Source organism: Mesoplodon mirus (assembly GCF_964341445.2).
Source record: "Mesoplodon mirus genome assembly, chromosome: 8".
Lineage (NCBI taxonomy): Eukaryota > Metazoa > Chordata > Mammalia > Artiodactyla > Ziphiidae > Mesoplodon > Mesoplodon mirus.
The window spans coordinates 22,434,828-22,506,916 of NC_138984.1; the positions used below are offsets into that span (position 1 = coordinate 22,434,828).

Sequence of the window (72,089 nt, forward strand, 5' to 3'; positions counted from 1 at the left end):
GTGAGATGGTTTTCCATACAAAGATAATTTCTATCGGAAAGGGGCTACTGCTCATCTTTCCATAGAAATGGAAAGATCAATCCTAATGGCCAATAAGCCAATTTGACTTTAATTTATTAAGGGAAAGCAAAAAAACCCAACTGCTAAAACCTTAAGTCTCTTAGAGTTTTGGCATTTACCCAAGGGCTTCCAGTGTTTCTGAGCATTGCTGGATAAAAAACACATTTTTTTCAGCAAACATTTTCTTCATTTTGCACCCCCTTTTGTCCTTTCTTGTACTGAATCTTTGCTTGACTAGGGTACCCACCCAACCAAACAAGTACAACCTATCTACTTCTTGGAATTCACTTTATTTTCCCCCTTTCCCCATTTACTGTAAGATAACCTCTAACCAATGACCATCCTGACAGCCATTCCTGCACCAACCAACCTGAAGTTCACTCAGGTTTCACCAACCAGCCTGGCCGCCCAGTGGACAGCACCCAATGTTCAGCTCACTGGATATCGAGTGCGGGTGACCCCTAAGGAGAAGACCGGACCAATGAAAGAAATCAACCTTGCTCCCGACAGCTCATCTGTGGTTGTATCAGGACTCATGGTAAGAAGTGTCCTTTTTCTCATTGGACTAAAGAAGTAGGTCATTTCTTACACAGTTGAAGGTGGTGGAAATATAATAAATCTGTGTTCTTTGCCTCTGCTGTCAAATTAAATTGATCATAATTTTGTATCAAGTAGAATTACTTTGTGTTGACTTAAGCTATCAGGGACAGAATTTTATGAGCTGCATTGGATGTTGCATAGCTCTTTAAGTGTATTCTGTTTATTTTAAAATGTTGTATTGTGTGTGCGGGGGGGGGGGCAATTTATATATCCATAGGCTGAATGTATAAATCTACTTTAGTTATGCTTTTTCTCAGCCCTGTTACCTTTGCAAGGAATATTCTCCAGTTTTTACCAACCCAGCCTGATCCTACCTTCCTTAAGTCATTTTTAATCCTTCTAGATGTGCATGCAGAAAGCTAGCCAGGAACCTAGGAAATTGTTCTACTTCTTAACATAAGGCCAATTCCAGGAGAAACTACAGAAAGAGGGTTCAGAGATAGACTATTCTCTTTGCCTGTCTATGATCAGAAAAATTCATGATTTGCACCTGTCAGATCATCAAAGAGAAAAACAGGCCAATACCATTTTCCTCATTTTGTATCAGCTTATCATAAACATGTAAGTTATGGCTTACTTGGGCTCAACCCCAGGTGCATTTTTTAATTCATGTAATTAAATATGCTGTCAGTGTAGGAAGGAAATTAATATAGGAGCTTACAGTTCTGCGGGTTTTGCTAGCTTACTTTTTCTTTTCTAACCATTGCATTTTTTCTAACGCTGGAGTGAAAATTCCTGGGCTTCAGAAGATCACATTGCTAAAGCTTACTGCACCCTTCTTTCTAGGTGGCCACTAAATATGAAGTGAGCATCTATGCTCTTAAGGACACTTTGACAAGCAGACCAGCTCAGGGAGTCGTCACAACTCTGGAGAGTGAGTAATCAAACTTTTTAGTGTCAACAAACGTTCTGGACAAACAAAACTTAAAGAATGGCAAATGCCTTTCTAGATCACTAAGTGAACGATGGCATGATTCCCAGTTTGGAAATTGATTTGCTTTCCCAGTTACTACTGTTGCCTCCTGTGCCTCTCCAGAAAGCGGTCTACTGGCGCGTACGTGCAATCACTTCATGATGCGTTAGTGTTGGTGCAGTGAACTAGGACTAACACTTAGGTTATGTTCTACTGGTTAGAATTTGTTTTCATAGAGTTAAGTTTGAGGAGGACGCGCTGGCTTCTGTTGTATCTAACAGTGCGGTAGGGATTGGACAATACTGGGCCCAGGTTCTAGTTTTCTGCCATATCAATAACCCACAGTTATTCTTTTTCAGAAATCACATAAAGTGTCAAAGTCTTCTCATCTATGAAATAGGGATGGTGTTGCACCTGTTGAAAAAATATGAATCTATATAAGAGTGACAAACTACTAGCAAGACCTTATTATATATATGAATATATATACCTTCCTTATATTATTACACATATTTTATATTATAATAACAATAATGTTAACACTTACTGAGGTATTTGTAGATACATAAAGCCAGCCTTGAGAACCACTGACAGTACTTGTAAAGCTTTTCAGTTCTTAAAAAAAAAACTACACGAGGTGAATATTTTCATTTTTCCTAATTACTGTCTGCTTTTTCTCTCTGGATGCCACAGGAGAAAATCTATACATTATTAGTCATGTGTAGAAATTGATGTATTTGTATATAATAAAGAAACATTTTAAAATATCAAAACCTTACCTATATGAGCCAGCCAGGCACTAATCTCTGGCTGTCATCCTGTGCAGATGTCAGCCCTCCAAGAAGGGCCCGTGTGACAGACGCTACTGAGACCACCATCACCATTAGCTGGAGAACCAAGACTGAGACGATCACCGGCTTCCAAGTCGATGCCATCCCAGCCAACGGCCAGACTCCAATTCAGAGAACCATCAAGCCAGATGTCAGAAGCTACACCATCACAGGTCCGGGAGCTCACTCTACTGACCACATTTGATAACTGCCATTCACAACATAAATTAGCTTATTAGTCTTTCTACCACTTACACTGATTAAATTTATCTTCAGTGTTTTATGATAACCCAGCTCTATTTTTTACAACGTATTTTCATCTCCTGATCAAAACGTTTTGTCCTGTGAACGCCTGGTTTTGTCTAATGTTTGCCAGAGGAATGGCATAAGTCCCATTCATCAGAGATCTTTCATCAATGAACCCTCTCTTAGGGGAAAAAAAAATTATACATAATGCTTGAGAGCCAAAAGAAACTCAGTGATAGTGTCTACTTCTTAACATTCACATAGACTATAAAGCAGAATTAAATTTGAAAAAGCAAACGACACTACTTCATAGAGATCAAAGTTGTTGTCAGAGAATGTTCAATATCAATTTAGGTCTTTTTGAGATTGAAAATTCTGATTCCAGTTCCCAACCAGTGACCATCTGATAAAACACAGTCAGTAGGTGCTCACCCCTATCACCAAGATAGTCACTTCTAACAGCATTTTTGGATTTTAACATTTATTTTAGCCAATGTCTTTTTGTGCATCTGTGCCTTTCTTTTGAGATGTCCTTCTCATGAGCAGTTAACACCCATACCATGCTCTAATTTATTGTTCAAATGTGAACCACTTCCGTGGTCTGTATAAACAGGCAATGATGGGAGGAACCATGAAGATTGCAGATGAGTTTGAAAATTTTCCTAGTAAATGAAGATCAGATAAAAATCATCTCTTCACCAATCCCAGGTTTACAACCCGGCACTGACTACAAGATCCACTTGTACACCTTGAACGACAATGCCCGGAGCTCCCCTGTGGTCATCGACGCCTCTACTGGTAACTACACTTGCTACTGAAGAAATGCCACTGACTTATATGCTTGTGTGATCAGGCACGTGAACTTGAGCAACAAAAATGAGGCTGATACTTTTGTATTCAGATCACAGTGAATCATTTTTACTGTTTACAGAACTCTCAGATTCTCTCAAGTCTGCTTTTAAGGGCTGGGAAAAGAATGTGGGAATAACTTTCTTGGTTATTCATTTCCTGAAAGAGATGTAACTTTGTTTCCTTTTAGCCATTGATGCACCATCCAACCTGCATTTCCTGGCCACCACACCCAACTCCCTGCTGTTATCATGGCAGCCGCCTCGTGCCAGGATTACTGGTTACATCATCAAGTATGAGAAGCCTGGGTCCCCTCCCAGAGAAGTGGTCCCTCGGCCCCGCCCTGGTGTCACAGAAGCTACTATTACTGGTATTGCTGCTTTCATGCTGCCGTTTTCCTCTTTACTCTCTAGGACACAGACAGTGCTTAGCAGACTCCAGCTGTGTCTTTGGTGCTGCACCATGAGAACAAGAAGCCCCATTTCTGACAACTTCAAAAAGCATTCTCTATGGAGGAGCTGTCAAACTTGATACATCTCAGAATTCACAACAAAGCAATAATTTCAATCCTGTCATAATGGCATAACTAGAATCTTTTTATCTGCTGTATGTTTGCCGGACAGCTATCAGTTCTTCCTAGAAAAAGACACTTTTCAAAGCAAACTAGCAAATTTGGATACTGTTTGCTCACTCAGCAACCTAAAGAATGATAGGTCTGCAGGATTTGCCAGACTGCCACCTGCGATGGCCCTCATTATCCAGTTTCACAGGATAGGGCTTGAGGCAAAGTGATTCCCAATCACCCATACTGGAGAGAGTGCTTGGGATGGGGAATAAGAGATCATAGGCCTCTGGTATTGTTTTTGTCCAAGAGATTATACGGTAAACTGTGTATATAGGCTATCATCTAGACTTAAAAATCCTATAGAACACACAGGTACCAGAAGGAGACACTGCTTCTTTAGAAACTTTGGAGACAGGAAAATAGAATCAGATATGGAAGGCGTTGAACTGGGTACTTCCTACAGGGTCCACACAAAGAGTGGTCACTCTTTCCTACAGAGCACTTTTTTGTAGTCTAACTTTTTCATTGATCCTGCCACCGAGAGCCATCTGTTTGTTAGGCCTAAGTAGATTCATGTATACAGTCTGCACTGATCTCTCCCAAGTGTGTATTTCGCTGGCAGTGTACAACACTGATAGATTTTCTTGAATTCAAAAGGGCAGATGAGACCACATGTTAACAGAATACCCAGGAAAAGTAAAGTGCTTATTCAGGTGTCAGACTTGACAGGAAGATAATTAATTTGCTAAGTGGCTATTGTATACAGAGTATTTGAGTGTTTGCAGAAGCAAAACGAAGTCAGTTTTGCCTTTCAAGAGGCCAATGGCCAGCTGGAGAGAGGATGCATGCTTCCCAGTAGTATCTCCTGGTGAGATCAACTTTCATTTGACCAGCTGAGCCCACAGACATAATGTGATGATCTGTCCTTCCATCAGGTCTGGAACCAGGAGTCGAGTACACAATCCAAGTCATCGCCCTCAAGAACAATCAGAAGAGTGAGCCTCTGATCGGGAGGAAAAAGACAGGTAAAGAGCACCTTCCTCGGTGGTTAACAGGGAGATGGCCAAAACAAAACTAATTACGAATGATTCATTTTGCAGGGAAAAAGTGCTCCAGGTTTTGATGCATTTCTTGTGAAACTTTTTTTTTCTCTAACAGCATAGCATGTATGCTGTGCTCTTTCATAGCAAGAATAAGCTAACCATCTGCAAAACTGTTTTATTTTTTTTCTAGCCAGTCAATATAAAAGCCTTTCATTCATCTTTAAAAAATCCAAACCGGATTTTAAAATGTAAAAACCAAGCTGCAATCGTTGCTGCTCTTGTATACATTCTTTTGAAGTTAAAAATGTTTTTATAAGAAGGGGGAGGGGAGGGAAAAATCTTCCTCATTTGTCTTTATTTATTATTTGGTTTCTAAAACTTCGAACTAAATAATGTCTCACTTTTTTATCCAATTTCAGTTTAATTTGAAGAAAATGCTTCATTTATGCTGATAGGAGAATTTTAAAATAAATTTTATGTGTGTATTTTAATCTATTCTTAGCATTTCAAACTATGAAAAACTACTGCACCAAACCTCTGGAATTCTCATACTTCAGACGCTGATATAATTAGTCTGGATTCTAGTCCTCATAACATGATTCTCAAGTGAAAAAGAGAAAAAAGGCTGCATATTTCGGTTCCATTAGGCTTAATTTGAGCAGAAGCAGCTTCTATGGGGCTCAGCGGTTCAAAGCTTTGTGTGTATGATAAATTCATACTAACACTTTTTTCGTTCCAAACTATAAAGAAAACTTTGAGAAAAATCATAAAGATTTCTTTCTGGAAAAAAAGTGTTTTGTGATCTAAGAACTGCTAATTTTCCAGGAGCTTTGATCTGATTGAAAAATAGTCGTTGTTGCCTGAACTGATAACGGCTCCCGAGGCTACTTCTGGGAGCTTAACACGCTTTGCTTTTTTTGGCTCTAACCTCTCTTGGCTAGATGAGCTTCCCCAACTGGTAACCCTTCCACACCCCAATCTTCATGGACCAGAGATCCTGGATGTTCCCTCCACAGTTCAAAAGACCCCTTTCATCACCAACCCTGGGTATGACACTGGAAACGGTATTCAGCTTCCTGGCACTTCTGGTCAGCAGCCCAGTCTTGGGCAACAAATGATCTTTGAGGAGCATGGTTTTAGGCGAACCACACCGCCCACAATGGCCAGCCCCGTAAAGCATAGGCCAAGACCGTATCCACCGAATGTAAATGAGGAGATCCAAATTGGTCCTGTCCCCAGGGGAGACGTAGACCATCATCTCTACCCTCACGTTCTGGGACTCAATCCAAATGCTTCTACAGGACAAGAAGCTCTCTCTCAGACAACCATCTCATGGACCCCATTCCAGGAAAGCTCTGAGTATATCATTTCATGTCATCCAGTTGGCATTGATGAAGAACCCTTGCAGGTAATTCATGTTTCTCTTTACTTCTGGGCAGTCTGGGAAAAAAAGTAAGCTAGGCTACTGAAGTGACCAGAGCTCTGATGTCCAGTGGCATACTTCTAGAACCTCTTAGAAAGGTGGCATGCTTAAGTCCTGATTTTCTTTTTTAATCTCAGTACGGCTCTACTTCAGGGGATGTTCCAAAGAGTGTCATTAGCTTTTGTTTAGTAGAGAATAAAATCATTTCTATTATTATCGATCATTTGAGGTTCCATGGTAATATAGACAAAGAAATGATCTTAGAAAAGAGAGAGAGAGAGAGATTCTGCCTGAATTTACTTTTGTCCAGGAAGGGCTAAAATGCCTTCATTATGGTTTGTCCTTGAAGAATCCCATTATCTACAATATGTCAAAGGAGAAAGAACTTGGCCGAAGCTGTGCCTCTAAGTGATTGAATTCTCTGACTGAAACGTCTATGCTTTAATTTGTCTTGCTGATATCAATGTTCACTGTTTTCTTATTTTTAGAAAGTGGCAGACTTTTAAAAACTGACTACACTGTGGAGGATTTATGAGCTTAGAAAAATGAGTTTGAGGATTTGCCAAAGGGTTTGAAGGACCCCATGTTGGGGTCAGATGTCACTTGTGTGGGATGAATGTGTATCCCACATAGCGCAGCGTCCACGTTTTATGTGAAGGGAGCATGGCCACGGCTGCCAGTGGGCTTGCCCAGACTGCATCTACAGCAGGATGAAGAGGAGGCTGTCTCTAGAATTAGTGAGGGTTCCTGGTAACTGTGGAGCACATAGGGTAGATTTTTGGCAGGAAAATCTGTCACGTAGAAATGACAGCCCCTCACTCAACCTCCATTTCTCTCCTTCTCTGGTTGGGACCTTTACACTCTTCATCTTTGTCTCCCTTTGCTTTGTTTACACAGTAAGAGTTACTGAGAAGAGAATAGGGAAAGTCATATCAATTCCTCACTCTAATGCTTTCTCCCCTACTTTGGATGTGCTAATAATTGCAGTTCCGAGTTCCTGGAACTTCTGCTAGTGCCACCTTGACGGGTCTTACCAGAGGGGCCACCTACAACATCATAGTGGAGGCAATAAAAGACCAGAAGAGGCACAAGGTTCGGGAGCAAGTAGTTACCGTGGGCAATGCTGGTATGTGAACATCGGGGTTATTTGAGCAAAAGCTCTGGACTACCCCAGAGATGCTTCTTCGAGTGACTGTTCCTTTCTTGCTGTTGTCTTTTGACTTTAGGAAATAATTCCATGAAGTAACTGAGCAACTTTAAATTCAATTATTTTCCCCTCAGAGTATCATAGTATCTTGTAAAACACATACATAAATAGAGTCTCAAACAGTGATATGATGATAGACCCGGAAGGGACTTCAAATATTGTTTGGTCCAACACTGTGAGTCCCGGCTAGTGAGTATCTGGGTTGATATAGGACACAAGTCTCCTGATCTCTGTTCCCAGACCCTCTTCACCTTACCAGGTTGCTGTTCTCCTGAGTAAGTTTTAAGTACTGAAAGTGATTACCTGTGAAGGAAATTCCTTATCTGCCGACATCAATGCCTGCTGGGTTTTGGTCCTGATGTAAAATGCTACCAACATAGCCCATTTCTGTCCAAAGAGCTCCCTTATTCCCATGTTATTTCATGATTATATAGGCCTAAAACCACAATGAGGTTAAATGGTCATTGACTCTTTGTAGCACCTGGAAAGTTCCGTTAAACCAGTAGTGTATCACCCGGCTTTCCAAACTCCAGCAAGCTGGAGAGTCACCAAGAAACATGAGATAGGGAATAATCAAAATCATGAATCTCAAATTTTCCAACTGGAGGGTTTTCCATTCCCCATCAACAGGGAGTGCTGAATTCTGTCTGCCAAGTGACAGGCTTTATTCCTAGGGCCAGTTACTTAACCTCAGCCTCCTTCCTCATTCGATAGGTGACTGTGTTCTTTTACATGTATAAAAGCCTGTGAATTAAGCAGTTTATTTTTATTTGGAGGAGGGGGATTATTTTGTGCTTATTGTGTTATATATCTATGGTAATGCACACTTTTTGTTTCGTGTGGTTTTGCTAGTAGAATGCCATGTGAAAGGAATTTTCAAGAGCACAAAGGTCTTTGTGCTTTTTCCACATCATCTTTTTAAAAAGATTCCATCTCCAGAACTTTGGTCAGGTGGAATTTTAACTCCTGGCTATCTTTAGGAAGGTTATTGAAACCCCTCATAGCAGTTTAAGTTCCTTCCATTTTTCTTTCCGACTCCTTATTCCCAGCAGCAATATTCTGCATTCTAGCCAGGTTCTCCCAGCTTTGAGACATTTCAGACATCTTAGTTTCAACAAAACTCTATTTTCTTCCACTGTGATGCCTTTCAAAATATTAGGCAGTTCAAATATCTATTGCTTTTGAGCTTTTGATTTTTGCACTGTGAAAAGAAATATACACAGTGGGATTCTAAGTCACAGAAGTTAGTTTACTTAATTTTTAGATAATAATTTGAAGCACGCTTTGTTTGCATAGATTATTTTAAAATAAGCTTTCCCAAAACATAAAGACCAGATCTTAGGCAACATGAAAAGATTCCATTACTTAATTTCTAAGCCATCGATATCCCATTGCTTTCTCTTATTTGGAACAGTTGGTTTTATTGATAGAGTAAAGCAGTCTGACCATTATGAAAAGACTGTACAAAATCTAGGCTTTTTGCACTATTATACAAAAAAATGCAATAAATAAATGCGATCACATTTTAATGGTATATAAAACTGTGACAACTTTTGCATTAAAGCAAAAGATGCCCTCTAATAATTATTCTTTATTTGGTGAGCACTTTCTAAGTGTTGGTAATAGGCCAGTGCTTTGAATTCATGATCTCATGTAATCTTCACAAGATCCTGAGTAGGTGGAGATATTTTTATTTTTATCCCCACATTACAGAGGAGGGAAATAAGGCAGAGAAATGTTAAATAACTAGCTTAGGGTCACTCAGGTACTGATGGAGAGGAATTTACAGCCTTCGCATCCCACTGAAGTTCTTAATTGCCTCATGATCTGTTCCATGTTATATAGACTAGATTTACTAAAAATGACTTTTTTTTTAGAACTGAGGGCAAAAGTGAAAGATGGGCTCCTTTTAAGCATTGTTTATTACAGCAGTTGATGCCCTGATAGAACAGATGAGTGCTTTTTAGTGCTACCGGGATTTTTGTTTTCAAATAAGTCATTATATACAATAATTCAGTTCTCTTCTTATGGTCCAAAACCATAATAAGATGTCTTTTTCTTTCTTTTTTTTTTTTTGCCTTTTCCTCCTTTTCTTCCTGTAGTTGACCAAGGCCTAAACCAACCCACGGATGACTCGTGCTTCGACCCCTACACGGTTTCCCATTATGCCATTGGAGAAGAGTGGGAGCGATTCTCTGAATCTGGCTTTAAACTCTCATGCCAGTGCTTAGGCTTTGGCAGTGGTCATTTCAGATGTGATTCATCTAGTGAGTAGCTTGCTTTGTCCACCTCTTGCATGTCCATGCATTCGCACAATGTGCCAAAGGAGGAAGCATGTTTGGCAGATGCAACCTCTTCCAAACATGAAGCAAATGAGGAGAGACTGCTTGACTCAAAGTAAAATTTTGCATCATATAAAAATGATGGGAAATTTTACTTGTTGAATATTGCTTCATCTCAAAGGTTGTATTTCAATATGACTATTAATTAAAAATAAATTTGCAATGGTAATATGATTTTTAAAATTTTTTTGTTAAAATGAATGAAGTCAAACTCTTTGGAGCCAGGTCTAATGAAGGGTATTGGAGACACAATGGAACCTCAAGTCTCTTTTAATCTGTAGTGTTGAGTGAGCTCAGAGGTGAACATTTATACTTACAAATATTCTATCTCTTTCAACACAAACCAAATATACACATATCATAGTATACATACACACTCACACACACACACTCTTTCATATCGCACATACACACTCATATCATACATACACATACACACATTGGGCAGCTTGAATCTTGCCAAGTAATGTGGAGAGTACAGATAATCCATTTGTAGATAATTAAGAATCAACTTCAATTGAAAAATATTTGATTTTCAAATTATAAGAGGATTTTATTATTTAAAATTATTTTTTAGTTAAAATAATCCTAGGAATGACTTATCATGCTTTGAGGTTTAGTATTAGAATTTCTAAATCCTTCATTTCTGCTTTGTTTTTAGAGGATGCGATTATTATTAAAAATTGGTTCATTTTCACAGGTGTTAATCATTATGCCTTATAACAAGCCTCCTATAGATATATCCAGGAATTGTACTGGGTGAAATATGACATAATGATTTTTAAAAGATCTTAAGTGCACTTTACTTAACTTGTATACACGAACTGGTTTAATTCAGACTGAAATATAAAAACAACGAATTTTTTCAATGCAGACTATTGTGCTTGACCATCTGAAAATAGAAAGAGGTGTCATATGCTGTTTAGGAGTTGGAAGTTTTAACATTTGGCATCAATTAGGTGGTTTTTAATTTCTGAAATTGAGCTATTTTTAAGTCTGTATATTTATTACCTATGTAAGTACTTAGGCGCAACTGTGGGAGCAGAGCTGTAAGTTGATTTATGTGATTCTTTGGCTCAACTTACATATTCTTCACTTAGATGTCATAATTATTGACTAACTTTTTTAAAGTTTTAGGAATGACTGACTTGTTGATAAAATAGAAGTTGTGTGTATTATATAAACTTCCAAAGTTTGTTTTTAGTATAAACTTTGAAGATTAAAAAGTCATCTAAAAGGTCATCTTTTATGTATGGTAGTTAAAGATAAATAACTGTGCATTTTAGATATTCCTTAGAACCAGTCTTATTTGTAGGATGATAACCACTGATTTATCATTTTGTTTTTGTTTTGATACATAGGTTTATTCTTTCACTTTTCCCATTTACAAGAAACAGGTTGTAGTGTGTAGAAACCAGCTGACCTTTGATTTTTGGTTAATTGAACTTTGTATCCAGGATCTCTGCAAATCCAAAAGTGACTTCTCATCTATTATCTATTTTTAGCCTTCCCAATTTTAAACCTTAATAGGGAGAATTCAAATGAAGGTCATTGACTATTCTTGTGAAATGATTATGATGAAATAGACTGGATCTTAAAATATCTGAGAAAATGTTAAGTGGTAAAGATAATATTTTCAAATCCAACCAAAAAAGTGGTTTGTCAGAGGGATCATGACCTTCATCTTTCCTTGCCACTCCTTCCAGATACCTGGCTTTGAAAATCTGGTGACATGTCCCAGTACGCTCACCATCTTGTGAGTCAGAACATGCCAATAACTCCTTGCCTCTGATCTTCCCCACCCCCCAGAATGGTGCCATGATAATGGTGTGAACTACAAGATTGGAGAGAAGTGGGATCGTCAGGGAGAAAATGGCCAGATGATGAGCTGCACGTGTCTTGGAAATGGAAAAGGAGAATTCAAGTGCGATCCCCGTACGTTGCCACAAATCATTTTTAGTGTTTTCTTGAGCACTCCCACCTTCATTACTGAGCTGTAACTCTCATTCCCAGAAATAATTGGAGACTTTAGGTCTTCTTGAGGAGTGAACGGTGGGTTTGTTAATCTTTTGATTTGGGACAGCAGAGACAAGCTTCAAAAATGAGCCATAATTTAATGTTGTTATAGGTCACTTTAGCACTTTTCCAACCTGAGTATTTTGACCATAATCTGCAGTGAAATGTAACAAGAAAGCCTTACGGGTCTTTAGATTCAATTTTTAAAATATGATCTCTATCTTTGCATTGAGCCGTTTCCAGTTTATTAGATCTAGTCTTTGGAAATGCTGCCCTAAGATCTATACAGCAGTACCTCTCTTATGGATGATTCCCATTAACATGTGGGACGTGGGCTGTGATGACATAAATTTAGGAGAGAAACAAACTCATCCCCATAGAGGGGTCAAGTCTATATTATTGTTCTCAGTCTTACATGCGCTTATGATTTGTGTGTCCACGTAGATGAGGCAACGTGTTACGATGATGGGAAGACGTACCACGTGGGAGAACAGTGGCAGAAAGAATATCTTGGCGCCATTTGCTCCTGCACGTGCTTTGGAGGCCAGCGGGTAAGACCAGATAGGCCAGGCTCTGTGCAATTTAGACAAGGTGGCGGGGGGGCAGGTTCCTGTACGGACGATTAAGAGTTATGCTTCCTGGGTGTGTGCTGTGCACCCAGGTGTGGTAGTTTCCCTTATGAAATGGGGAAATACTTCAGCTCCTGTTGGAACATAAGGCTACTGACTACCCCTTTCCAGTTCTCCCCCTTTGTGGCAGCCTTAGCCCCCTCCCCCATACCTACTATTCTCAGACTGCCTCCATTCTTCAGCAACTGAAGTGTTAAACGCTGGGTAGCACTGGGCTTCTTGCTCCATTCTGTTGGGCAGGTGCCCCTGTGATACTGCTGTTAAATATTTTGAATACCCAGATCTAAGAAAATACCACTTCTTTGTACCCTCTCTCAATCCCCAAATAGATTCCTGCCATAGGTCTAGTGCTATGCTCAGGAATATGGGACACACAGAGGGAGTGAGAAATGGTCCTGGCTCTTAATGATATCGTTGGAGACATTAAATTAGCATACATTGAAAGTCCAGCTAATCAAGTCAGGCTCTGAATGGATCTGACAAACGCAGTTCCCACGTAGGCTTATGTCAGCAGGAAAGGTTTGGTGGAAAAGAGAAGCATGACTGGCTGGGTTTGGGTTTTTTTTTTTTAATTTTAATTAATTATTTATTTATTTTTGGCTGCGTTGGGTCTTCGTTGCTGCGTGTGGGCTTTCTCTAGTTGTGGCGAGCGGGGGCTACTCTTCATCGCGGTGCGCGGTTTCTCACTGCAGTGGCTTCTCTTATTGCAGAGCGCGGGCTCTAGGTGCACGAGCTTCAGTAGTTGTGGCACTCGGGCTCAGTAGTTGTGGCTTGTGGGCTCTAAAGCACAGGCTCAGTAGTTGTGGCACAGGGGCTTAGTTGCTCCGTGGCATGTGGGACTTCCCAGACCAGGGCTCGAATCCATGTCCCCTGCATTGGCAGGCGGATTCTTAACCACTGCGCCACGAGCATAGTCCGCTGGCTGGGGTTTAAGATGGTTACAATTTGGTTGAGGGATGGCGGAAGCAGAGAGAGCAGAGTGAGCACAGCCCCCTGGAATGGGAAGGCGCTGGCACATGTGGGCTCCAGTGAAACAACCCTCTGCCTGCTGTCTAGTGGTAAGACATTAAATGGGAAGAAGTGGGGGCCACTTATGCAGGGCCTCGGAAGTCCATTATTCATGCCAGTACTTCTCAACCACTTCTAATCTGTGTCCTACTTCAATATAACAGAAAAGTGCTGTGCTTTCCTCTAATCTTTGAAATTACAAAATAAAATGCCTTATAACTCAAATAAAAGCAATGAAACATAACATTCCTTTGTTTTCAATGAAAACATACCCTCCCCGACAGCTTTTCAAATTCTGGTCCATGAAGAGCATGCTCCCTACTCCCGGGTGAGGCTCACTGGTTGATACCTTTGGCATTAGCCAGTTGCAGGTGCCCAAGAGAAAGGGAACATGATGGAAGACGGTTTTTAGGAAGATTAAACTGGCAGCAGAGAAGGGTCTTCAGGGGTCTGGCTGAGGGCAGCCCCTGGAAGCTACTCTGATCTTATTCCACCACTCGTAGTTGGGTGGGGAAAGAGTCTCTCTCTCTGTCTCTCTTGAACACATATAAAGACCGTGATCACAGAACTCCGTCATCTCTGGCCATGTGCTCAGTGTAGAAAAGTGTGATGGAAAGTGAATTTGTTGAGAAGTCGGTTTTGGTCTCGCTTCAGCCCCTCGGCCTCATGATTTACGTACATGAAACCTTTCACGTGTGACACCTGTTCTAAAGCGAAGTGCGAAATGAAACACTTTAGACAGGAGTGGGAACTGTTACGTGTTTATATGAAAGCAAGATTCACTGATTCTGTAAGTAGGTGTTTACCCATACTGTCTTAGGTATTATGGGGAATATGCTTTTAAATGGACAAATATGTCTGAAATATTTCACTGACAATATAAGAAAGAAAGTAATTGTATTATTTAGGGTTCTTCTGGCTATAAGAGAAAAGCCCAACTCAGGTTAATTTAGGCAAAAGAAGGCTCATATGACTGGAAAGTCTCAGGATCTCTGTAGAAAGGACATGACCAGGAGACACCCAGCTGGGTGGCAGTCCCACTCCACTCACAGGTCACTGTGTGACTTCCCCGCCCCCCAGTCAGTCATTCCTCTGGGTCTCCTTTCCCTTACCTATAAAATGAGGGTGTCTGTCCATGTGATCTCACGTTCCTTTTAAAAGCTCTAGGATTCCAGGAAAACCTCCTCCATCATGTAGTGTGGAAAGCTTATTAAGGAAGTCAGGACTGGAATCAGCCTTAGCAGATGGGTGGGGTTTGTAAGACATTTCAGGAAAAAGGAAACGCATAAATAGAGGCAGCTATAAAATATGAGTAATCAGCCAACATGTATTCTGCAAGTTATAAATGCATGAAATCATCCTCAAAGCTTCCTTTGTGACTAACTGCGTATATTTTGCCAACTCGTAAGAGGTGAAATTCTTCGACACAAGCTCTAAGTTGCGATGTTCTTGTGTTGTCATAAACCCCATCCGACTTCATGCCTCTGCTCTTTTAGGGCTGGCGCTGTGACAACTGCCGCAGACCAGGGGCTGAACCCGGTCACGAAGGCTCAACTGGCCACTCCTACAACCAGTATTCGCAGAGATACCATCAGACAACAAACACTGTAAGTGCATTTGCACCCTGTGTGTTTCTCCCCTAAATGCAATTAGGCACATAGTAGAGAGTCCCTTTCTGTAGGTACCTTTCTTCTGAATGAACCAATTTTTAAAAACTCTTTTAAAAGACTTAAGAGTAGAAAGAATATTGTATCCTGTAACATAATTTGGGTTCTCTTGAGCATCTCCCATTGCCCAGTATATAGCTAAGCTCTTAAAGCTAGACATATTTTCCTATGCATAAGTAATTATCAGAGAAGCCACCCTCCCCTTTTTTTCTCTGTAGCCTTTACAGCATTGCTATTAATTTTTCTTCTTCTTTTTTAACAGAATGTCAACTGCCCAATTGAGTGCTTCATGCCTTTAGATGTACAGGCTGACAGAGAAGATTCCCGAGAGTAATATTTCCAACTCAGAAACAAGCACGGATCTCTGTCAAGGTCCATCCAAACTGGAGTGATGTTAGCAGACCCCAGCTTAGTTTGTTTCTTTCTTAAGCCCTCTGCTCTGGAGTAACTTCTCCAGCTTCAGCTCAATTCACAGCTTCTCCAAGCATCACCCTGGGAGTGTTTTTAGACTTTTCTCATAAATGGGGCAGTATGTTGCCAGTTCTCCAAAGTATTCAATACTACTCAGTATTTTAAGTGAAATGATTCTAACTTGTGATTTGGATTGGGATCAATAGGGAAGCACATGCACCAACCAAGATACAAAATGTCTTGAAATGATATTACCAAAATTTTCAATAGGAAAGTTACCCAAACACTTCTGCTTCCACTTAACTATCTGGCCCACAATATTGTAGGAATGGCATGTCCTTGTTGCTGTGATATTTGAAATATCCACAGTACTCACTATTTCCAAATGATTCTAGTAATTGCCTAGAAATCTTTCTCTTACCTGTTATTTATCAATTTTTCCCTGTATTTTTATATGGAAAAAATTGTATTGAAGACACTTAGTATGCAGTTAATAAGAGGAATTTGGTCTAATTATGGTTGGTGATTATTTTTCATACTGTACATGCCAAAGCTTTACTACTGTGGAAAGACAACTGTTTAATAAAAGATTTACATTCCACAACTTGAACATCATGGCTTCTTTTTTACATACAGAAATTTGGGGGAAAATAAGAATCTTCCTGAATGTTTTTTCTTTGCTATTCAGCAAACATTTGAAAAACCATGATGGGCACGGCTCTCTAAATTTTGGTGATTTATGTACAAGCTTTTTTAAGTCTGTCACTCCCCAAACCCAGATTCAGTCTTGTCATTTTATCTCTTCAGTAATGGAGATAACTTTATATTTTCCGCTTTACCAGATTTAGGTGGATTCAGATACTTAACTTGCTAGCTAGCTCTTCAGAAGTATAATCAAAACAAACTTTTCATTGTTCTTTTCTAACCATTATAATTCTTTGCTCCCTCCCACTTCCTTTCCATCCTTCATTAAATAAACATCTATTCAAAGAGATTACCTGCAAGGAAAATAAAAAGATGACTGAGATGTTAAAACTACTTAAATCGGGAATCCCCTGGTGGTCCAGTGGTTAGGACTCCTCGCTTCCACTTCAGGGGGAGCGGGTTTGATCACTGGTCGGGGAACTAAGATCCTGCATGCTGCACAGTAAAGCCAAACAAAACAAAACAAAACAAAAAACCACCAAAAAACTACTTAAATCGCATGGCATAGAGGGGTTCTGTCTTAAGGAAACGCTGTGGTATAATAACGTCAATCCAACTTGTTTAAATGCCAGCTGACCCTGGAGTGCCCCAGATGAATAAAGTGTGTGTAGTCCTGGTCTACAAAGGCCCTTTTTTTTTTTCAATTTAACTTCGGGGAACCAACAAATCTAAAACTTTGAGATTAAATCTGGCATCCAAAATAGTAAAATAGCAGCACTGGAAATAGTCAATTATTAATTAGTAAAAGATTAGTAATTCATAATATACAAGACATGGAGAACACTTTTTTATACACCACTGTAACAAAATATTTCAATAAGTACCTGGCAATAAATATTAAGACTAAATACAGAAAGAGATTTCCTCAGGGTTCATTTGTTTTTTAAAGAAAAACAAAAAACAAAACTCACGTTGGAATGGATTTAGATTATAAAATTCCTTGCCATTTAGCATCTCATTAGGGAGAGGTTTTTTTTTTTTTTTTTTAACCATCTTTATTGGAGTATAATTGCGCTACAATGGTGTATTAGTTTCTGCTGTAAAACAGTGAATCAGCCATACATATACATATATCCCCATATCCCCTTGCTCTTGCGTCTCCCTCCCACCCTGGGAGAGGTTCCACAGTCTAATTTGACAGGACTCCAGCTCAGATGAGTTTTCCTTAGCAGGACACAGACTCATACCCCGGACTTCTGTAAACATCACTAAACTCTCAGCTTTGTCAAGCCAGTAGTTACCAAGAGAGCTGCTCTGTTCATGTGAAAAAAAGGAAAAATCACAGGAAGAACAGATCATGATGGTATTAAATGACTGTTCCACATACGTGGGTCATCATTGTTCATGGAGAGAGAATATGACCCAATACAAATTCACACGGTGTGAGGGGAAGCCACACTGTAGACACACACCAAAGAGAAAGCGGGCTCCTGCCTCCATCTTTAATGTGAAGAGGAAGCCCAGGTACTGAACTTGTGAAAGTCTGCACCTCAGCTCCATCCTATTGAAAGGTCTTTACATTTAAAAACATAATGAAAGAACACCTTTGGGTTGAGACGGACTTTGCTTCAAACCACTTATCTAGAGACAAACCTAAAACTATTTTCCCCAACATGAGTTTAAGTAAATCCAGTTGGACTATATTAATTAAATGGATAGTGAGTCCATCAAAAACTTGCACACTGAAATGTAAAATCTGCAAGTTCCACATTTAAGATTTTAAAAAGTACCAATTTTTCCAGAATGCTAGATTCTCAAAGCAATATATTAAATGTACAAATGAAACTCAATAGTGAGTCAGTAGCTACATGTAGATAACCAGAACAAATTAAATTTCAATGGTCTTTTATGTTTTGGCATCACAAGGCAAAATGGTAAAACTTTCTTTTTTTACTATTTCTCAGCAAAATCATTCAAACACAAGGATTTCCAAAGATCTTTTACAGTTTTTACTGACTCATGTTACTGTTGTTCCTGAGAATTGTCTTAAGCAGGCTAGACTGAAAAGCCATAATTAAAAGACCAATCTGGATTCAGGCAAGAAACTGGCAATTCAAGCAAAGTCAGATAAAAGTAGTAAATATATGAGTTTAAAAAGAAAAATCATAATTTTGAAGCTATACTTTGTCTTGCTGGACGTGATTTGTAATAAAATTTATTGTTGAGTATATTTGTTGTTTTCAGCTCTAATGACCAGAGTGAATTATGCAAGTTAGTCAGTATAACATCACTATAGGCCTGTAAGGCACACGTTCTGCGGAGGTGAATAAAGACATGCTCAGGTGGAAATTACAAGTATAGGAAATGACTTTTCCATTTAATTATATTTCCATTGAAAATTCTATTCCATTTCTAGTTGTATGAAACTCATTAAAGTGATTAAGAAACACACATCAGCACATTTAAGTGCTGAAATTGCTTCCTATTCAGTAAGTTCCCATTACTGCGACAGGGAAAGTGGCAGGCTCCAATTAAAAAATCCCATTTTCAGGAGATACACTTCAACCATTAAAAAAAAGATCACTCTTGGGACTTCTCATGTTTGGGGACATTTAAAGATTACCACAAAGGCTGATAAAGCAGATGCAGCACAAAGCAGGGCAGCACCTTGCCCTGCGCTGGATTTTTCAGACTAAGGAAGTTATTTTTAAAGAGTATATATGGCAGTCATATTTGAGATGCAAGTTATTATCATTGCCACATCATCCCATTTCATAGTCTCATTAAAATAAGAGATTCAATTTGAATTGCAAACACAAATCTATATAAATTACAACGGAAGAGAAGAAAATACTGTAAGTAATAAAAGAGCAAGAGAAATGATGCTTCAGCTGAAAGCCCCAAACGGGAAATTCCTTTTTTTAACATTTCTCAGCAGTTAGGTATGAGATATTAAAGCATGTTTTACATTTCCTTGAATTCCTCTTTAGAGACATAAAAGTTCTAACAATCTGAGGAGCCAGATTTATCCTATTAATGGCTCTTGTGTGGAGCCTCCAAAGGCTTGAAGTTATTAGCTTTGCTTGGAGGTGGCCAGCATGGGGTGATTGTCAGCACCCAGTGCCGGCTAGGGCTGGAATCACCCATCCTGCAGGCAGCCCATCCCAGCAGACTGCCCTTATGGAAAATACACTGCAGGCCAAGGATGCTCCCAGGGAGCTCTTTGCATCATGGTACCTCAAAAACCACCATTTCGTTCCAGAAGGAAACCTGGCCTCTGCCAGGAGACTGCTGGTCAGGACTGTACAGTGAAACCTGCTGATCCGTAAAATTCAGCATTATTATTATTATTATTATTATTATTGCGGTACGCGGGCCTCTCACTGCTGTGGCCTCTCCCGTTGCGGAGCACAGGCTCCGGATGCGCAGGCTCAGTGGCCATGGCTCACGGACCCGCCGCTCCGCGGCATGTGGGATCCTCCCGGACCGGGGCACGAACCCGTGTCCTCTGCATCGGCAGGCGGACTCTCAACCACTGCGCCACCAGGGAAGCCCCCAGCATTAGTTTTAAGATGCTGAGTCAAGCGCCAAACATGCCACTTTGGTGGAGAAACTGCAACCTTTTCATACACTGCTGGTGGAAAAGTAAAATAGTGCAGCTGCTGTGGAAAACAGTTTGGTGGTTCCACAAAAAGCTAACCATTGAGTTACCATATGACCCAGCAATTCCACTCCTACGTATATACCCAAGAGAACTGAAAACATATGTTCACATAAAAACTTGTACACAAATGTTCACAGCACCATTTTTCGTTAACAGCCAAAAAGTGGAAACAACCCAAATGTCCATCAGTTGATGAATGAATAAACAACATGTGGTCTGTTCATACAATGGAATACTATTTGGTCATAAAAAGCAATGAAGTATTCATACATGCTACACCATGAAAACACACTAAGTGAAAGAAGTCAGGTACAAAAGGTCACATAATGTATGGTTCCATTTATACACAATGTCCAGAATAGGCAAACTAATAGAGACAGAAAGTAGATTAATGGTTACCAGAGGGAGAGAAGAATAGAGAATAACTGCTAATCAGAATGTGGCTTCTTTTTGGGGTGATGGAAATGTTCTGAAACTAAACAGTGGTGATGGCTTTACAACTTTGTGAATATACTAAAAAATCATTGACTTGCATTTTATATGTGTATTTTATTTCAACTGAAAAAAAATGGCACTTTAGTTACAGAAAACCTCAATATCCTTTTGCTTACTGGTAACGTTACCAAGGCTGTTGCCCTAGAATCACACCCCTGCCCCTCCCTCGAATGAAAACCAGTTACTCTTATCTAAATTTCAGGAGGAAACTGCAAAGAGAAAAAAACAAGAACTGGTTAGAATCAACTAGACCCAAGATGGTGTAAGATTTGACTTCCAGTACACTTTGAGCCTCATTCTATGCTCCTTGTAATACATTCGCATGCTAAGTGACACACCCACCAGCGCTATGACAGCAACTGTAAAAGCCCATACAAAGACTGAAAAGGGGTGTTGCATCAGTCTCCAGGTCCAAACCACACCCCTATTCTCGGATAACTCGTGGATATTCCTTCCCTTCTTTCCAATTCCCTCCCTTTTACCTTGACCCTCCTACATATTTGGTGTCTCTGCTCTAATTGGGTTAGGAAGTTGATTTGTGAACTAGGTTCCTGCTTCTCCATTCTTTGACCATTAAATAAAGTTTGTGCTGTTCCAGTCTCAACATCGGTTTTGCTATTGGCAAAAATGGAAAAAATAGGAAAAAGAACCTCCCTGGCTGAGACAAGTGGTCCTGGCCCGGGCTAGGACCTTGGTATGGGTCTAGTCGACCAATTCGGTAGCAGTAAGAAGCGGTTTGGGAAAACAGAGTAGATGAAAGATTGAAGAGAGACTTCCCTGGTGGTCCAGTGGGTAAGACTGTGAGCTCTCGATGCAGGGGGCCTGGGGGCCTGGGTTTGATCCCTCATCGGGGAACCAGATCCCGCATGCATGCCTCAACTAAGACCCGGCACAGCCCAAATAATAATAATAAAAAAAGACTGAAGGAACTCAAACTTTCTGGCTACCTATTCAAAAACTAAGGCAAAATCCAACTTCCACACATTAGTATCTTCCACTACCTTCCACGCCTCATATACACAAAAGCATTATGAAAATAATAAGTAGCATTTTTTTATGAGCAGTATTTATCACGTCTGAGGGGTGTTAAATATTTTGTTTCATTTACTCCTCAGAGCAACCCGAAGAGGTAGGTACTGCAACATCGGTTTATAAGTAGAAAGTGAGGAAAAGCTAAGTGAATCACCTACCATCACACAGTTTGTTAGTAGCAGAGCTGGAACTTGAACCTGACAAACTGGCCCTGAGTTGTGTGCTTTTAACCAGGAGCTATTCAGCCTCCTTGGGAGCAAATGCATCTCCATTTTATAGATGAGAAAACAAATTCCAAGAGGTTAAGGCATGTGCCCAAGATCAACAAACTGGTGAGTGGCAAAACAAGGGAGAGATGATCATAAACGGCTCAAATGTGATTTCCTAGAAGGGAAGAGGGGGCCATAATCAAGAACAGGTATGGGGGGCTTCCCTGGTGGCACAGTGGTTGAGAGTCCACCTGCCGATGCAGGGGACATGGGTTCGTGCCCCGGTCTGGGAAGATCCCACATGCCACGGAGCGGCTGGGCCCGTGAGCCATGGCTGCTGAGCCTGCACGTCCAGAGCCTGTGCTCCACAACGGGAGAGGCCATAGCAGTGAGAGGCCCGCGTACCGCAAAAAAAAAAAAAAAAAAAAAGAATAGGTATGGGGGGACATGGCAGGGGAGCTGCTGGCAAAATCCTTTTTCTTTACCCAGTTGGTGGTGATGTATGTTTATTTAAAAATGATTCTTGGGAATTCCCTGGTTGTCTAGTGGTTAGGACTCGGTGCTTTCACTATCAAGAGCTGGGTTCAGTCCCTGGTCAGGGAACTAATATCTGGCAAGCCGCGTGGCATGGACAAAAAAAAAAAAAGATTCTTCAAGCTGTAGATGCTTTAAGCACTTTCCATAGGCATGGTTTATTACAATTTATATTTTAAAATAAATTTGTGCCTGTCACGGTGTTTAGCAAAAGTGAGCTTTAAGAGTGTCCAAGAATGGAAGGCACTGGGAGCTTAAAGACCTGCAGGGACTTGTGCTCTCAGGAAGGGACAAGGGACTGGGCTTCAGAAAGAAGGTGCCTCTGGAGGCAACAGGATGGGTTCAGGGTGCCCTTGGTGGACTATTTACAAATGAGTGAGGGCTCATGCTTTTCTTCCTGGGCCCCAGACGCTCCCCCAATTCAAATCACTCTTTACTGATCCAGATGTTTTGTTATGGGTTTTCTGCTCAGTCTAGAGTAACCCATTTCTCCAAGGAGGCCTGGATCCTTTTATTAGATAATGGTATTAGAAACCAAGATCTTAGCATTAGGTACACTCATTGCCACTGGGGTGTCACACTTCTTGGCCCTTTCAGTTGATAGACGTAGTCATGCATTTTAAAGTGTAGGAATATTCATTTAAAAATTATTTTTTAAGTTACTTTTAGATTAACTGATTGAAATATTTACAGATGAAATATCTATAGACTTTGCTTCAAAATAATCTGTGTTGAGGCATGAGAAGTGGGGAAACAGATAAAACTAAAGTAGTCATAAGGTATTATAGTTGGATGACAGATACATAGAATTTTACTTTTTTTGTGTTTATCCCAAAATATCCATAATAAAGACCTTTTAAAAATTGAGAAAACTACTTATAACTACATACTAACAATTTTGAAAACTTAGAAAAAATGGTCAAATTCCTAGTGGGAAAAATACACCCTGCTAGAACTGACTTAGAAATAAAAAAATTATTTAAGAAACTAAAGCAATTATTAGAAAACATCCTATGATATTTATTGGTGTTTTTTTATTTTCTTAATGGCAGAGTAGATTATATTGGACTAATCCTCCTGCAGATAGTTATGAACACTTGACAAAAATATTAAAAAATCTATTCAAAGTCCCTGGAAGGCAACCCAAAACTGGTGGAAACCAGAGGGGATCAACCTTCAAAGGGGATCAACATCAATTCTCCACAAACTGATCTACAGATTCAAGGCAATTCCAATTAAAATCTCAAGAGGCTTTTTGTAAAAATGGACTAGTTGATTCTAAAATTTACATGGAAATACCAAGGACCTGGAATAGCCAAGAAATCTTTAAAAAGACTATTATGGGGGCTTCCCTGGTGGCGCAGTGGTTGACAGTCCGCCTGCCGATGCAGGGGACGTGGGTTCGTGCCCCGGTCCGGAAAGATCCCACATACCATGGAGCGGCTGAGCCCACGAGCCATGGCCGCTGAGCCTGCGCATCCGCAGCCTGTGCTCCGCAACGGGAGAGGCCACAACAGTGGCCCGCGTACCGCAAAAAAAAAAAGACTATTATGGACTCACACTACCGAATTTCAAAATTTACTATTAAGCTACAATAATCAGGACAGTGTGGTGTTGGTATTAGGACAAACATAACAGTAGAACAGAGGAGAGTCCAGAAATGACACACAAATATGGTTGAGGCAACAAGGCAATTCAACAGGAAGAGTTGTCTCAACAACTGATGCTAGAACAAATGAATAAATGTATGGAAAGAAATGAAACTTGACCCATGCATCACTTTAACACTGGAATAGATAACAAGACCTAACTGTAGGAGTGAAAACTATAATTGCCTAAAGGAAAACATAAGAGAAAAATCTTCACAATCTTTGGATAGGTAAGTGAAGGTCTCTAGTTTTTAGATGCGTAAAGACGCAAAGATGAAGATGGGATACAGGATGAGATTTTCCTGGAGGAGACCCTGAGATGGGATGGGGTAGGGAAGTTGGGGGCACCAAGTGTTTAGAATAAGTTACTGCTCAGATTCTAGCTTCTGTTTTGTGAGATGAGGTCACATTACTATTACATTACTAAAAATATACACATAGACCAGTCTGTCATGAACTACGGACTATGATTATTCCAATTCTTTATGTCTGAGGTCCAAAATTTAAAAATTACCTCAGAAAGTATTAAAAGGAAATACTCTAAAAAGCATTTTGAGGGGATTCCCTGGTGGCACAGTGGTTAAGGATCCACCTGCCAACGCAGGGGACACGGGTTCGAGCCCTGGTCTGGGAGGATCCCACATGCTGTGGGGCAACTAAGTCTGTGCGCCACAACTACTGCGCCTGTGTTCTAGAGCCTGCGAGCCACAACTACTGAGCCCATGCACCACAACTATTGAGCCTGTGCTCTAGAGCCTGCAAGTCATAACTACTGAGCCCATGCACCACAACTACTGAGCCTGCACTCTAGAGCCTGCGAGTCACAACTACCGAGCCCATGCACAACTATGGAGCCTGCACTCTAGAGCCTGCAAGTCACAACTACTGAGCCCATGAGCCACAACTACTGAAGCCCACGTGCGTAGAGCTCATGCTCCACAACAAGACAAGTCACTGCAATGAGAAGCCCGTGCACCACAACAAAGAGTAGCCCCCGCTCGCTGCAACTAGAGAAAGCCCGCGCGCAGCAACCAGGACCCAATGCAGCCAAAAATAAATAAATAAAATAAATAAATTTAAAAAATATTTTTAGAAAAAAGCATTTTTAGTCTTTAAAAATTAATATTGTGCCTGCATATCTGGGCAGTAATGGTGGGTGGAATTTCAGCTCTCACACAGTCCTCTTTTCTGCAAATGTAAAACAGTGATTAGAGAATGAATTAATTTGATAAATCTGGATATAAGTATTTATATCTAATTGAGATAGTTTGTAGTACCATTCTTTAAAATATTTATGTAAACGTGTTCAAACCGTACAGTGTTAAATGGAGAAACAATTCTTCCAATAATTATACCCTCAGTGTTAACCTTTGGTCAAGGGGAGATAGAATGCACACTTATCAAGTTATAAGCCAAAATAGGTATCAGCTGTTTATTGCTACCTAACAAAGGACCCCAAAACTTTATGGCTTAAAGCAATACATAATCTGTTTCTGTGTACCAGGAATTCATGAGAAGCTCCTTTGAGCAGTTCTGGCTCAGGTCTCTCAAGAGGTGGCAGCAAGATGTCGCCTTGAGACTGGAGCTCCACTTCCAAGGCAGGTCACGCACATGGTGGGCAGGTAGTGTTGGCAAGATAGTTTCTCTTTCAGCAGGGCTGCTTAAAGGTACCTACAGCGTGGCACTGGCTAACTCCAAGAAACTAAGGCTGAAGTTGTAATGCCTTTTACGGCCTAGCCTCAGCAGTCACACCTTTCCTACAGTATTTTATTGGTCACACAAGTCAGCCTTGTTTTCAGTGTGGGAGGGTACTAACTATACAAGGGCCGGAAGATTAGTCAATATATTAACAACTAGAAGGATAACCTTACAAAAACCCGTCAGAAATCTTTTAACTTAGGGAAAGTGGGTTAAGGACATGGGAAGAGGGCAGGACTCAACTTTTAAGGTGAAAGATGACAAAAGGTTTCAGTTGGCCTTCGGTGTAATATGTGAACAATCAGGACCATGTGGGCAGGGCACATAAACGCACAATTATGTCCTGATGCAGGAAGGCATTGCCATCCACTGTGCCCTACTTCCGGTAGTAAACCTGGGAGAATACCAGGTCCATTTCTGGGCACCAAACATTGAATACATTTTTTAGGTAGCTCCAGAGGGGACATCAAGGACTGGTTTAAATTATGGGAAACATTTCACTTAACACAGAAAAAAGGAAGTACTGGCAGTATCCTAATGTCGGGCCAACAGAAGCTTTAATCCCCCCTAAGTTTCTAGTCCATGGGTTACAATCTGCTGTTTGTTTAGAAGGTAGTCAACCACACTTTTTAGAACTATGATTAGAGGAAACTCATGAGCAGAATCCCCTATGAGTAAACTAGTGAGACTTTAAGATGCCTGTGCCACCTGCTATGGTGGCTGCTCAGTTTCTTTGGTTTACCTAATGTTTTTCAGATGTTCACACAGGTAACATTTTGGGATGAGCTGAGCCCCAGGAGGCAGGGATGCCCCTGTATTTCTTACAAATAACCATGTGTAATGTTTGTCAAACTAAAGAGCCTATAACTAAGACAAATTAAATACAACTACCAGACACTATGGCTCCAAGATTATTAAAATTTAATGCTTTATTTTTTAAAAAAGGTTATTTTCAAAATTCCATATGTGATTTTTCACCTACACATAGGCAGGGTATAAAGTAATGTGTGAAGAAGTCAGTGATGGAAGAGCCGGAGATTCGTGTGAGCGAGGATTATTCCCAGCTCATCGCAAGCCTCGATCACAACTTTGTCAGCAGTGGAACCGGAAGGGGCAGCGATGTAGGCCACGCCACTCTGAGGGGGAGACAGAGACAGACTCTCAAAACACAGCCTCATGCCAAAACACGTCCAGAATCAACCCCTCACACCCAATAACAAGTGCAAGCTAACAACGATTCACACTGCAGACTGATTCGGTCAAGAGGCAAAATAACGGGATTTGGGTTGTCCATACAACAAAAGGAGAAGTCAAAATAATACTCTAGATGTTACTGATACATCACATCATCATAGCCTGGATATATAATAAAACTCATAGAACTGAAAAATCAGAAGCAGCATCTCTGAAATGGTTGCTGCATAATGACCAAATCCATACACACACCAATTCCATACTTACCCTTTTAGCTCTGTCTACATTGTCCCGGAAAGGAAAGAAGGCATCAGAGCTGATGGAAACTTCACTAAGTTTGTCAACCCATTCCTTCTTCTCTGCCTCGGTTAATAACTCGGGGACCTCCTCAAACAGTGCCTTCCACTTGATCAAATCGTCACCCTATGAGCGGGGGCAGAGGGGAAAGACAGGTTTTACACCATCTTCAGTACTATCTGATACAAATCAGAATGCCAGAAAAACACTTGGGCATTTTTCCTAGGACTTAATTATAAATAATGACTCATTTATGTCCAAGTCCATATTTCTAGAACCTTTTTTTGATGCTGTATAACATTTCATTAAGGAAGAAAATTAATCTTAAGTGTGCCAAATAAAGACTGTACCATTTACAAGCCAGTTTATTCCAAATATATTTTGTTCTTTAATCTCTAAGTTAAATCTACTGCTTTATATCCCTGTATCAAAGCAAGCAAGGAAACAGGTAATTTCTAGAAGTATATTTCTACAATAATCAGTCTTAAGTACAGAGTCAGTCTAATAGACTAACCAGAACATGACTCAACAGTATTCATTTTTAAAAAGTACTTCTATTTGGGGTTTAAGCCAAAAGGCTTAAACAATATACTTTTATTCTTATTGACATATATTAGTTCTCTTCCAGGACTTACAGCACAATTTGTTGTGTAATAATCAAGCAGAAAAAGCAAATATTAAAGTAATTTTTTTAAAAAGCTGTTTGAAGCATTTCCTGGTTACAAAGCACACTCTCCAAGGACGCCTGTTGATCATGTCATAGATTCCTATCCCTCAATGGACAACCCAGTGGAGTTGACTCGCCCCCTCAGAAGACCACTGAGTTTTTGATTACCAAGCTTCTCTTTGTGTTTTGCATCCAGTACCTGTTAAGCATTTCTATGTCCAGAAACTGGGCTAAATCCTATTCTTTTAGCAGGCTACCTAATACTTGCAATTTTAATGCTCCCATATACCTGCTTCAAAGTAGAAAACATTAAAGAACACGAAATATAACACAGGTACACTGAGTTGTTAACGGAGCTTGTAGAAAACGTAGAGGGACATTTGTTACCTGCTATCAAGTAATTTGTATGCAATGTTAAATACACACCTATCACGTAGTGTGCATCATGACTGGCACTGTGACAGCACCCAAGATGGGTGAAAAACAGCCTCTGCCATCAAAACTTATAAGCAGGGACCTCCCTCATGGTCCAATGGTTAAGAATCCGCCTTCCAATGCAGGGGACGCAGCTTCGATCCCTGGTCAGGGAACTAAGATCTCACATGCCACGGGGCAACTAAGCTCGCATGCCACAAGTACTGAGACTGCGCACTCTAGAGCCCGCACGCCACAACGAGAGAGTCCATGCGCCACAGCTAGAGAGAAGCCTGCATGCTCCAACTAAGACCCGACACAGCCAATTAAATAAATAAATAAACAAACAAACAAATCCTAAAAAAAAAAAAGCTTATAGGGACTTCCCTGGTGGTGCAGTGGTTAAGAATCCGCCTGCCAATGCAGGGGACATGGGTTCGAGCCCTGGTCCGGGAAGATCCCACATGTCACGGAGCAACTAAGCCCGTGCACCACAACTAGTGAGCCTGCGTGCTACAACTACTGAAGCCTGTGCACCTAGACCCCACACACTGCAACAAGAGAAGCCACTGCAATGAGAAGCCTGCGCACCTCAACGAAGAGCAGCCTCTGCCTGTCACAACTAGAAAAAGCCCACGCGCAGCAATGAAGACCCAACGCAGCCAAAAATGAATAAATTTATAGGGGAAAAAAAAAAAAGCTTATAATCAACAGGGGAGGTACAAACATAAAAAACTAAACCAGTGGTTATAATCTAAAAAGACAGATGATCTGTAGTGTCAGAAAGGGATAAAGAACGCCAAAGAAAGGTAAATGAGACCGAAGAAGTTTAGATTAGTAAATTTAGATAATACAGAACTTCAAGAAAAATATCTTTTCTCTTTGTAGTGATGAAGATAGTCTGTTGAACAGAAAGGATAAACATACTAATACACTCCACCCACACTCAACGACAGCCCGTTTACCTCTCCGATGGTTCCAGTAACATACTGATCGATGGCGTTGGAGATCTCTGCTCTCTTCACTCCAGTTTTAAACTTCATAGAAAGCACTTGTGGGTGATGTCTAAGCCACCAATAGTTTGCCTTATCCCCTGCAAGGCGTGTGCAGTGTATCCGAGACTGTTGTCCAGCTCCAATGCCAATAACCTGAAGAATGAAGAACATGGACATTAAAATGAGTAACAACACGCTTCTCAATGGATCTTTTGTGCATATTCCCCCAAATCCATCAATTTTGTGGGGGGAAAAGAAAATTAGGCTGAAATAAGAGAAACACAAATAATTTTTAAGTCATTAAAAAGGCTAAGTGTAACATGTTTTAACTATTATTTATATGTTTCACCTCTTCAGTGAAATTTGAGGTATGGCTATTAATTAATATCTGGAAGTTTCTAGAGCTCCTGGACATCAGTAGCGAAGCGTGGTCTTGCTGGAACTTATTAGACAAGTAGCCAGTCTCCCAGATTTTTGGTATTACAGATTAGCAGTCTTGCAACAGTCGGCAATCACCTAAATTCCAAATCTGAAAGGGTCTTCCAGGTCACATGCCAATTAACATCCATCCTCCCCTCCCACTTATGAGCCAAATAATTTAACAAATGATTAGAGAGGAGCTCAAGACACTATGGAAGAAACAGTGCTAAAGCTACAGCAAAACCAGGTTTATCCTAGAGCTAGGAGAGGCCCAGTGATGAGCCAGCTCAGTCCTGCATCCTATGGCTTTTAACTAGGAAAAGTTAAATACCTAGCTTAACATCAGATAGTAAAAGATGTTCAATATTTTGACTGTGGTAGTGGTCACAGTCAAACAACTATATAATCTGTGCAAACTGGTCAAACTCTACACTTAAAAAGGGTGAATTTTACTGTATATAAATTATGCCTCAGTAAACCAGATTTTTCATCATGTTAACTCTTAGTCTACAGATTCTTGGTAAAATAACGTTAGAAGTATAAAGAAAAATACCCTTTATGCTGCAAAACGATGGGCTAGTGGGTGGCAGTATGTTCTACTCCCTCTTCACTGGAAATGCTACTGATAGGGACGAGGGGAGCAAAGAAACTAGTTCCCTAGCAGTCACTGTCCCCTAACCCAAAATGTGCCAACTCGTTCCAGGCAAGAAGCAATAAGAACAATTTTAATACTTAGTTCCAAAGATACTTTGTAATCATTACTGAGTAAATACTGACAAACCGAGAAGAGAAAAACTCGGCAAATTTTCCTTTTCAAGCAGTCTAGTTCCCAAGACAGATGGATTTTTGAACATCATCTTGTAAAAAAACAACAGTCCTCCCAAGGTGAGTCTGACAGCTTGGTTACCTGCCCGTGCCTGGCATAGCACACGGAGTTAGACTGAGTATACTTGACAGCAATGGTGGCCACAGTGAGGTCTCTGAGCGCAGATTCCGGCAACTAAAAAAACACAGAATGGTAAATGTGGCTTTTTTTTTTTTTTAAACCTTCATTTAACTTTTAGCATCTTATGTGTCCCTTATAACAGACCTATAATATAGTTCTATCCCTCAAATGAGGGAGTGAAATTAACTGTTCATAGGAGACACTATCATGTTTTACTGAAAGAATCATATTTAACATACTTGTCATGGAACTCTGTGCAACGCCTAATGCGTCACAAACTCAAATTGATGCCATTTTGCAACAAACTTTGGCTTAAGCCTCTTTACGTATCACACTAGATATGAAATACCATAACCACTCCAAAACTGAAAAACAGTATTTTCTCTATCACAGTAGCACCGAATAACTGGAGATGTGATAAAATTTATGTTCAAAAAAACCACTGAGGGGCTTCCCTGGTGGCGCAGTGGTTGAGAGTCTACCTGCCAATGCAGGGGACACGGGTTCATGCCCCGGTCCGGGAAGATCCCACATGCCGCAGAGCAGCTGGGCCCGTGAGCCATGGCCGCTGAGCCTGCGCGTCCGGAGCCTGTGCTCCGCAACAGGAGAGGCCACAACAGTGAGAGGTCCGCGTACCGCAAAAAACAAAAACAAAAACAAAACAAAAAAAACACTGAGAGTAATTTTCACAGACACTACAAATAACTGTGATGCACATACAGCCAAGACTGCTCAGGAAAAACCAAATTAGGATCATTTTTTGGTTTGCCTAGAATATTCTACATAGAAAGTATTCAAAAATGTGTTATGTACTACCGGTTCAAACAGAATGAAACAACAACTATAACTAAAAATGTCACTATCTTTAATATAAAGAGCAAATACAAATTGAAAAGAAGAATAATGATCTATGTTGGTATGCTAAGCAGACAAAAGATATAAGCACAGCTAATTGATAAATTATCTAACTGAAAAACTGTCAAGTCAGACTTCATCGAAACTAAAGCTTCTGCTCTTAGAAAAGATCCTGTATTAAGAGGATAAAAAGACAAGTTATAGACCATGAGAAAATATTTTGCAAACCACATATCCAACAAAGAACTAGTATTCCCAATATATAAAGACTCTCAAAATTCAGCTACAAGAATAAAAATATAATTAGAAACTGGGCAAAAGACATGAGGAGACATTTCAAGAAAAAGGATATACAGATGGCAAATAAACACATGAAAAAATGTCCATCACTAGGCATTAGGGAAGGCAAAGTAAAATTATGAGGTATTGCTACACACCTATCTAATAAGGAAGCAACAACACCGAAACCCGGTAAGGATGCAGAGAAACTGGGATCATGCATATGTTGCTGGTGTAAGATAGAAAATGATACAGCCTCTTTGGAAAACAGTTTGGCAGTTTCTTAAACTAAATATGTAACTATGAGGCCAGCCAGCAAATACACTCCTGGGCCTTGAGAACAGAGAAATGAAAACTATGTTCATACAAAAACCTGTTCATGAATGTACAATGAATGAAAGTTACAGTAAGGGGAGCAGATTAGTAGTTGCCCGAGGTTACAGAGGAGGCAGAGGCAGGAGAGAAGTGAGTGGCTATAAAAGGCAACAGAAGCCTCCTTGTAGTGAGGGGCATGTTCTGTGTCTTGACTGCATCAATGTCAATTATCAAGGATGTGATGCTGTATTAACAGTTTTGTAAGACACTGTCCATTAGGGGAAATGGAGTAAAAGATACATGGGAACTCTTAAAACTGCATGTGTATCTATAATTTTTACTTTTTAAACTCAAAATTAAAACCTTAAAAACCACTGTTAGAATTTTTTAAGAATTTATTATACTAAGGTACTATTGATGTATTGATAGTATATCCTTTTCTATCTGTATTTGCTCTTTGCCAACTATACATTTTATTCCTTTGGTTCTAAGAAAGATTATTAACAAAAGCCAGCCTTCCTAGCTGCCTACCTTCAAATATAACCCTAGTATCCCGAGTTAGGATCAAGGACTATGAGACATGTCAAGGGGTGGGAGTGAGAGAATCCAGTGTAATAAACATGGCACATATAGTTAAAACAAATTGAAGCATTATTCAAGAAAAATGGGAGAAGAGAGAAAAATTCAAGTATGTTCGTTAATACTTAACACACACTCATTATACTTCTCCGGCTTTCTCAGGACTGAAACCATTCTAGACCTAATAGTATAATCTGATGATTTTGAGGCTGGAATATTAATAAAGACCTGTTTTAAAAGAAGCGAGGGGAATATAAAGGAGGAAAATACCATCATTCTCGTCCTTAGTTAGGTTTCCAAATTTCCATTAAAAATACATATGAACAAGTACAAAAGAATGTAGATAAAAGACTAAAATCAAACCCTTGTAAAAATATCCAAGCTAGCACAGCCAGAGGCACAAAACCTATCAAGTGCTACTAAATTAATCAGTCCAATACCTATAGAACTGCGAGGAAAACTTACAAAAGTAAGAGTCTCAATAGGTAGACACAGTTGTCAGCATGGGTACCATGGAATCTAGCTCAATACCCTTTTGGTATTTTAAAAAATACATTAACCAGCCAGATTAATAAAGTTAAAAAAAAAAAAAAAAAGAGCCTCAATTTACTGTGAGCTGCTTAAAAACATTGCTACCCCAATACCTCAGGGCCTTGACCAAAGGAGTAGATTCCAGAGGACTGAAAGATCTTTCTATATATGATTCCTACATGTTCCTTCACTTCAGGGCACCATTAAGTTTGAAAGATAAAAATGAAAGAATAACCAGTAAACCAACAAAGATCATGTCTTAATCACTATATGTTTATTAACAGAACTATCCTGACAAAGATTTTAAAGCCTATTTTCAGCATTCTACTTAAAGTCTCAGGATTCAGACCGGGAGACAATAGCCAACTCGTCCACTTGTTACAAAATGACTTCTTAAGAGACTAATCCTTTTCTAAGAACAAATAGAAAAACTGAATACAGAGTTCATAAAATATCAAGTACTGAGGCAAGAGGCAAAGACCCCAGAGATAAAGGAAGCAGGAAGAAATGAATGTGACTATGCTTTTCCCCTCAAGGCATTTTCCAAGTTCCAAGGCAGTAACTAAGAGGTAAATGAGCTAGGCCCGCATAAGTCAACTCTATGAAGGGAAAAACACACCATCCAGACCCTCAAAATATCTATATGGTTGGTTCTTTCATATTGCGGACCAAAAAACTGATCAAATAGTCAACCTACAAAAGATATGGAAAATTTTATTTGAGACAACCTGAGGAACCCAGGAGACAGTATCTCAGAGAGCTCTGAGAACTGCTCCAAATAGGTAAGGGGGGAGGCCAGTATATACGTGATTTCCATGAAGGGGCACGTGCAATCAAGCACACTTCTCGGCAGAAGGTTACTGCTAGTCTCAAGGAACAGACATCTTAGTTAATGGTTTTAAGTGCTTTTCTAAGTATGGGAAGATACAAGAAACTGGGTTCACAGAATCTCCTGAAAATATATAACTATCTGAGGGCCGGTTTTGTCAGTTTTCCCAGAGCACAGAGTACCTCATCCTGAATTCCTTTCAGTGACCGCCGTGGCGAAAGACTTGATTCTTGCAAAACTGGCTGGTGGGCGACATTCTTTATTTTACGATCCCCTCCATTTTGGTCTTAATTTCAACCAAAGTTTGGGAGGCATTTTGTGACTAATTTTTCCCATGGTGCTAGGAATGCTCATTCAGTGCAGGCAAGGATTTCGTTGATAAGCCACTCGATGTGCTATTGCTGGACTAGGCCCTCTTGGCAGTAACCAAAAGCCTCTGGACCACCTGACTTACTAGTCTATTATGGTCCAGGAAATGGTTCCCTCTTGTTGCTTCTCCCCATATCTATAGTTACACTATTATAATCACTGATCTTATAGAAAGATGTATTTGGCCAATCATTTCAACTCCCCTAATCATTATTTTTATCAAAGCTCAGTCACATATTTGGAAGAAACAATAATCTTGTAAAATAGGCAGAATAGAAATAAAATAGCCAGTAATATTAATAAGGTCATAAGTAAGTATTTAAGCTAAGAACTTCCACTAGGTGCAGCCCAGAATCTCCCCACGTTGTCTGAGCAGTCTGCTCTGTACCAATCACTATCTTTAAGGGAAGTGATATATTGGCATTGTACATAAAGTTCACCAAAGATGTCTGCATGCACAAGGCAGAGTGGTGGGTCATCGTGACCCCTCACAGGATTGAGAAAGGAATGTTATCTTCTAAGGAGTTACATGGCTGGCACCAGAAGAAGAAAAATTGAGCTTTATGGTTGAGCAGGTTTTTCTGCCACTGGGGAAGCCTGGTTAACACATAATGCAGATGCACAATGCACGCTAGAGGGGAAGGAGGAGGCCAAAGGGCAGAGAAAAAGTTTCATGTTTAAATTTTTCTTGCCTTGCCTTAAAATATGAATTGTTATTTCATCAATATCCAATGCCCAGCATGCAATAAAAAACACCAGGCATACCAGCAGATAAGACCAGAAAACAATGAAGTCAGTTACACATCTGAAGTACTGAAAAGAAAGTACAGCCAACATTAGACACAGCAGAAATATCCTTTAAAACTGAAGGCCTAATTAAGGGATTTCAGAAAAACAAGTACTACGAGCTCGTCCATTTCCTTATAGTATAACCTTGGGCAAATGTCTTAACTGTCCTCTCTGTCACAATTTTGTGATCTTTACAATAGAGCTGACAGTCGTCACACCCTGCCCAGAGGGAGCTGTGCATATTAATTGATATAATACATGTGAATACAAAAAGAAAACCATGTTTATCCTAGGAATATGTCCTAAAAGATGACAACAGGACGAGAACAAAATCATGACTATGTGACAACATCAATCACAACACTGAAAATGGAAACAACTTAAATATCCATCATAGTACATGGATTGCCACATGGCCTTTCAGATGAAGATATGGATCTACGTTTCTTGATATAGAAACACATTTGTAGCTCAGTGCATAGAAAAAAAGGCAAGTTACAGAACAGATTTATAAAAGACACGATCCCATATATATAGAATTGAAGGTAAATAACTACATATATACACATGCACAGAAGTTTCTAATATGGTCTTCTGTTCATTTTTTAAGTTCTCAAACTTACTTGACAACTCAGAGATGAGCTAGCTCTTTGCATATCGACCAGTTTTAAATATGGGCCTTAATAAATGCATAAGCATATAAATATTAAAAACAGATCTACTGAATTACTAGTATTCAGTTTAGATATTTTCAGACTTACATCTTTATTCTTGGTAACAATGTTGCTAAATAATGACCTGTTGACGACACTATTATTTCTCTTTTGGCTTAAACGAAGACCAAAGAGAGTTCGAACTTCGTTTTCATCTGGACTGTAAGACTGGTCCATCTAAATAAAACACAAATTTAAAGAGTTAAAAGGGTAAAAAATATGTCTACATCCCTCGAAATTTTTCACTTAATTTATGTTCAAGGTATTTCATTATAAGCAAGGCTATATGCATTTTTTCTAACTTAAGCAGGATGGGTGTAATAGAATGGCCAGGCACCGATATTTTGCTCCAAATTTTTTTATAGGTTTTATAATCTTATAGGGTTTTGTAACTTATACCAAACATTAGAACCAATGATTCCAACAGAGCATTTCTGGTTTCAGTAACTGAAAGCACTGTACATATGGGTTTAAAAAAAAAAAAAAACTAAAACAGATATGCTAACAAACAGGCAGTGGCACAAAAACTAACCTCTAATTTTTTTCTAAAAATCTATTACAAATACTTAATTAAGACTTAGATTAAAAAGTTAAAAGAGTGGGCTTCCCTGGTGGCACAGTGGTTAAGAATCCGCCTGCCAATGCAGGGGACAAGGGTTCAAGCCCTGGTCCGGGAAGTTCCCACATGCCACGGAGCAACAAAGCCCGTGCGCCACTACTGAGCCAGCGCTCTAGAGCCCGCACACCACAACTATGGAAGCCCGCGTGCCTAGAGCCCATGCTCCGCAACAAGAAAAGCCAACTCAGTGAGAAGCCCACGCACGGCAACAAGGAGTAGCCCCTGCTTGCCGCAACTAGAGAAAGCACGCATGCAGCAAAGAAGATCCAACGCAGCCAAAACTAAAAAGTTAAAAGAGAACAGCATTTGTAGTCTGTGTCTTTGTTATTTGAAAAGGAATATGTCATTCACTGCTTTCTTCCCCTCCCAAATTTTTAACTGAAATGATAGTAAGACATGGGAATAATCTGCATAAGACCACTCTCTCCTTAGACATTTTTCCAAATTTGACAGTATTTCTTTATTTAACCTTTGGATGATCTTTGACTTAGAAAGCACTGATATCCGTAACTTATAAGCAAGCCCTCATATTAATTCTGCTTAATCTGCATTTTCCTGAATTCTAAAATGGTCCTTTTCCCTTTGTATTATAAAATTTCTAAAACTGAGATGTGCCTGCTTTTAACTGATCATAAAAAAACCTCTCAAATAAACAAAATATTGAGGAAGCCCTTGTGTTCTTTTGACACCCTGAAACATGATACTGTCTGGTGCTAAAGAGGTCATGATCAGGGTCAGGCTCAGGATTTGGAAAACACTCTCCATGATGCTACAAGCAACTGCTAATAGCCAGAAGTACTTACTACTCTTAATGACAACAACAACAAAAAACATTTAAGAGTGAAAATACAGTGGCAGCTAACTGAATGATTAAGTAGCTTTTAAAAAAGCTACTTCTGTCAAGTAGCTTTTAAAAAAGTATTACATTTAGGGCTTCCCTGGTGGCGCATTGGTTGAGAGTCCGCCTGCAGAAGCAGGGGACACGGGTTCGTGCCCCGGTCTGGGAAGACCCCACATGCTGTGGAGCGGCTGGGCCCGTGAGCCATGGCCGCTGAGCCTGCACGTCCGGAGCCTGTGCTCCGCAACGGGAGAGGCCACAACAGTGAGAGGCCTGCGTACTGCAAAAAAAAAAAAAAAAAAAAAGTATTACATTTAATGTGGTATTTTTGTTTTCTTTCCTTGAAAAGCTGACATGGAGTCTATGGTGAACCATGTAATTATTGGTTTCTTAAAATGAATAACTTTCAATATATGGAATTTGGATTCCACAAATTTTTTTTACATTAATACCTTCTGAAAAACAGTATTATGAATTTTAACTTTCAATTCAAATAACTTTTTGCTTTATCTATTTATGATCAGACTATGGGCTAATTTCCCTAATGTATAAGAGCTTGTAAAAATCAGTAAGGAAAAAACTCAACAATCTATTAGAAAGACAGGCAAAGAACATGGGCAGACAGTTCATAAAACAGAAGTAAAAACACTCTTAAATGTGAAAAGATGTTCACCCACACATAATCTGAAACTAAAACTGCAATGAGATGCCATTTTCATCCATCTAACTAAGATAAAAATGTTTAAAAACTTGATGCTAGCAAAGGTGTTAGGAAATAGGCACCCTTACACATTCCCATTAAGACATAAAATTGGTTGTACAACCTTAAAATGAGCAGCATCTATCAAAGTCACCAATACAGATAGTCTGCAACCCAGCCCTAATTTTATTCTCAGGACTTTCCCTCTAGCTTATTCACTACAGGGTGTGTGTAATAGCTAAAGACTGGTGACTGGCTAGATAAGATACACAGATACGGGACAAACTTCCAAGATGATGAAGCAGTGTGCATTTGTGTCAGTGGGGAGAAAAAGAAGAAATGCAAATGCAAATATTTGCTGAATATGTATAGACTACATATTTCAGGAAAGGTGAGCAAGAAATTGAGACTATTACTTTTAAAAAAGGTAACAGAGTGGCAGAGGGAAGGATGAGGAGACTTCATCAAATAACCTTCAATACCTTTTGAATAGGAAACCACATTAAATATATATATATATATTTTTTAATTAATTAATTAATTAATTTATGGCTGTGTTGGGTCTTCATTTCTGTGCGAGGGCTTTCTCTAGTTGTGGCAAGCGGGGGTCACTCTTCATTGCAGTGCACGGGCCTCTCACTATTGCGGCCTCTCTTGTTGCGGAGCACAGGCTCCAGATGCGCAGGCTCAGTAGTTGTGGCTCATGGGCCCAGCTGCTCTGCAGCATGTGGGATCTTCCCAGACCAGGGCTCGAACCCGTGTCCCCTGCATTGGCAGGCAGATTCTCAACCACTGCACCACCAGGGATGCCCAATATATTATTTTTAAAGAAATGAAAAGTAAGGGTGAGAAAGCTACCTTGATCTTAAACCCAAAAAATTAATAGGAAGAAAAAATTTGCAGGATAAAAAAACCATAGTAAAGAAGAATAAATTCGAAGGGTGCCAGTATAAAGGAAAGATTAAATATGGGGAAAAAGAGACAAAATAGAAGAGCAAATTACTGTTTCAAACATGAATTGCACTAACCTGAAGAACACAGTAGTTCCCATTTTTCTTTTTAGAAAGTAATTTCAAAGCTTCATCTTCATATCCTGGGGCAATAATACCATCAGATACCTATATGTGTATTAAATATTAATTTCTATTTTAAAAAATTAGAGAACACCTCTTAAACGATCTAGAGATAATTATCTGTCGTAAATAATGCAGTAGCAGTTTCTGGTTTCTGCCTCCACCAGATAATACAAATACTATACTTGGAAAGGTAAGTCTATGCTAGAATACAACTTTCTACAGCTGATCTTATCTCCCCAACCCCACCTTTCCAGAATGCCTGTTTGGTACTCAATTGATGGGGGTTAGTTTTTTAGAGTAGTTTATAATTCCCCTCACTATACAGTCTCTTTCATTACAGACCTAATGAAAGTTTACAGCCAGGTTCATTATTATGTCACCATCCAAGATAGCATCCTCTATTCTTCAGAAACAGTAACTCTGGCATTAAGACAATGACTACTAGAAAATTTTAAAGAATTAAATATATAAAACTTGATCACAATAGCCAAATACAAATATTATAGGTTATGGTTTCAATAAACACTATGAACAAATTAAGCTCTACTTAGTTATGCATTGGACAAGATACAGAATGTCCACTCACCTCTCTAGAGATAATTTTGGCAGTAGGGACATCACAAATATCAGATAATGCAACAAAATCACCAAAGGAGGACATCCTATCAGCCCCTGTAAATAAAAATTAAAATGTAGTATTTATCACAGATTATCCGTCCTTATATAGAAAAAGGTAATGTTCAACAAACCCCAACGTGATCATATAAAATCTTAACTTGACTAAGGTTTAAACAATAGATTAATAAGTCATTTAACTGAAATAATCAATAAGACATATTCTTTCATTTTACCTCCTAGGGCAACATTCAACAAACTTTTTCTGTAAAGGGCCTGATAGTAAATATTTTTTAAGCTTTGTGGCCATGTGATCCCTGTTTCACCTCTAAGACTGTGGTTAGCAATCAGCCACCGACAATACTATGTGGCCATATTCCAACCAGACTGCATTTACAAAGCTAGGTGGTGGGCTGGATTTAGTCAATGAGCCACACTTTGCTAACCCCTGTTGTAAAGTAAACCATAAGAAAGTGTCTCAATAATCTCCCATTAATTTTACAATAATATTCACAGGTTATTAAGCTAATGCATTAGATACTTGTGAATTATATATAACTTTAACCAAATTCAGTGTACTTAAATAACCATACAACTTAAATTTAGCAATACAAATACATTCAATAGCCTAATCTGAAACTTCACGCACCAAATTCTAATTGTGCTTCCCTTTATTACATTAAATACTAAAACTAACACACACTTTTATAAACAAATTTATTCCAAGGCTCTCATATAATCATTCTGAAGTATTAATGAAAAATAGATTAAGGTAATTTGAAATCCTATAACGAAACAAAGGATATTACTACTTTAAGATAAAATATTGCTTTTCCTCTCAAAAAAAAAAAAAAGAACAGAAAAAGCGTTATTCTTCTTCTGACCTCTTGCTCTTGCGTATGCAGTGGATATGGGTGTGAGGGTTTTGTACGTATCATAGACCATGCAGACTTTGGCTTCATCTTCACTGAGTGGAATTCCAACAGCAGCCCCTGGTATAGAAAACCATAAATAAACCAAAAATCTCAAGTTACCACTTATTAATTCCTAAATCAGGACATTTTTCTAAACATCTAGTCCAAAACACCTAGTCTATATAGCATAATTTCTAGTGCTTGGGCCAAATTAAACAGAAACCTGTTTGGCCAGATAATTAAATGCCAAAAATATAACTGCAGGGGAGGGTGAGGTGGGGGGAATCTCTTCTCCAGCCTCTGAAAACAGAGCCACTGTCTTGAGTCTGCCAACACTAGGCATGTGTATGAAACTACTTTAATTCATTACTGACTCTCTGTCCTGCTTGATATCACACACCGTTTATTTCTCTGCCACTCCCATTGTTTTCATATCCAAAAACTATCTGAGAACTAATTATGTGTTGAATTGTCAGTAGGTGATACAAATAACTAAGCTGCAAAGCTGACATAAACATAGAAGAAAAAGGGTCTCTCATACAATGGCCATAAAAAGTTAAAGTGCCATAAGAACAACTTCTTTATGTCTACTCAGTTAAATTTTCAACCATGTGGAAAAATGTTTAGTTTAGTCATACTGCATTAAGCAACATCACTTTTATTTTCTACAACATGTTTCCACTACAAATAAAACTATTATCTGACCTTCCTATCTCATAAGTGTTACATATTATATATATGTAAAAGACATGTGCGCATGGTATTGTTATCAGATTTTATCCAGTTACTACATTGATATTATTATTAAAAGTGGTTTCAGACTTCACAGAATGTCTATATTCACTTTTGAGTCTTGTCAAACTTCCAAAAATTTTTTTAAAGTGTATTTTGAACAGTTCCAGAGAATCCCAGAGTGCGGTGCTTTACCTGCCGGGCTGACATGTTTGAAAGAGGCAGCGGCTGGAATGTCTAAAGCTTCTTTGAGTTCCTTCACCAGCTGCCAGGCATTCAAAGCATCACACAAGTTTATAAATCCAGGGGCTCCATTCAGAACTACATATAAAAATATAAATACACATTAAGAAGCCAGGTCAATAAGATCAGATATGTGTACATTTCCTAGAAAAATTTTAAAAATACATATATAAAGATTGCACAAATATGTTTCAAATAAAGTATAATGAAGAGGCAAACAGATATACACGAACATACAAGAACTTGCTGAGACTGAATAAAGCACCCGAGTCTAAGCCCATCTTAACAAACACACACACGCCACAGAGGTGCATGAACACACATGTGTGCACAGACCACTGGTGGACCAAAGCCAGCCAATCCATAAATAAATCAACAAAGAATTCAGGAACAGGAAAAAAGTATGACTAGACTAGTGATCATCAGGGATCCACTTTAGTACAGAAATAAGATCAAACAACTGTGGCAACTTTAGGGTACAACTTATAGTATGAAATTTAAATTGTAAGTCCTGTCAGTTTAAGAAATAATGTTACAAACTAAAGCAAGAGTTTAGTGGGTGGGAGAGATGGAGGGAAAAAAGTGTGTTGGGTTTCTCTTCTTTTATACCAGACTCGGCAGACTCAGTCTAAAGTTGAAATGCAGTTAAAAAGGAGACTACAACTTTTTCACTGCCTATTTTCTTAACAGTGGCAAGATTTTTAAAAGCCAAAATCTTGTGAATAAACATTTATAAGAAGCTCAGTGCACACACAAAACTAGTGGGCCACTAATTAAAAACAACTTTATAATTTCATTTCCTTTGTGTTATTTTAGAGAGCAGATACTTTTAAAAGCAAAACCTTGCCAAACATCTACTGAGTGCCTACTACAATGTTAAGCACTGTTCTAGGAACTTGGGATATTATCAGTGAATGAAAGAGTCCCTCCCAAATTACTGTCATCGACAACCCTCTAAGATAGCCTCATCCAAGAGGGCAGACAGCAGAAGGAAGAAGAACTACACTTCTGCAGCCGGTGGAACGAAAACCACATTCACAGAAAGACAGACAAAATGAAAACGGACAAAGGATTAATCTCCGAAATATATATGCAGCTCAATAATAAAGAAACAAACAACCCAATCCAAAAATGGGCAGAAGACCTAAATAGACATTTCTCCAAAGGCGACGTACAGATGGTCAAGAAGCACATGAAAAGCTGCTCAACATCACTAATTATTAGAGAAATGCAAATCAAAACTACAGTGAGGTATCACCTCACTCCAGTTAGAATGGGCATCATCAGAAAATCTACAAACAACAAATGCTGGAGAGGGTGTGGCGAAAAGGGAACCCTCCTACACTGTTGGTGGAAATGTAAACTGATACAGGCACTATGGAGAACAGTATGGACGTTCCTTAAAAAACTGAAAATAGAATTATCATATGACCCAGTAATCCCACTACTGGGCATATACCTAAAGAAAACCATAATTCAAAAAGACACATGCACCCCAATGTTCACTGCAGCACTATTTATAATAGTCAGGTCATGGAAGCAACCTAAATGCCCATAGACAGATGAATGGATAAAGAAGATGTGGTACATTTATACAATGGAATATTACTCAGCCATAAAAAGGAATGAAATTGGGTCATCTGTAGAGACGTGGATGGATCTAGAGACTGTCATACGCAGTGAAGTAAGTCAGAAAGAGAAAAAGAAATATCGTATATTCATGCATGTATGTGGAACCTAGAAAAATGGTACAGATGAACCAGTTTTCAGGACAGAAATAGAGACACAGATGTAGAGAGCAAACATATGGACACCGAGAGGGAAAAGCAAGCTGCGGGGATGAATTGGGAGACTGGGATTGACATATATACACTAATATGTATAAAATGGATAACTAATAAGAACCTGCTGCATAAAAAAATAAATAAAATTTAAAAAAAATTCAAACATTATTCTGTTTCTCTATATTTCTTCCAAACAATAAAATGCTCTTTGAATTAAAAAAACAAAAAAAACCCAAATTACTGTCATCATGGAGCTTACGGGTGGAGTTAGAAAGGAAACAATATGCGCAACAGAATTATACAATAGAAAATATTAGGTATTTACCCAAATGAGTTGAAAACTTGTGTCTACACAAAAACATGTACACAAGTGTTTATAACAGCTTTATTCATAAACTGCCAAACAGCATCCTTACATTCTTGATGTCTTCAAAAGGTGAATGGATAAACTGTGGTACAGCCACACACAAGGAAACGTTATTCAGCAATAAGAGGTAATAAGCTACCAAAAGACACAGGAGGAAACCTAAATGCATATTGCTAAGTTAAAGAATCAGTCTGAAAAGGCTATATTACTGTATATTTCCAACTATGTGATACTGGAACACAGCAAAAGTATAGAGACAGTGAAAAGATCAGTGGTTGCTAGGGGTTAGCGGGTGGAAGGGGAGGAATTTTTAGAGTGGTAAAACTATTATGTAGGAAAATATCACGGTGAATACATTATACATTTGCCCAAACGCGTAGAATGTACAACATATTCTGAATCTAAACTATGGATCTTAGTTAATAATAATGAACCAATATTGATTCATTAATTGTAACAAATGTACCACACTAATGCAAAGTTGTTAACAGGGGAAACTGGGGGAAGGGGGACATACGAGAATTCTTTGTACTTCTGGGGAATTTTTCTGTAAATCTAAAACTGCTTTTTAGGGGACTTCCCTGATGGTCCAGTGGTTAAGCCTCTGCACTGCCACTGCAGGGGCATGGGTTCGATCCCTGGTTGGAGAACCAAGATCCCACATGCCATGCGGTGTGGCAAAAAAAAAATCATAATAATTAATTAAAAACAAACCTGTTCTGTTTAATAAAACTACTTGGAAATAAAGTTCTCTCGAGCAAAAAAAAAAAATTACTGTTCTCATGGAGCTTATGCGAGAGGCATAGAAGAAACAAAATAGGCAATAAACAGTAGACAACAAAAGTAAAATATCCTATAAGACATACAGCATGCAAAAATTAAATGACACATCTTTTATAAAACTCCCCCATCTCCCTTTTTTTATAATTTAGACTAATTGTGGTAAGTGGGAGAAAACTTGGCTTCTGAAACATTTCAGTTAGTTAGAATAACCCCTTCAAATTATCAAATTTCCAAAGACACTAACAACTCTTCAGACACAAGAGAAAGTGCTATAGAGAAATGTTTAAAGTTGTTTAATCTATTAAACAGTTGAAACAAAACAGAACTCTTCTCGTTTCCAATCACAAGAAAACCAGTCATTAACATCACACACACACACACACACACACACAACTCTAGGGCTGAGTATACGGGCTCGGGCAACATTAGAAAAGATTCCAAATATATCTGAGGCAAAGTAGTAATAGAATTTACCGACTGTCAAGAGCAAAGAAAAGAGTATTTTAAATGCTCCTTAAACTTCCTGCACTGCTTCTCTCTCCTCCCCTCTCTCCGCTGGTAACAGGGAGTGAACAGCACCAATCTACCAATGTGCGCTCTAAGCTTGCCTTCTCAGTGCCTGAAGGAAGCTGTCCGCGCTCTCACCCAGGGCAGCCCCCCACCAACTTCAACCCTCCGAAGTCTTCACACCTACAAGTCTCTCCTCTGCCCGCTGGACCCACTCTTCCTTTCTACCAGGGAGTAGGATGTGCTTGCTCATTAAATAGTCCACTTTAACAACAAAACAGAACCCCAAACCGTAAAACCCCTCATAACTCTACAAATCCTTAAGCCCTGACTAATTTCGCTGTTCAAAGAATTATCTTTATCATTCTTCTTTCCTAACCTCACATTCCTATTTTGGCCCATTTTAACTGGGCTTCCAGATCCATCATTCCAAGGAAACTGTGTGTTTGTAACATTCCCAAATCAAATAGCCACTGCTCTCAGCAGCATTCCGACTGGTTGAAACTCTATAGGTTCTTCTCTGATGGTTCTCCACTGCCATGTCAAGGTTTGGTCTTGACCGTCTTCTCCAAAGTTCAGCCATCCCATCCCGTCCTACATCTTCAAAACCATCTACACACCAGACATTCGAATCTGTATCTTCAACCTGACTTCTCTCCAGAACCCTGGATTATCTCAATATTTTTTGTTCGTAAGTCCCACTGACAGCTCAGACTTCAGGCAACTGTAAGAGGTACTATGTAATTTACTTTATCTTCTAAAAAGCGAATCACATCTGATACAATAGAGAGAAAGACACACACATCCAGACACGGCAAACTGTGCCACGTAACGCTCAGCTTTTACCTGTGATTGGGAGCTTGGGCTTCAGGGTATATAACTGGGCAGGAGTTTGATGAGGGTTCATTCCATACCTCAAGGGCATCTGAGATATTCCTTTACTATATTCTTTCCTGAAGTAATCTGAAATTGCTTCATCATATTGTGCCGTGTGAGTGAAAGCCTAGAATAAGAGTGAAGATTTGTGAAAATACCCACAGTATTTCTGAAAATGAGGTAAAAATGGTTATAAGTAGTAATATATCAAACTACAACCCACAGCCCGCACACATGCCTGTGCAGGAAAGACACCAAATAATAATAAATAGCACAAAGAGTTATTCCCTTTCCATTTCTCTTTCAATCTTTTGACAGACCACCTCTCTGATAGTTGGTCTCTGCATTTATAACAAAAGGATAGCAGCTCCAAGCAGAACCCTGGAGGGTGATGTAATCTGGTGAGAACTTAGTACTGTTGGTTTTGCAAACACTGCACTAGATAAAAGCGTGTCCACACCTTCAAGGCTAACTGGCGTCTTGTCTCCAAAGATGTGTCTTTGCTGTCGGAGCCCTGCATCTCTGAGGACACAGCCGCATAGTCCTCTGGTTCACACACTACTGTCACTCGAGTGTGGTTTTTGGCTGCCGCTCTCAGCAGGGTTACTCCCCCTTTGAAGAACAAAAGATGAGTTGCATTTTCGTATCGGTTTCACCTCTTTCAAATCAAGTCACTGTACGCATACTTACTTCTACTATAATTCTTGCCTTAAAAATAAGAGAAAAATAAGCCACATGAATCTCTAAACGGAGAAAGAGCTCAGAAAATATTGATGAATCGGTCATCCCAGAACACAATCTGGGGGCAGCGACTATTTGCTAGGCCCTCAATAGGGAACATCCAAGAGTCATCTTGTTTACAGTGTAAAGAAGTGTCTCCTCCAGCAGTCTTCAAATATGGTTTTTCTGACTTACCAATATCAATTTGCTCAACAGCCATTTCAACAGTTACAGCCGGAGAAGCCACCGTCTTTGCAAAGGGATACAGATTACAAACGACAACTCTAAAAACAAAGAGGAATTCAGCTGTCACTAAAAACTCAAACTTCCATGGTTTACACACCTCAGTCAGTAGCTGTTAACATGACCAAACCCCTTAAGACCTAAAATATCAACTGTGAGCCTGACATTTTAAAGTTCTAAAGTTACTTTGAAACGTCAGGACCTCCCACATTTGCAAGAGCGTAGGTATACAGAAGGGGCTGTAGTCAGCAAATGCTCTCAATACACATTATTGCCTCCAAATCATATTGCAATGTTGCTGCTTGGGTAACCTTAGCTACCCACTGTCCTATCAAGCCATCAAAATTTAAAAACAAAATTTTAACTGAAATAAAATACAAGGCTACCGATAATATCCTCAATTTGGAATGTGCTCACCATTATCTACGACATTGGATTTTACACTCTATTTCCAGTGGATTGTGTAAAATGATGAAAAATGATAGGTCGTTCTAAAGGGGAAATATTTGTTTTGTCTTCAGAAAGGTCATACACAATAATGGTAAAAGGACAAAAGAGTAATTTAAAGGACAGACCTGATCTAAAATTCACCACCAGTGAAACAGAGATCCACCCCGAGGGCTGCAATGTGAGGAGATATGTGGGCAGGTTCCCCAGTGAAATAAGCACAACTGGTAAAAACTAACAAAAAAAGAAAAACAGAAGGGGGGTGGGGTGGTGGGCAACACTTCCCAATGCCTGATACTAAAACCAGACAAAATGTCGCAAAACAAAACCCAGAACAGTACCTTATGAATACGGACCAAAAAGTCCTTAACATACTACCAAATTGAATCCAGTAAAATATAAAAAGAAGTACACACCACAGCAAAGTATGGTTTATCCCACGATTGTAAGGTTGGTTTAATATCTAAAAGTCAATTATTGTAATAGCTATGTCAATAAAATAAAGGACAAAAAACACCTGATTATCTCAATAGATGCACGGAAAGCATCTGATAAAACTGAACTCATTCATGATGAAAACACTCAAAAATTAAGAATAGAACTTGCTCAACACGATAAAGGATATTTAAAAAAAAAAACCCAGAGCTTACATCATACTTCAAGGTGAAAGACTGAAAGCTCTCCCCTAAGATCAGGAACAAGACAAGGATGTCCACTCTCACCACTTCTACTCAACCCTGTACTGGAGGTTCTAGCCTGGTCAATTAGCAAAGAAAATGAAATAAAAGGCACCAAGATTGGAAAAATGTGATGCTATCTCTATTAGCAGGTGACATGATCTTGTATATAGAAAATCCTAAGGAATTCACACAGAAAAATCATTAACACTCATCAGTAAATGAATTCAGCAGGGTTGTAGGATATAATCAATTGAACTTATACACACTAGCGAGAACAATCCAAAAGTAAAATTAAGAAAACAGTTCTACGTACAATAGCATCAAAAACAAAAACAAACAAATTTAAGAATAAATTTAACAAAAGAATATGACTTGTATCTTAAAAAGTACAAAACAATGTCGAAAGAAATTTTAAAAAATCTTTAGAAAGAGATCCCATGTTTATGGACTGGAACACTTAATATTGTTAGGATGGCAATATTCCCCAAATTGATCTACAGATTCAAGATAATCCTTACAAAAATTCCAACGCCCCTTTTTGCAGAAATGGGCAAGCTGACCCTAAAATTCATATGGAAATGCAAGGGACCCTAAACACCCAAAACAAGAAGAACAAAAGGAAGAACAAAGCTGAAAGACTCACACTTATCACTTTCACAATATACTGCAAAGATAATGGCGGTGGTGCTGGCATAAAGGAGGTATAGATCAAGTGTACCAAGATCATTCAATGGGGAAAGAATAGTCTCTCCGACAAATGATGCTGAGACAACTGGATAGCCACATACTAAATAAAGCTGGACCGCTACCTCACACCCACATATAAAAAACGTAGCTTAAAAGGAATCAAAGACCTAAGCATAAAAGCTAAAACTAAAAAAACTCTTAAAAGAAAACATAGGCATAAATCTTCATTATTTTAAACTATGAAATGGTTTCTTAGAAATAACACCAAAGGCACAGGCAACAAAAGAAAAAATATAAGTAAGTTGGATATTACCAAAATTTAAAACTTTTATGATGGTCAAAGGATACCATTAAGAAAGTGAAAACAATCCACAGAATGGGATAAAATGAATTCTTACAACTCAATACTAAAAAATAAGTAACTCAATGAAAATGGGCATCTGAACAGACATTTCTCCAAAGGTATACAAATGGCTTATGCTCATGAAAAGATGCTCAACCTCATTAGGAAATGCAAATCATAATCACAGTGAGATACCACATCATAGGATGGTTAGAATAAAAAAAAATCAACAACAAATGTTGCTGAGTATGTAGAAGTGAGAACTTTTGTACACTGCCGATGGGAATGTAAACTAATGAAACCCTTTGGAAAACAGTCTGGCAGCTCCTCAAAAGTTTAAACAGTTACCAGATGACCAAGAAATTCCATTCCCAGGTATATACCCAAGAGAAATGAAAATATATGTGCACACAAAAATTTGTACATGAATGTCCATAGCTGCATTATTCATAACATCCAAAAGTGCAAACAATCCAAATATCCATCAACTGATGAACTGATAAATGGGAGTATATCCATACAATAAATTACTTTTCAGCAATAAAAAAGTGAATTGATATATGCTGTAACATGGATGAACCTCAAAAACATGCTAAGAAGCTAGTCACAGGACCATATATTATACAATTACACTGATATGCAATGTTCGTGTAAATCCATAGAGACAGAAAATAGACTGGTGGTTGCCTAGGCTGTTGGAGGAAATGAAGAATGAAAGTTAATGGGTAGGGTTTTTTGTGGGGGAGGGTCAGGGTGGGAGGTGGGGTGATGAATATATTCTAACATTAACTGTGGTAATAATTGTACAACTCTAAATATACTAAATTACTAAACGACTGAATTATCTACTTTAAACTGGGGAATTGTATGGTACATGAATCAAGCTGAATAAAGCTGTTATACATATGTATTAAAAAGAAACAGTGAATATCATTATGCAAATAACTAAGTTACTTATATGTACGACAATTTAGATCACAACTTCCTAAAAAAGCAAAGGTTGTTTAAGCATAATTATGTATTTTAGTAATATAAATTTGGCAAAATCAAAATGCTTACCCACATACAACGTCACAAAGGTCCTCAATAAATGTTTATAGTAAGTGATCAGGAAACTAAACCTAATGCTAACCTTAATCTTTAAAAAGAGACACCAGATTTGGCTTCTTTGTCTTTGATCCCTATGTATTAAAAGTTCAACTTTGAATTTTTACCTTATAAGGCTGAAATCAAGTCTGGCCATGTCAGCACTATCTTCTGGGATATTACGAGCCAAGATGCCTAATTTAACAAAGTTAGAGTATTAGGTTCAAAACACAAGTCAGAATAAGGTACTTCTTTCCAACGTGATCCCATCAATCAAGTTAAAGCCCCTAGCATTGCCTAACTAAGAATACCAGACAGTACAAATCTCAGATTAGTGGGTATACTTAAAAATTGTTTGCATCAGTTCCTGATTCCCTTTTCTTGAGCAACAAAACATAAAAGGAATTTTCATATAACTGTTGTCAGTTCCATCACTCCACGTACTCCCATAAATAGTGAAGCATTTTGAAAGAACTCCTTTGAAAGTCAGTTACACTGTGATGCTTTATTCTAAGTTTGGAATCATCATAAAAGTTTTTTCACACTCTAAAATCTAAGTATTTTCATTAACTCCAGCAGGAAATATCACACTCTAACTTATTTATCAGGCCAGGACTAATAGCAAGCAGAGGAATCCATCAAGTAATAAAGCAAACCAGATTTTAAACAGGTTCTAATGTATTACGAACTTTAGCAGCACGTGTGACAAAACCTGTATAACCTCACGGATAATTATTTTTTGAGCTATGACCTGCCTTCTTCCTTATTCCTTTGTTTATTCTACAAAGTAACTGAAAACCACTGATTGTTTTAAACTGAAGGTATCAACCACTTACCAGCATGGACTGCAGGATGCAAGGTTTTCACACGCCCCCCTAACATTTCAGGAAATCCGGTTACCTCAGAGACATCTCTGAAAAACAGATAAACAGAATATTGCTAGTGCTTCTGCTGAGTTGTCATTTTATACTTTACACCATTCCAAAGCATCTTCCAACGTTTTTTCAGAGCCTGGATTTTCAGAATTCAGAAAATGAATCATAAGCCAAACTAATGAAATATTAAGAAATAAATCCAACTCACAAGTAATTTGGCAATATACAACAAAGTATTAATATTCTTATCTCAGAAACAGACTAAAGAGAAAGCAAGGATTTATTTTTACGATTAAACAAGCATAAAGACAGCAAAGTAATTAAGTGGGGCAATAAAAGATTGTTCAGTAAAGTGGTGTTGGTATTCGAATAACTGGTTAACACTATGCAAATACAAATTCCAAATCAAAAGTTTGAGCACTTTAATAAAAGTACCAAAATTAAGTATGTGAGGAATGCTTTAAAAACAATGAACAAAGGACTGATCTATGTAAATTTAAAAACTTTTTACTCAATACATGAAAAGAAAAAGTAAGCTGGAAAAAGATAATCACAAAACATGACTAAGGGACACATAAAAGACAGCATTTAAATATCGATCCATATCACCAAACTGACCTGAACCCTCTCTGCCAGAATTTACAAACAAATTTTTAAAAACCCACAATATGTGAAAAAAGCAAGAAGCAAGACCATCTATCTTCTGTATGAGCTATGAAATAAAAAAATATGCTTATAAAAACACTGGAAGGAAACACATCAACACGTTGAACATGGTTACCAGCGATGCTAAGGGAAGAGAGACTGAATCTTCAGAGTTGAATTTTAATGATGTCAACAGTTTCACTAAAGTGCCAGTCAAAACAGATCATATGCATCCTGCAAATCGCAACTTCCTTCTTGCCCAACAGACAGTCCACCTAAATTAATCTGTTGTGGCTGAGGAGGGCTCTGAAATGAGGACTCTGGGGGTCCCAACTCCTTACCCTGTAAATATGAACAGAAGTTACTAAATTTCTCTGGGCCTCATCTTCCTCTTCCACAAAGGTGGTTAAGTAGTTTACCAATCTCACAGCCTGGCTGGGAGGAGTAAATAACGTTATTTTACTCAGGGCTTGGAATACATTACTTTCTGGTCAACGTCATCACACTAGGTTCTGACTGGACTGAACTTAGAAAGCAAGTTGTGCCTTACCTGACTGCCAGACCAGCATCTCGGAGAGCTTTTGCAGTCCCTCCAGAAGCGATCAGATGCAAACCCACAGAAGCTAGGTTCCTGGCAAATTCCACAAGGCCGGTTTTGTCTGAGACACTAAATAAGGCTGAAACAGAAAACATTTCTCATCACTCGCTGTACACATTATATTCCTCAAGGCTGGGGAGGGGGGGTGGGTGGGCAGTCAGGAATCTCAAGGCCCTCACTACCCAGACCTTGACCCGGGGCCGGGTCTGCCGCCAGCGAACCGCACTACCGCGGGCCGGGGCCTAGCCGACCGCAGCGCCGCCTCCCACCCTGCCGGGCCCCCGCAGCTCCCGCCCGGCCGCCGCCATTGCCGGGGTGAGGGTGCCGCGGGGCACGGATGCCGATGGCGCGGCACCTCCAGGGCGCCAAAGGGCTCACCGAGCTGGCCAGGTGCCATGGCTGCAGGCGGCGAGGCCCCGGAGAGCGCCGGGCACAAAAGCGGAGACGCCACGTGCGGAGGGGGGGGCGGTGCGGCCAGAAATAACGCCGGAAGGAAGCGGGGCGGACCCGGTGGGCACCTGATCCGTCACGTGACCCAACCCGCCCCCTGTTCAATTTCAGACGCGAAATTGGAGCCTCAGGGTTGTAAGCGAATGCGGGCTGCGGTGCGGTGCAGCTGGCTTCCTAAATCCAGAACTGGAAGGGATCACCGCCCACAGTCTCACACTCCGAGAGTGATTTGTCCCTGCCCTCAAAATGTGGTCGCCCTAAGCCCCGGGAGCTAACTCCTGTTGCCCAGGGCAGCCTGTCCCGGAGGCTGATCAAAGTGTCAGAAGCCGTGACGGAGGAATCAAGAAAAACACAAGGAAAAGTTCTTAGAGCAGCAAAGCTAGAAAGCATCTTGGCAATCATCTGCCTTCCTCCCGCTTCAATATATTAAAAAAAGTAAAACGAAGGCCTAAAGATTAAGTGACTCCACAGTTCCCAGAGGCAAAATGAAGTGAAACTGACATTCATTTGAGTTTTGGATTCCACCTATACAATAGCCTGAAATCTGCTTATGAAAGGTGGTGTCTTCTGGAAAATCGGTAAATATTTAACTTAAGCCTGGTTGAGAGGAATGATAATGGTTGGGGTGGGGGCGAGGGGAATGCCATTTTTTATTTTGGCCGCGCCTTGAGGCTTGAGGGATCTTAGTTCCCCAACGGGGATTGAACTCGGCTTCCCGCAGTGAAAGCACCGAGTCCTAACCACTGGACCGCCAGGGAATTCCGGGGGATGCTTTTCTTAATCCATGAAAAATAGGGAAAGCAAAACTGAACACATTCATTTCTTTTTGAAAATAACATCTTTGCCACAAAATATACACATGTTGCTGTCTAAAGAAATCTTTAAAAAATGTTCCTTGTTAGAATTATATTACAAAATAATAGTGCTGCCTATCTTTTATACTATGTCTTGGGCTCACAGCTGCAGAAAAAAAAAGTCTTCTCTTACCCACATGCTATTTATTTCTGTTTTTCCTCTTCCCCGATTCTTCCAGTCTCTTCTTTACTCCCCAAAGTGAATACCTATTGGCTAGAATCAAGGGCTGTATTTTATAACCTCTGAATATGTCAATACTTTGCTCTGAATATTTCTCACATTTCTAAGAGAAATATATTAAGATTATAATGGTGTCTTCAGAGTGTGTTTGCCAACTTTGAATTTAAAAAGACAAAAAGTTCATAGCTCGTAATAAAGGAAATTTCCCTGGCCAGTCACTGTAGGTTTTTATAGGATACAAAAAGCAGAAAATAATGCAGAGATTTAGTGATAAGAGGAAAATAAACAGCACTTAGGCACTGGGCATTTTTCCTGCATGTGAATTTCAAGTATTCAATGTAATAAATATTTATTGAGCCCTGTCTGCCTGAATGGCAGAAATACAGTGTCAGAAAGACAATGAATATCAACTAATCACTGTTCTCAAGGAGCTCATGATGGAATGTAAGTGTAGCAACATAGTTAGGTACAACTAGAAAATACTAATAGAAAGAGAAAACATGGGATTAAACTGATTTTTGTAGAGGTCCTTTGGAATGCTGCCATATATACTAAAAAAGAATGAGCTGTGGGTTCCAGACCAACACACAACTCTCTTCATTTAATGATGTTTGCTAAGATTAGTTCTAACTAATCCTGCCATAGTATTAAAATTCAGACTTGATAACTATCTCATATGTTAATGGCAAGAAGAGTAAATGAATTTACTAGCTTTGTGATCCTGACCAAATCACTAAATCTTTGAGGACCTTAGTTGCCTTGTGTGTAATAAGGGCATAATATTTGTTCTGTAAGCTTCAGATTGTAAGATGCAAATTAATTTATTGAAAGTACAAAGTGACTTTATAGAGAAACTATAAAGTGACTAATAAGGGTAACAAAGAAGCATATTTCCTTCTTGGTTCATTCCCTTGATACAGTTGACTAAGTGTGTATCTCTCTGGACTTCATAGTATGCCCTCCTTAAAAATGCTAGTCACAAGCAAGCTAGCGTGTCAGAAATGAAACAAGAGATATTTTCATAAAGATGTGGACTCACCTTCTAAGGGTCTATCACTAGCATTCCTGTTCCAGACAGACAGAAAAGAACATGCGTGCACTATAATATTTTCATTTCTTCTCTTCTTACTTCACACCCCTCCCAAAGGAAGCTTAAAGAACATGAAATCATCATTATATATCTAAAAACATTTGATATGTTTATAAGTAATTTCAATTTCTCAAGTGTGCTATTATCTGTTTTTCTTCTATGTTGTTTATTCTTTGTGTAAACTTATCGTTTCCTCCAAAAATCCTCCATTCTACTCCCAAATCTGTGAACTCCTACTGGACTCTAAGGATTAGTAAGGCTGCTCATTTTGGGTCAACTTGCTCTAAGGGTTTACCACTCACATGGATATAGTCTGCCATATAAAGTGATTCCCAGGAGCTTGGATAATCGGATTAATGCATTAAGGATTATCAATAAAATTTCTCTCTAATCTAGAGGTTAAACTATCTTATGATATATTAATGAATTTGAACATTTTCCTTGAAGGTTCTAGTGAAACAGGAGGGAAAGGGGGCAGGGCACAACCTTTAAAAGAATGACATAGCTTGAGGACATGACATAAACTGATTAGAACCAAATAGATCCAAGATGGCTAGACCTTGAGCCTCAGTCTAGATGGCTAGAGCTTGAGCTCATTGTAACACGTCAGCAAGCAAAATGACACACCCATAGGCGCCATGACAGTTCCAAGGCAGACCATAAAGGTCAAAAAGTGGGCGGTGGCCTAATTCCTAGAAATCCCCACTCCTTTCCCAAAATAGATGGAATACTCCTCCCACTCAGCCTGTGAAATTACCCACCCCTATAAAAGCTGACAACCCCCATACCCTGGTGCCATCTCTCACCTTCTGAGATGGCCCACACTCTGTCTGTGGAGTGTGTTTCTCTCTAAATAAATCCACTTCTTACCTATCACTTTGTCTCTCACTGAATTCCTTCTGGGACAAGACATCAAGAACCTGAGCTTCATTAAGTCTTGAGACCAGTAATCTCAGTTGTAATCTCAGATTACAGAGACTTGTAATCTCAGAGACTTGTAATCTCAGTTAAAAGACCATGGGTTTGGGGCTTCCCTGGTGGCGCGGTGGTTGGGGGTCCGCCTGCCGATGCAGGGGACGCGGGTTCGTGCCCCGGTCCGGGAGGATCCCACATGCCGCGGAGTGGCTGGGCCCGTGAGCCATGGCCGCTGAGCCTGCGCGTCCGGAGCCTGTGCTCTGCAACGGGAGAGGCCCCAACAGTGAGAGGCCCGCGTACCGCAAAAAAAAAAAAAAAAAAAAAAAAAGACCATGGGTTCAAGTCCCAATCTGAGTTGCACGGTTTCACTAGGGGTGTTCTGAAATGTAAAGTTGGCAAAAATACAAAGAATGAATTAGAAGAGCTGTAATCAGAAAAACCACTTAAGAAATCACACAAACCCTAATCAAAGACCTGAAAGCATGGAAAAGGAGAGATTTATTGGAGAGAAAATCAGGGGTAAAACCTACAGCACATGGAGATGAATTGCATAAGGGAAACATGAAGTGGAAAGAAATAAGGGAGGCTCCACCATTTCTAGCTTGGCCATCTGAGTTTCTGGTGAAGCAAATCACTAACATTAAAAAAGAGAGAGAGAGAAAGAACAGTTTTGGGGTGTGTCTATTTTTATTTTAGGTCAACATGAGCATTTGGGTAAATTTGCATTTCTGTTACCAAGGTTGTTGCGCCAGATCCTACCGTGGCCCCTCCCTCAAATGGAAACCAATTATTCTTATATTCTTATATAATTATATTCAATTATATTCTAAGTTTCAGGAGGAAGCTGCAAAGAGAAAAAAAAGAACTAGTTAGAACCATCTGCGCCCAAGATGGTGGAAGATTTGACTTCCAGTAGACCTTGAGCCTCATTATACACTCATTGTAACACATTAGTGTGCTAAATGACACATCCACCATTGCCATGACAACAACCCCCAAAGCCCATACAAAGACTGAAAAGGAGTGTTGCATCATTCCAAACCACACCCCTGTTCTGGGATAACTCATGAATATTCCTCTCATTTTTTCCAATTCCCTTGCTTTTACCTCAACTTTCCTATATATTTGGTGTCTCCGCCCGAATTGGGTTGTGGTTTATTTGTGAACTAGGTTCCTGCTTCTCTATTCTTTGGCTAATGAACAGAGCTTGTACTGTTCCAGCCTCAGCATTTGCTGTTGGCTGCGTGAATCTGATTGGAAAAACAACTTCCCTGGCCGAGACAAAGGGTCTTGGCTTGGGGCTAGGACCCTGGCATGTGTCTAGTTGACCAATTCAGTAACATTTCTAGATGTTGATTTTGAAGTATAAATAACAAAATGAAAATATACAGTAAGTTTTTGGGAATACAAATGCAAATCAGGAATGGACATGAGGCTAAAGATAAATAGATTTGGAAATTTAATGACACTGAAGTAGCCGTTGAAGTCTGAAAGATGATAAACTGGCTTACTTAGGCCCAGCAAATAGCTGAAGTCAGGAGGCCAAAGAAAGAAAATCTGCTTGAGCAAACACTTAATGCCCTAGAGTGCATGTGGATTTTAACCATTTAGCCTTCGTATAATTAATACAATGGCTGATAGAGTAATATAAAATTGGTATTACGGCGTGTTCATCTGGTGAATATTTATTGAAGATGATATTCATTCACTCACAAATTCATTCAAAAAATATTTACTGGTGGCTTACTATGCAATGAGGATGCAAAGGTGGACCAAACAGATTAAAAAAAGAAATCTCTGCCATCATAGAGTTTATATCTCAGAGGAGGAGATAGTCAATAAACAACAGAAATGCATAAAATGTATAGCGTGTTGGATATGGAGACACTTCATCCCTGTGGGAAAAAATAAAGCAGGGGAGAGGGTAGGACAGAAGAGACCTGCAATTTTAAGTACGCTCATCAGAGAATTTCATACTGAGAAGGTACATTTGACTAAAGAACTGATGATGGGGGAGGGGTAGGAAGTCATAAGGTATTTGGCAGAGACTATTTCAGGCAGAAAGAATAGCAAGTGCAGCGGCCCTGCATAAGGGTGTGCCTGTCAGGTTTAAGGAATGGCAGGGAGGGCAGTGTGGCTGCAACAGAGGGAGCAATACTAAGAAAGAAGGAGCAATGTCAGTAGTCAGATTATACAGGGCTTTCTGGGCCACTGTAAAGACTTTGGCTTTCACACTGAGACGGGAAGCCGCTGGAGAGCTTTGAGCAGGAGTGAGGTCTAGCTTGTGTTTTAACATGTTCAGTCTAGTTGTACAAGAGTGAAAGTGAGGGCTTCCCTGGTAGCGCAGTGGTTGAGAGTCCGCCTGCCCATGCAGGGGACATGGGTTCGTGCCCCGGTCCGGGAAGATCCCGCATGCCGCGGAGCGGCTGGGCCCGTGAGCCATGGCCGCTGAGCCTGCGCGTCCGGAGCCCGTGCTCCGCAACGGGAGAGGCCACAACAGTGAGCGGCCCGCGTATCAAAAAAAAAAAAAATAATAATAAATAAATAAATAAATAATAAAAAAATGAAATGAAGGAATTGGATTAGATCATTTGACAGGCTTATTGATTTGACAAACATGTAAAGAATACCTACTATATGCCGTACTAGATTGCTACTGGGAGCATTAAGGTAAGGAAATAGCTTTCAGACAAAACAAACAAAAACCCAAAACTTTCCAGCGACACATGGTAAGATCCAGACAGTACCAATATCAAATGCAAAATGGGCGTCAGCGGCTCCGCAGAAAATCCTTTCTCCCAGCTTCCTTATGTAAGGAAATACAGTTGCCCCTTGAACAACTCGGGTTTAAATTGCACGGGTCCACTTTCACCAAGACTTGCTGGCCCTCCATACTTTCCGGTTGGCATTCGCATCCGCAGATTCGAAATTTCCATCCACAGTGGGTTGAATCCGCGGATGCGAAACCCATGCATAGAGAGGGCGGCCTGTGGGCCCTGAACATGCGCAGATTTTGGTGCCCGGGCCTTCTGGAACCAATCCCCCGCCTTTACCCGAGGGTTGACTGTACTAGCAAAGCGCTGTTTAACAAATAGTGCGTTATCCAGTCTCTCAACGATCCACAGCGTGTTGTGCCGAAAAACACGGGAACTGATCACAGTGGGTTTGCAGTTGTCAGCCTCCCACGTAGTCCCAGAGGATGCCCACCACCCGCTCTCCTCACCTTTGTGGGGTCCCATCTCACACTAGCAGGGTTGGTCTGGCGACAGGACGCGGCAGAAGTGATGGGGCCGCTTTCATCCGGGACTGTCTGGATTCTCCTCCCTCGGACGGCGAGCCGGGCGAGGCCGGCCCGTGCTGCAAGCGGCCCTGTGGAGAGGCCAGCGGCGAGGCGCTGAGCTGCGGCTCCTCCTCGGGCGGTGGCCACGCCTTCGGGGGACTGCGGCCTCCGCGAGGGACCCTGATCCCCAGACCCCGACGGATGTGGACCCACAAATGGTAATGAACGTCCGTTGTTTGAAGCTGCTAAAAATTTGGGAGTAGTTTGTTTACACACTAACAGAGCGGAAATAACTTGCTAGGCCCCCGAGAGAGCCGCTCCTGCCCGGGTGCTACGTGAGCAAACGGAAACTTAAAAGGGTCACTTTCAGGTCCTTGTCAGTGCCCGGCTTCACCAGAAACGTAATCTAGGCGGTCAGCCAGTCCCCTCGCCCAGCCCACCGCTGGGCTCTGTTCTCGCGTCCTTGTTCCCGCTCACCCCAAACCCGCTTGGCTCTGTGGCCCCAGCCAATCAGGTATTTTCTGTTCGTCTCTTTCTGGTTCTTTATTCTTTGTCCTAGAAAAGCGTCCTGCCTTCCACCCCATTTTTGCAGTTCTCTGAGAGGAGGCTGTCCGGCTCATGAAGTGTTAGATAAAGGTGTTGCTATCACCTCAGTTGTCTTCTTTAATCACTTCTTAACAGCTTTTGGCAACGAGGAATGAGATCCGAAGCCGACTGCTAACAGCCTATGGGACAGCGAGACACAAGCAAGGCGCCTGCTGTATACCCTTCGAGTTCTCTGCCCCTCTCATCCTTAACAGCTGTGGGTAAGTGACTCTCAAATTGGAGCTCCACTCCCTTGAGTGAAGTTCTACAACACAAACACTCTCTCTCTCCATATATATATTTCTCCCAGAAAGTTCCTGGGTTTCTAGAAAGATTCCAGGGTAGTAATATTGAGAGCCCCCAAAAGTGGTAGCCATTAAGGGGCTCAATAACGCCTCAAGGTAAGTCCACAGTATAAACTGCTAGGAGTCTTGGGAAAATAAATTAGGACAAGAAATTTGAACTGCTTTGACCATCAAAATCAAAATTTGGCAGAAAAGCATTGATTCTCAAAGCTTTTTTCCATCCCTGCACTTCCCCCCACCCCCAAGAATGCCTCACGTAGTCTTTACATCTCATCAGTGCATCTGTATCCGACCACTTGTGGTCAAACACCTTGAAGTTGCCCTGAATTTCTTTTTTTCTTCTCATTCCCCACATCCAGTCTGTCAGTAAATCCCATCAACTCTATCTTCAGATATGTACAGAATCTAACCACTTTTTACAACTACCTATCTGGCCAAGTTATTGTCATCTCCTTCCTGGATTGTTGCAGCATCCTTGTAACCGGTTTTCCCATTTTCTGCCCTTCCCCCTGCAGCCTATTCCCAACAGTGGGACCAGGTGGAGAAATCCTTTCAAAAGCGTATACAATCATCATTCATCTCTGCTCTAACCCTTCCAATGGCTTCTCCTCTCACTTTGAGTAAAAGCAAAAGTATTTATAATGAGCCACAGACCTATACAATCTGGCCTCTTATTTTACTTCCTCTTCCACTATTCACATTTTTTTTTTTTTTTCTTTTTGCTGTATGCGGGCCTCTCACTGTTGTGGCCTCTCCCGTTGCGGAGCACAGGCTCCGGATGCGCAGGCCCAGCGGCCATGGCTCACGGGCCCAGCCGCTCCGCGGCATATGGGATCCTCCCAGACCGGGGCACGAACCCGTATCCCCTGCATCGGCAGGCGGACTCTCAACCACTGCGCCACCAGGGAGGCCCCACTATTCACATTTTTGTCTGTTCCACTGCAACCATAGTGGAATCTCTGCTGCTTCTTCAACATTCCAGGCATGCATCCACTTTTAGGGCTCACTCCCTCTCCAGTCTCACATGTTTCCTCATTGTCAACTTTTCAGAGAGGTCATCTGTAACTGCACTTTTCATTCATTCCATATCTATTTACTGAGCACCTATTCTGTGTCATGCAATGTTCTAAAATCTTGGGGTACAATAGTGACTCAGATAGACAAAAATTCCTGCCTTCATGGAGTAAGAGAGGTTGCAGATAATAAGCAGTGCACAAAATAAAGACATAAATTCAACCTTAAATCTTACAGAAAAAGAAAGTATAGAATTCTTTACAGAGGATCAAAAATGGCATGCTTCAGTGATCAAGGCAGGCCTCACGAAGAAAATGATATTTAAGGAAAGACTTGAGGGAGAAGAGGGAGTTAGCTACTCAGGTATTTACAAAACCCTTCACATCCTTCTATACTTCCTTCCCCTTCCAGTTTTCTCTCTATGTAGTCTTACTGCCATCTAATATACTATAATTTTACAGATAAATGAGGTGATTTTATTAACGTATTATATCCTCCATAATTAAATAATGGGATAAAATTAGCTTCTGATAAGCCTCTGAGAGAAGCCTTCCTCATTTGAATGTGTGTAAAATGTTGCTTGAAAAAATATGATCTTTTAGAAAGGATAGACTTTTGCAAAAATCAAGTATCAAACAGACTTTAGGGAACTTGTTTCTTTTGATATGAAATCCTGTTGGACTTGGTGTAGGAAATCAATCTATAAAAATACCCGATAAGATGTAAGAATTCTTCATGACATTCAAGAAAGGATTCTCTCTCTCTCTCTTTCTCTCTTCCTTCCTCTCTCAGGTTTTGTCACGTGGAACAGAAAAACCGATTTCTTCTTTATGTACAGAGACCAAGGAAGGTTGAGTCCTTAGTTACTGGAAGGAGAGTACATTCTTTTTTTTAAAACCACCAAAAGCCTCTGGCAGAGGAAGAAGGGCTGTAGGGGTTTTTATCACTCTTAGAACTGGTTTTGTGAAAGGGAATCCATTCCCTGAAGAAGCCAAATAAGTCAGAGTGAATTAAATATAAGCTGAGGATAGGTCAGCCTCAGATAAAGACTCCAGTATAACAACTGATGATTAAAGCAAAATAAATTTTTCTATACAAGAGAAGCCCTAGCTATTAATAGTTTGGTGAATGAATTATTAAAACTAAGGGTGATCAATATTTTATGATCGATATTCTTCTTGTCTTTCATTAGTTTAAAAAAGAAAAGTCATTGGCTAGAGTCAGCTCTAGGTTTGATATGTTTCTGAGCCCCTGTACCATGATAAAGAATGCTGCCAAACTGTGAAATATGGCTTGTAATTGGAGTTATTTGGGGGCCAATGCATTTGTGCTGCTTCATCCAGATTCTTACTAATCAGTAGATACCTCTTGTGACAATAATCCATCATGAATTTGCAAGACTTTCTTGATCACCTGCAGATCATAAGGAGGCCTTGGGCTTGTTAGCATAGTAACTAACAAGCTGAGCTAATTGGTCACACACTGCAGTAACTTACAACATGATTATTTATGATATGCCAAGGATAAAGTCTTAAAGCATGTTTATATCAAGGACACTTTAGTTTATTTATAAAATTAAAAAATAAGAACAATAGTAAATGGAATAGTATATCATACTTCCAAGACATGAAGTTTACAATACTGAACAATTTCCTAAAGGAATGTTTTTTACTTCTTTTGAATCCATAACCCCTTTTTTAATAAACATAAAATTGTCATGCTCCATTTGCAAATCATTGCTATCACCTACACATTCCCACCAACCAAAATAAATCTATGATGCTTTATTTATGTAGTCAGATATAAAATATTATAATATTGTTTGCTTTTACAAACTACAAATATACTTCCTGAAATGTCTGACATGTCCTTTCTTGTTCCTCTTCTTCTGCCTGTTTTATCTCTAACCAACCAGGCTCAAAATTAAAAGCATATATCCTTTGATGTGATTTTCTGCAAATGTATGCAGATTTAATGTATAATTTCAAAATATAAATATAATTTATATATAAGTAGATAGCATGGAGCAAACTTTTATTTAATTAATAGGTTAAAAAAAACAGGCTAAATAAGAATATGAGATTGATATGTGTAATAAGTAAAAAGGTAAACAAAAAGGAATCCTGAAATTAGATTGCTCAATTATATGTAAATCTGGTTACTAATGTTCTACATGGCAATAAACCATAACCTTCAGAGTAGCTTCTCTTCAGGACGAAAATCATTTGCAGTTGATCGGTTTCTATAAGTTAAACATCTAACTTCACAGAACTTAGACCCTAATGAGTAGTGATATTAAAAGATAACAATCATGTTTTCTCCAAATTTCTGGTAACTTTTAAAAATACAAGTTATAAAAATGTAAGCATATGATACAAATAGTAAATGATGAAATGGTGGGGTTTTGGGTGCCAGCTTTTATAGTGATTGTGTAATATCACACCACCTTTCCCTATCCATCTCCCCAAATCACTTTTTCCTAGAGTATTTTGGAAATTTTGTTCACCCTTCACCAACTCCTGAGCCATCCTCTTGACTCTTGCCTTTCTTGGCTTGCTTTTCTTCCTGTCTCATGTTGTTTTGCTTTGGGACTGATCAGTACTCTTTTTGATGCTAACAATGCTTACGTATTCTGGAAAATAGGCCTCCCGTGATTCCATGCAGAGGGGTAGATGAGCAACTGTCTGTACTTCCTTTTATTACTCCATTCCTTAGTTCCATTCTTTGCTACACTAGGCTGTGCAGATGTATCCGATTCACCGATTGTGTTGGGAGGAAAGAGAATTAGGACATAGAGAAAAGTTTTAAACTATGTGTTGCATGTCACTATTCCCATTTCCCAAGGGAAAAGCTCCCAAAGGCTCGAACCTTTGTGAAGGATTGCCTTTGTGGACACAATTCAGGTTCCTTCCTTGATCTCCTGCCCTCAATTCCACATTCCTTGGTACCTGCTTTCTTCTTCATACCTATGCTGTGTGAACCTCTGCTTCCCTTTTGGGAAACCCTCTCTGTTCACCGGGATGTGTTTGATCTTCCTCTTCCATGTAATCTCTAGACATAATTATCCACAGCATGACTTGCTTGAATATCTGAATTATTCAAGCTAGAATATCACCCCTGGGAGCTTCACCATGATAGTCTAAGGTGGGCCCTAGACTCCATGTCAAACCCCCTTCTCCATCCACTCTTTCCTACTCCTCCTCCAATGTTAAATAGAGATACACCATCTCATTGGAAGCCTCCCATTATCAAGTCTAATACACACAGACACACTATTTCCCAAGGAGAAAGGTACTTTGTAGAGAGGAATAGAAATCTTTAGCTACATATGACAATATTTAGCTTATTATGTATCACTTTATATTTATTACTCTGAGGGGTAATTGTTACCCTTTAACATAGTTTCTTCCAAACTATGCCTTTTCCAGGCACTCTTGGCCATCTGCCCTTGTTCTGTACCCTTTAATATAGAAGGAATTGAATAAACTTTGCAATGACCACATTAGTGAGAGTAGAGTACAGCATCCCCATTTCACTTTTTTTTGAAGCAGAAGGAAGAGTCATAGAGGATTTCTTTTCCTCATGCCCAAGCATCATCCCTTCTGTGCCGAGGAATCAGCAAGGGAGTTCTTCTAGTTAAACTTACTCTTTTTGGAAAGAACACGGCAGAACGTTTTTAATCATTGTTATGGGTTGAACTGTGTCCCCTTAAATTATATTTTGAGGTCCTAACTCCCAGTACCTATTAATGTGGCCTTATTTTGAAACAGGGTCTTTGTAGATGTAATCAAATTAAGATGAGATAGGGCCCTAATCCAATATGACTGGTGTCCGTTTAATAAGAAGAGGAGAAGACACACAGACACATACACAGAGAGATGGCCAGGTGAAGATGGGGTCAGAGAATGGAGTTATGCTGCCTAAAGCTAAGGAGTGCCTAGGACTACCATAAGGTGAGAGAAGCGAGGAAGGATCCTCCCCTGGAGGCTTCAGAGGGATCATGGCCCTGCCAACCCCTTGATTTTGGATTTCTAGCCTCCAGAAATGTGGGGGAATAAATTTCTGTTGTGTGTGCGTTTTGTTTTGTTTTGTTTTTTTGGCCATGCCACACAGCTTGTGGGATTTTAGTTCTCCGACCAGGGATTGAATCCAGGCCCTCGGCAGTGAGAGCGCAGAGTCCTAACCACTGGACCGCCAGGGTATTCCCAGTTTCTGTTGTTTTAAACCTCTCAATCTGTGTTACTTTGTATGGTGGCCCTAGCAAACTAACAGAAGTATCATTGTCATCATCATCGTAGGTACTGTTAATGACATCCGCTATGTGTCATTCAGTGTGTCATTTGCTTGACTGAGTCGTGCACTAGATGGAAATGTAGGTTCTGGAGTCAGAGTCTGTGAGTTTAAATTCTGACTCACACTAACTAAGGCAAGTTATGTAACTGTTACTTATTATTTCTATTATTTTCTCAAATCATTATAATAACCTTAAAAGGTAGATATTAATAGCCCATGTAACAGTAGAGCCTTCTGAGGCATAGAGAAATTCACCATTTACCCATGGAAATGAAGTTGGATATATTTTAAAACTTTTTATAATACTTTGAAATAATTTCAAATTCATAGAAAAATTACAAGAATAACACAAAGAACTCTCACATACTGTTCACTCAGACTCCCCAGGTGTTAACTTTTTTTTTTACCACATTTACCTCATTGTTAGCTTTGTCTCTATATAGTTTATATATATATATATATATATTTTTTTTTTTTTTTTTTTTTTTTTTTTTTTTTGCTGTACGCCGGCCTCTCACTGTTGTGGCCTCTCCCGTTGCAGAGCACGGGCTCCGGACGCGCAGGCTCAGCAGCCATGACCCACAGGCCCAGCCGCTCCACAGCATGTGGGATCTTCCCGGACCGGGTCACGAACCTGTGTCCCCTGCACCGGCAGGCAGACTCTCAACCACTGTGCCACCAGAGAAGCCCTATAGTTTATATATTTTATTCCCTTGAGAAGTACAGACATGTGCCCTATTACCTCTTAATACTTTAATATGCAGTTCCTAACAAGAGCACTCTCCTGTCTAATGAAAGTTCAATCATGAAAATCAGGAAATTAAGGTTGATACATTACCATGTTGGGTATTTTTTAATTGAACATTTTTATCTAACAATAACATACATACAGAAAAGTGCACAAATCATAGATACACAACTTAGTGAATTTCCACCAAGTGAACACATCTTTGTAACTACCAGACAGGTCAGGAAATAGATCACTATTAGCACCCAAAAGCTCCCCACCCTGTGTCCCTTCCCAGTCACTTCCTGCTTCTCATCTGCCTCCTTCTCTTCCCCAAAGGTAACCATTATTCTGACTTTTATCACCATGGATTAGTTTTGCCTGCTTTTGAACTTTATATAAATGGAATTACATAGCTGTCCTTTTTTTTTTTTTTTGATTTAAAAGACTGACTTATTTCACTCAACGTTATGTATGTGAGGTTCATTCTTGTTGTTGGGTTATATCTGTAATTTGTTTATTTCTTATTGCTGTATAGTATTTCCTTGTATGGATACATTCCAGCTTACCCATTTTACTGCTATTGGACATGTGGATTGTTCTTAGTGTTTGACTGTTAACATTTTTGTACATGTCTTTTGGTGCATATATGGGTACATTTCTGTTGGGTTTATTACTAGGAGTGGAATTGTTAGGTCATAGGGTATGCATAAGTTAACTTTTAGTACATACTACCAAATAGTTTACCAACGTGACCGTATACTCTTCAGCAGTGTATGAGAGTTCCAGTTGCTTCATATCATTACCAACACTTGGTGTTATCATTATTTTTAATTCTAGCCTCTCTAATGGGTATACAGTTGTATCTCATTGTGCTTTTAATTTGAATTACCCTGATGACTAGTGAATCTGAGGACCTTTTCATATATTTATAGACAACTTGAATAACCATTTTTGGGATGTATTTGGGGACTGCTGGAGTTTAATTTTCCCCATCTGACCTCAAACTTGATTTTTTTAAGTTGTTATTCTAAACTCTTTTTATACATCATGGTGTAAAATTTTAGTTGGTCAGTAAGGACTAAATGAGCACTCTGATAACAATAGCGCTGTAGGCAACTTCAGTTGTGTTATCTATTTATCACTGCATCAAGGTGTCTCACTCATAAGGCTGGTGAGCTGATGCTGGCTTGTGGCAGGAGGCCTCAGCTCCTCACAACATGGACCTCTCCATAGGGAAGACTAAGTGTCCCACTTAATGGTTGGTGGTTGGCTTCCACCAGAGTGAGTGATCCAAGAGAGAGCAAGGTGGAAGCTGCAACGTATTTGATGATCTGGCCTTGGAAGTCACACTCAATCATTTCCATAGTATCCTGTTGGGTATACATGTTAGTTTTATTTGATGTGACTGCATGAGGGTCATCTTTGAGGTTGGCTGCCACAGTTGTTCTTATAAACTCAATCGCCCAAGGTCTTTTAAAAATGTAAATGGAGAAAAAAATTACTTAACACATGTGTATTCTTTTGACAAATATAATAAATTAATTGATGGGTAACTAACTTCTATTTCTTATAAGTGTTTAAGAGTTTTGTGGGAGTAAATGAGTTTGGATATTTTTGGTAGTTCTTTTTACCACTTCTCTCATTTATTTTCGTCTTTCTCATATTTGATGACTTACGGAGTAAACAGACTTGGTGTATATTTATAAGTTTGCTTATAGTAATGTAGCATATTATGACAAAGTCTAGTCACTGTCCAGTAGTTTCTCTTGGTTGTACTCTAAGCTGAAAAGTACTCTTTAAAATATACTTTTCTATTTCTGGTCTTCTTGGCATATGTCTCAACTAAAAAAACTAGACCAAAGCTGTATGACCTAAGGTGTTCATCCCAGTATGAAAGTAATTAACATTTACTGAGAAAAGCCAGGCACTGTGCTTAACTCTTTTATATGCATCATCTTGTTTACTACTGCAACCCTATAAAGTAACTTGTATTATTATCATCTTAATTTTTTATAGCTGAGAAAATTGCTGTTTAGAGAGATTAAGTCACTTGACTAAGGTCACATACCTAATAAATGGCAGAGCCAGCCAGCAGTTGAACCAAGTCTGATTTTAAAACCATCTTTGTAACCTCTAAAAAACATTATGTTCAACAATAGGAGAATGCCCATGTGCATTATTAACTTCAATACAATATACTATTATGCATTCATTGGAAATTGTGTACTCTAATTTCTGTTGAGTTTGGAAAATATATTTTAATAGCAAACAGAAGAATAAGATACACACTGATATGTTGTGATATACATATTATTATCTCAGCTATATAGAAAATTAATTATGTGTGAATATCCATAGAAAAGAAGGGCAGTAGTATATCTAAGCATTAATAATGTTTATCTCTAAATGTGATAAGACTATGAATGCTTTTTGCTTTCTTATTATGCATTTCTATAATGAATGTTATTACTTTTATAATCAGGAAAAAGGTATTAAAAATCTTTAATACTTACAATGTGAGAGAGAAAATAGAAAGACTTGGTTTTTATGATTAAAGGAATGATTCCATTTAATAACTGCTGGATCCATTTAAAGGTACAGCGATTCAATTTGAGATCTGTTTTTGTTGTGTTTGGCTATCAGATGTTCAGACACAATGTAGTATTCTCCTGCTGTAGCTGTATTCTCTTTCTCTTTCTGCCTTATGTTGGAGATAAAGCTGAAAGTGTGTGTTTCTCATTGGGAAGCTGGCATTTGAATGAAACCATTGCTTTCCTCAGCTTAAAGAAGATAAAAGGAATTATCAAGTAATGTTTTCTTTCACCTAAGGATGTTGGTCCCACTCCAACAATTGGAATTGATTGAACTCCAGTGCTTGCAAATTTAAAAGCCTAACACAGGGGATCTGCTCACTGTGAATTTTACAAATCAATGGATAAACTCAAAACAAAAACCCATTACAAAGCACCTTAATGTTTATCTGTTTGGCAAGATAAACATTTGTAAACAAGCATTTTCAACTGTGAGCTTCAATAACAACATCATGAGATCTGTATTGGAAGTTAAAAATTTGCATAGAACTATAAAGATAGGACAAAGCCAAAGGAGAAAATTGCTTTTTAAAATATTGTCTTCTGATTCATATTTTCAGTTAAATCGTTTTTCATTTATCTAGACTATAGTCATTTCTCCTGACTTTTGATAACATTTTTATTGTCTATGGAATGTAGCATCTCATGAAATAAGCATGCCTTTGATATTTGATTAAATAGTATTGCTTCTTGGAAGCCTATAAACCATTGAACCAGGCGAAAGAAATGTTATTAAATTGACTTATATCTGATGAGCATAATGATTGCTAATTAGTTTACTATTTAGCCCGAAGTTGTCAAATCTAAATCTTGACAATAAACTTAGACTTCATGTTTTACTTACTGAGATTAACCAAACTGGAGGAAAATTTTTTAAAAGACATTATCTATGTGGAATCAGTACTTTTGCATAAAAAGGTAAGTTATTAGATTTTAATCAATAGACCGAAGGGCCTTAACGTCTAGATCAGTGCTTTACAAATTGTCTTTGAACTGGATGATGGACCAGATCCCGTGGTGCCCTCCAATTTGTTGCTGACCGATACTTTTATAAACTACAGTAATATTGATGTACTAGAACAATGGAAAAGTGAAAATAAAGCCATACAAAATAGAAACACATATTTTAAATTATTAGTTTCAACAGCTGTACAATTATCATCCAAGTTTTCCAAAAGTTTTAAATCGTTACTCTCAATTCCTGTACTTATCTTGCCATAAATCAATAACAAATAATTCTTGGACCTGCAGCAGTGTACTGACCACACTTTAGCTCTTCTGTGGGTTCCTCTGCTCATTTCTCAGCCCCACACTGCCACTTGGCTTGGGCTGGGAATAGGATTAGGGAGTGGAATGAGGCTGACTTCATTATTGTCACTTCTACCAGTCTGAGAAGGCCTGCAGACTGTAATTATATCTGGGTGGTGCCAGGATCTATCAACTGTAGTGTCCTGATGTTAGCCCTGTATTTATAAACACTGAGGCAGGTGTTCCCAAGGTTCAGCTGCCTGTGGTTTCACATGATCACTCCAACTAGTAAGTGGGCCAATGTCAGGGGATCCCCAAAACAGCAAAGCTAGCTCAACCAGGCGAAAATATTACTGAGTGTTTTACATCTATATGGATGAAATGGTTAATAGCCTCTGCCGTGTGTGTGACAATCATGGCCACAACAATGAGATTTTAAAAAATTGTTAGAACCCAGTGTAATTGCTGACACTGAGTCCCTTGCTGTGGCTCATGTAGACAACTTAATCTAATTCATTTAATTTTCTCCCGCTTCCAAACAGTGAGTTTTCAGGTCAGCTCAGGATTTAGAATTCATTCAACATTTCAAAACTTCTTCCCCCCTCCTCACTGGTTGATTCTGACACCTCAGGGAATGAATGCAGCCTACAGCCCGAGTCTGCAGGGGAGGGTTGGGATCCTCTTGCTTGGTCTTTTCTGCCAGAAGTAGGTGACACTGGCTGCCATGCTGTTCTCAGCACAGTCAGCATGGCAGTTGCTTCAAGAGATGGGGAATTGGCATTTCTGCAGCTGTTCCTGCTTCTCTTGAACAATTCACTGGCATGAAGGTCCCCCGGATGCGACTGCATCCCCTCACCATGCTGGGGTCCAGGAACCTCCCTCTGTGGGGCAGGCACTTCTCTTAGCATCTAGGTTCTCCTTCTTGGATAACTGCTGCCCTTTGCTCAGGGGACTATTGGAAACGTCCACACCAGGTTGTCCGACTTTGGAGCTTGGCCTTGACCCCTCAGCTCTTTTTCTCCTTACAAACCTTACCTTTGTAAAGGCCAAGAAATAGGAAATCCATCCAGTGAAGCTCTAGCCACCAGGAATCTCTTAACTAGGAGCAGGGGTATATGGGTTGAAATGCTGGGGAGAGAGTGAGGGATGAGGAAAGAGAGGTGCCCTGCTACCCAGGTCACTTGGGCCCCAGGCCAGAATCTAGTTGCTCTCATGGCTCTTTTCCCAAAGTAGGAATGATTTTCATTGGATCATCCAGCCAGGGAACTTGGAAGCATCCATGAAAACCACATCTGATGAAAATAATCTACAGTGTTTAGAAATCAGGATAGTGGGCACCTTTGTCAGGGGTAGAGTCTGGGGGGCTTCCTGAGGTGCTGATAACGTTGTTTCTTGATCAGGATATTGGTTATATAGTTGTGTTCATTTTTTGAAATTTTGAATTTTGTCATTTTACTGAGCTGTACACTAATGATTTGTATACTTTTTTGTATTTATGCTATACTTTCAATAAAATTTATTTTTATTTATTTATTTAATAATTTTTTTAAACATATTTTTGGCTGCGTTGGGTCTTTGTTGCTGTGCGCAGGCTTTCTCTAGTTGCAGTGAGCGGGGGATACTCTTTTACCTATCGTATTGATATTTACTACCAGCTTATCTGTAGGAATATTTTAAAGATGGGATTGGTTTTAAAACAAATAGTTTAGGATGGATGGAGCTTGCTTTGGGAGGTAGCTTAACTGTAAACATGGTAAAAACAAGAAAAAAGCTCAAAATATCCAAATATTCAGAAATATAATTTAGGTGCTTCAGAAATACCATATATTTGGGGAAGCCACACTGATAGGCCCATGTCTTAAGATGGTGGTAGCATACAGGATATCTCCATCTTCATTTTGCCTTAATCTTTGCTTTCTCCCTACTCCTTTCCAAACTGTTCCAAGAGTGTATGTCATTCATTTCTGAGTTGATAATTAGACCAGGACTCAGGATCACCAAATCCCTAAGCAGCTACCGGTTGTTATCACAGCTACTTCCAGATCCCCCGTGGGAGATGCACGCACTGAGGATGAGGCCAAGCCCGTGAGTACTGTTTATTACTATGTAGGTTTGGTGCCAGCATCCTATGTGGAATTCCTAGGCCTGATGAGCTGTGCTGTACTACGTAGGGCTGAAAACATTCCTGTGTGTCTTTTGTTAAAGGCCTAACTGAAAGAGATTTCTTCAGATCGCACGTTAGTGGCAA

The 72,089-nt window shown here is 39.5% G+C and overlaps 2 protein-coding genes across 9 annotated transcripts in view; one reads left to right on the top strand and one right to left on the bottom strand.

Annotated features, from left to right (window-relative positions):
- FN1 (fibronectin 1) overlaps nucleotides 1-16,419 on the top strand; it is a 69,683-nt gene extending 53,264 nt beyond the window's left edge. For 4 of the 7 annotated variants that reach the window (XM_082630171.1, XM_082630172.1, XM_082630173.1 and 1 more), the window contains 13 exons: nucleotides 411-598; nucleotides 1,447-1,534; nucleotides 2,400-2,576; nucleotides 3,358-3,447; nucleotides 3,689-3,868; nucleotides 4,999-5,088; nucleotides 6,048-6,514; nucleotides 7,517-7,655; nucleotides 9,839-10,003; nucleotides 11,888-12,013; nucleotides 12,539-12,645; nucleotides 15,228-15,338; nucleotides 15,661-16,419. In XM_082630171.1, the coding sequence (XP_082486297.1) occupies nucleotides 411-598; nucleotides 1,447-1,534; nucleotides 2,400-2,576; nucleotides 3,358-3,447; nucleotides 3,689-3,868; nucleotides 4,999-5,088; nucleotides 6,048-6,514; nucleotides 7,517-7,655; nucleotides 9,839-10,003; nucleotides 11,888-12,013; nucleotides 12,539-12,645; nucleotides 15,228-15,338; nucleotides 15,661-15,732 (2,000 nt within the window). In that variant the 3' untranslated portion in view covers nucleotides 15,733-16,419. The remainder of the gene's footprint in view (nucleotides 1-410; nucleotides 599-1,446; nucleotides 1,535-2,399; nucleotides 2,577-3,357; nucleotides 3,448-3,688; nucleotides 3,869-4,998; nucleotides 5,089-6,047; nucleotides 6,515-7,516; nucleotides 7,656-9,838; nucleotides 10,004-11,887; nucleotides 12,014-12,538; nucleotides 12,646-15,227; nucleotides 15,339-15,660) is intronic. The other 3 variants (XM_082630175.1, XM_082630176.1, XM_082630177.1) reach the window with 1 other exon arrangement.
- A 10,227-nt stretch (nucleotides 16,420-26,646) lies between these two features.
- On the bottom strand, nucleotides 26,647-52,798 carry ATIC (5-aminoimidazole-4-carboxamide ribonucleotide formyltransferase/IMP cyclohydrolase). 2 transcript variants are annotated; one of them, XM_082630167.1, is made up of 16 exons: nucleotides 52,684-52,798; nucleotides 52,258-52,384; nucleotides 51,024-51,100; nucleotides 50,316-50,382; nucleotides 46,897-46,985; nucleotides 46,442-46,593; nucleotides 45,952-46,108; nucleotides 41,617-41,742; nucleotides 40,660-40,767; nucleotides 39,747-39,832; nucleotides 39,113-39,202; nucleotides 35,976-36,104; nucleotides 30,630-30,722; nucleotides 29,273-29,455; nucleotides 27,197-27,352; nucleotides 26,647-26,871 (listed from the first exon to the last, which is right to left on the bottom strand). In XM_082630167.1, exons 1-16 carry the CDS (start codon nucleotides 52,700-52,702, stop codon nucleotides 26,752-26,754), a joined length of 1,779 nt encoding a protein of 592 aa, XP_082486293.1. In that variant the 5' UTR covers nucleotides 52,703-52,798; the 3' UTR covers nucleotides 26,647-26,751. The 2 variants fall into 2 exon arrangements, with proteins under 2 accessions (XP_082486293.1, XP_082486294.1); XM_082630168.1 differs by lacking the exon at nucleotides 52,684-52,798 and adding an exon at nucleotides 52,494-52,601.
- Nucleotides 52,799-72,089: the final 19,291 nt, after the last annotated feature.

Excerpts from the sequence above, each read along its gene's own strand:
- ATIC (XM_082630167.1), bottom strand. Across the intron at positions 40,768-41,616 it reads CAAACATGTCAGCCCGGCAG|GGGCTGCTGTTGGAATTCCA; the intron begins GTAAAGCACCGC and ends TTTCTATACCAG. Across the intron at positions 29,456-30,629 it reads GCTATGCCAGGCACGGGCAG|GTTATTGGCATTGGAGCTGG; the intron begins GTAACCAAGCTG and ends TTCATTCTTCAG.